This window comes from Pipistrellus kuhlii, unplaced genomic scaffold, assembly GCF_014108245.1.
Source record: "Pipistrellus kuhlii isolate mPipKuh1 unplaced genomic scaffold, mPipKuh1.p scaffold_m20_p_10, whole genome shotgun sequence".
Taxonomy (NCBI): domain Eukaryota; kingdom Metazoa; phylum Chordata; class Mammalia; order Chiroptera; family Vespertilionidae; genus Pipistrellus; species Pipistrellus kuhlii.
In genome coordinates, this window is record NW_023425405.1 from 46,947,240 (window position 1) to 47,019,328 (window position 72,089).

The 72,089-nt window shown below is 37.0% G+C and overlaps 1 long non-coding RNA gene across 1 annotated transcript; it reads left to right on the plus strand.

Moving 5' to 3' along the window:
* Window positions 1–13,811: 13,811 nt before the first annotated feature.
* On the plus strand, window positions 13,812–37,443 carry LOC118711377. Its single transcript, XR_004985686.1, has 3 exons — window positions 13,812–13,831; window positions 22,554–22,562; window positions 37,090–37,443. It is a non-coding gene; the product is annotated as an uncharacterized LOC118711377 (long non-coding RNA).
* The last annotated feature ends 34,646 nt before the right edge of the window (window positions 37,444–72,089 follow it).

The following is a 72,089-nucleotide window of genomic DNA, read 5'->3' on the forward strand; positions in this document are numbered from 1 at the left end:
GCTAACTAATTCAGGTTAATTGGTTTCCATCTTCTCTAGACTCTATAAGAGACTTAATTTAAATGAGTAAAAACAGACTGTAAGTGTTGTCAACCTTTGTGGTGTAGACCACTTGGTTTGAGGTCATTTGTTATGGCAGCAATAGAAAACTAATATTGTCCCTGTCACTCCCTTGTCGCCTCACCTGAGTCTCTTTTCTTTATAGCTCTTATTACCTTCTGAACTGAAGTGTGGTCCTTGCTCACCTCTCTGTCTCCCAGCCCCTCTCGGTACCTGAGAGGTAACCTGTGAAGGCCTGGCCTCCAGGCCCAGGGAGTCCACAGAGGAGCCGAAAGCACACATGAGTTGAATGAGTTCAGGAGTGAAGAGTTCTTTTCTGATTTCATAAAATTTTGTTTTTGTAACAAAACTGATTCATTAATATACAAAGTCATGTGACTCCTTAAACCTCTTAAAGACATCCCAAATAAATAAACGTGGGAAATTGTACTCCCAGGCATGCACCTGGATGGCCTAAGATACATTGTTTCCACAACCCATGACAGCTATTACTCAAGCTCTGCTTATCGAACATCCTGCGGTTGGGACACAGCTGCACAACAGAATGTTCTCTGTTGAAGATAAACTATTGACATTTACGGTTTAGTTGCTTAGCTACCCGCTGATGTCCTTGGAGGAAACTCCCTCATTCTCCCTGACTATATCTACATCCTTATACCCTGCAATAAACGAGACTTGATCAGAAAGCCTGTCTTGTCTCTGTCTCTTGTGTCTCTTGTCCCCTCATTCTTACTCCCCCTCTAGGGTCCACATTGACTTACCCGCGGGTCAGGGCAAATAAATTCACAAATAGAAAACTGAGGCCTTGAGAGAAGACACATGGGTAGTCAGGGGGGAAATAGTACAGAATTCACATTTTTCGATACTTATATTGCTGCTTATCTGAAACACCCCAAATCACCAACTTTCTTATTGTAAAGGGAGGGTGACCCTGATATTTCTAAAGCTCTTCCTATCTATCTATCTATCTATCTATCTATCTATCTATCTATCTGTCTGTCTATCTATCTATCATCTATCTATCTATCTATCTAGGTATCTATCTATCTAGGTATCTATCTATCTATCTATCTATCTATCACCTGTATACTAACAATCTATGTATCAACTAATGATCTATCTCAACCAGAAGTTAGTTACATTGTAGTTTTTAATACAGAGTATGCATCCATATGTTGGGAAGCAGAATTCCTTTGCTGATCTAGGAAGCACTTTTTAAATACTTTAAAAAGTTACCTATGTTGTATACACACACACACACACACACACCACACCACACCATACCACACACACCACACATACCCCACATTCCCAGGCAGGAAGTGAGAGTTATTTCCCAGGATACATCATCCTATAACACTCTGAACACCATCAAACCTGCCTCAGGTTTCCACGCAGGAGTTTGAGGTGGAGTAATGAATGACAGTGCAGACTGGGACAGGGTCCCTAAGTACACACCTTCCATTCCCTCAGAAGCAGAAATGAATTGTCTTCTCACCTGTCTCCTTCCCTTCCTTGCAGCTCAGAGACTTCACCTGCTAGTTAAAAGTCTTTTATTTTCCAAGAGCTTACCAAGAACACTTGTGTTGGAATCAAGTGATTGAAAAATCATTTTCTGACCTAGGGGAACCGTTGTGGCCAAGCTCTCACATAGAGTCACTTCACACACCCTCCCTCCTCCTTCCCCTGCACATTCCACACCTGCAAATTAAAATGTCAGTTTGAGAGGTGCCTCTCACCTGCAAAATTGCTTCCTCCCCAATTAAGTCTCAGTGCGGGCCTTATGCAAAGGCCCAGTTCTGGAAAGGGTGGGCAGAATTCTTCTCAGCATGACTAGAATGTGCTTTGACTTTGGCAGGAAATTTAGACTTAGTCACATCAAATGGGTTTCAGTCCGGGTTGTTGGCTAATGTGAAGCACCTACTGGTTAGTGAGCACTGTCCTCAGCTTCTTGCATTTCTGTGTGGGCCACATGCAGTCCATCCGTGCTTGTCCAGGTCTCAATTTCCCAAAGTTTAAAGACTACTTTTATTTTAAAATCTGTTTAAATATGGTCTTGCTAACACAGCTTAGGTAACCTGAGAGGACAGAGCTTGAGGGATCTCATGCTCCATTTGTCAAGAAGCCCAGATACCAAGGGACCAAAACAACTTTGTCGAAACCCTTTCCTTCCCAGGAGGCAATTTCACACAATAGATCCCAGAGCATCCTGACCACACATCCTGGAAAGCCTCTCCAGATGTTTGTGTCTTTAAACTGAGGTGCAGGGGGCTCTCCCCTCAGAGAGCTGAGGCTCATGCTCTTGAGCAAGATGTCCTGGAAGTCCAAGCAACTGAAAGCTGACAACATTGAGGACAAGAAAAGTCTCAGAGAGAAAGAGGTGAGGAAAGAGGAAATGGATAAGGTTGGGTCATACAAGCCCTAGAAGAATGTGCTTTCAGAAACAGAGGGAGTCAGCTTTCTATTCTGCAAGATAAAAAAAAAACAAAAAAAACTTTTCCTCATGAGGAAATATCTTTAGAAATGTTAAAAATGTTAAGTTAAGCTGAAACCGGTTTGGCTCAGTGGATAGAGCATCAGCCTGCGGACTGAAAGGTCCCAGGTTCGATTTCGGTCAAGGGCATGTAACTTGGTTGTGGGTACAACCCCAGCAGGGGGTGTGCAGGAGGCAGCTGATCGATGATTCTCTCTCATCGATGTTTCTAACTATTCCTCTTTTCCTCTCTGTAAAAAAATCAATAAAATATATTTAAAAAAATGTTAAGTTAAAACATACACATTTTTTCCAACTGGCCGGACCTGTCTTCAGAAAGACTCGCTGTGTTTTCCCATGGCTGAAACTGCTCATGCACACGGGGCAGGCCCAGGTACATGTTCGAGAACCCCGTGGGAGCCCCCCAGTCTCCAGGAAAGTGCTCCTCTCTGTCTCCAAATTGTAGTCTAAGCTCTGGGCTCCTGCAAGGATTGCATCAGAGTTGCAAAGGGGGTCCCACTGGTTTGGTGGCATTTCTCCATCTTTCCCAATACTACCTCTCTGAAAAGAGATCCCACTGAGAGAAAGGGGTCCTCAAGGAGCCATCCATATGGCTCTGGTGAACCTACTGGGAGAGGTGAGGAATGACATCCTCCAGTCAGAGTCCAAAAACACAAGCCCTGTAGCCAGGAGAGAAGCTGCCTGGGGAAGGACTACATTGGGGACAAGGAAGTCTCAGAGAGAAAGAGGTGAGGAAAGAGCAAATGGTACCCACACTCTGATTGGCCCTGAAGGTCCCTTAGGGTGAGGTGCCTTAACATGTTTTCAAAGCTGAGCCGGGGCATTTCATCCAGTTTTGATTTCTACCACTGTCCCCGAAGGCAGAGCATTCAAGTCTACACATCCTTGACATCCTTGTTTCTCACTAACTGATATGTCAGCAAAAACAAACAGCTGGCACAGGTGCTACAGCTCACCTTGCCTGGACGTTTGCAATTCCTGGCTTTCGGAGCCTCTAAAAATCCCCCAGCCGAAAACCTGTCTGGCTCAGTGGTAGAGCATCGGTCTGCGGACTGAAAGGTCCCAGGTTCGATTCCAGTCAGGGGCATGTACGTTGGTTGCAGGCACATCTCCGGTGGGGGGTGTGCAAGAGGCAGCTTGTCGATGTTTCTCTCTCATTGACATTTCTGGCTCTCTATCTCTCTCCCTTTCTCTCTGTAAAAAATCAATAAAATATATTTTGAAAAAAATAAAAAAATAAAAATCCCCCAAATCTCTGGGAGGCTGGGACTGTATGTGTGTTTTTCTCGTATTTGCTATGCTTTTCATTGAAGAGCACCAACGTTCACTGAACCTCAATGAAGCAAACGGAGATGTAGATCTCACTCTCTACTGATTCAAGAACAAGTGAGCTGGTGGCATGGCAAGGAGTACATTCTAGGCAGAAAAAAAAAGTTATAATTCTTATTGTAAATTAACAAATTAGTATTCTGTTTTACATTTCAGTTTCTCATTAATTTAATCCAGAGTTAAGTTTACATCCCTGAGTCAGGTCACATCCAGGGAACTACACAATTGACTTTCTGAACAAAGAAGTTTCAGCAAAGCCCAGACTTTAATGGTATCACTATTTAAATGCTACTGTAGAGAGAACACCTCTACATGCTACCCTGAGAGATTTTTGGTAGACCATTGAAAAATATATCAATATTTTATAAGTACACTAAAAAAAAAAAAAAAAAAAAAAAAAAACTAAGCAAACCCCTATCTTTCCATTTGCTCCTCTCAAAATGCAACATACTCAATATAAAGACTTATATGAAACTGTTAGCCTTGTGTCTAATGAGAGCATATTTTTGTTTGTGTTATGTGTTTTTTTAGAAGAAAGTGAATTTAGTTCTATTCCTGTGCTTTTAGCTCCACAGATTCTATGGAATAGATTATTCACTTGAGAATTAATGTCTTCCTTTTTGCATTTTATCCCACAACTCTGGCAAAATAGAGTAAAAGGAAGTTATATTGGGCAAACATCTTATCCTCCATTCTTAAATCTTGCAAATACAATTCTCAGGGGCCCTTGCCTAGAATCACTTAGTGGAACTCAGCTCATTCATGCAGTTCCAACAGAAATCTGTTGGGGCTCAAACTTCATAGCTAAGTATTCAATTTATAAGCTCTCCCTGCACCTCCTTTTCACTCAGTAGAAAAAAAAATGTATAATTATAGACAACTGTAGTGTGAATTAAAGTGTGCATAATTTTTAATACTTCCAACAGTGAGTTTTCTTATGGAGACTTCTTAAATTAGACAAGAAGACTTTTCTGCTTTCTTTCTTTCTCTAATCAAACACCTGAAATATCATAATGCAGAGTAGATTTAAAATTTATGTTATAAAATATTAGCCCTTCATGTTTTATCAGAATTGGTAAAATCCTTTCACATATAACATATCCTATATAATAAAAGCCCAATATGCTAAGTGTCCAGTCACCCATTTAACCAATCAAAGCATAGTATGATAATGATATTCTAAGGCCACTCAACCGCTCGCTATGATGTGCACTGACCACAGGGGGGAGATGCTCAATGCAAGAGCTGCCTCTGGTGGTCAGTGTGCTCCCACAGGGAGAGTGCTGCTCAGGCAGAAGGCAGGCTCATGACTGGCGAGTGCAGTGGCAGTGTCAGAGCCTCTTCTGCCTCCATGGCAGAGCTAAGAATGTCTTACTAAGGCCAGCAGTCAAACATCTACCAAGGGCTCCCAGACTGCAAGAGGGCACAGACCAGGAAAATTACTGGAGTGAGAATTTTGTGCACCAAGCCTCTAGTAACTACATAACAATCTCAAAACTGTCTACATGGTCTCATACATTTCAATGAAAGGACTAATTCATGGTACTTTATAAATAGTTTCTCTTTTGTAAATAGCTTTTTATTTTGGTTTCTGGCTTTATTTTGTTTTATGCTGTTTTTTAAAGGAGAAATATCTGTCCACTTAATTTTCTAATGTACATATAAAAAAAATGGGCAATGGAGACTTTACTCTTCTTAATTTATTTTAGCTGAGTTAATGGTATCACTAGAGTATTAATCAGTACCAGTAGCACTGAGATTTGTCTACAGAGCAATTTCAATGAACCATTACTCTGAAAACTGCTTCAATACTCTAATTAGAAAAGTTTTATAGCTACTTCGATGGGCAAGAAGCCGCTTTACCTCCCCCTACTCCCCACTTGATTTCTGGAAGGATAACATGTTTTATTCCATGCCAAAATGAAAATTTGTTGTTTTCTTATGCCACATTATAAGCAACTAAATTTAAGTGGAATGAAAAATTAAAGTTTAATTGAGTCAACACATCTTACCTAATATTAAACATGTAAATTGGCCATCCCTCTGCTATGCCCACAGCCAATCAGAGTGAGTATACAAATTAACCCAACAAAGATGGCAGTTAATTTGCATACATACCTGGGCCCTGGGAACCTCCTCTGCACCCAGGTCACTCCCAGCCGGCCATTGGAGGGGTAGAGGAGCCCCCGGCCCAAGCCTAAAGCCTGGGCAGCCCAAGCCTGTGATTGGAGGGGTGAGAGGTACCCTCTGCTGAAGCCCAAAGCCTCAGGCAGAGGATTTAGGTTTGGGAAGGGGCCAAGCCTACAATGGAAGGGATGCAGGGGCTGGGTGGGACTGCCCAAGCCTAAAGCCTTGGGCTGCCCAAGTTGGTGATCAGAGAGGAGAAGGGGGCAGGGGCTGAGCCTGTGCTCAGAGGGAAAGAGAAAAAAATAATCAATGGAAACATATCTTCAGGTAAGGATAAAAAGAAAATTAAAGAAAGGTCATATCCTATGAAAGACACATCTTGAAAAATGCCTAGAAAAAGTTGTCATTTTTTTCATGGTGAAGGGAATGGAGTCTGTGTTGATGAAAGTACCTTGGTGGCTGCAGTGACTGGCAGTGGCTGCAACAGTGAGGTAATGGGGCTGGCACCTTCACTTGATCAGCCTGGTCACTTCCTGCAAAGGGAGGCCAGACTGTGGTTTAGGCCCGCTCCCCATTAGGAGCGGACCTAAGCCATCAGTAGGACATTTCCTGAGGGCTCCCAGTATGTGAGAGGGGGCAGGCTAGGCTGAGGGACCCCTCCCTAGTGCACAAATTTCATGCACCAGGCCCCTAGTATTTACATAAGTCTTCAAAAACACATTAAAACAAAAATCTATAATCAGGTAAAATGATTGTCAGAATTATTTATTTTGCTATGAAAAAGATTAAACACCTGAGATACTTTGCCAACTAATAATTTCAAAATTTTTTTTTCTTGGAGTCTCATTTAGCATGACTTCAATGTCACTGTGTAAATTATTACACTTTTATGACATGAAGGAATATATTTTTTTAAATCCATGTTTAGACTATCAAATTCATGATTCCCTTTGAAATGAATCTGAGGAATATCTCTTTAGTTAATTTATATATGTACTTTGATTTATAATCATTGAGTGCTTACATTAGGTCAAGTACTGGGTATGAAAGTATTGACTATATATATTAATGGATCATGGTAAAATTGTTTTTAAAAATTACCGAAGTTGGATAACTATACAATTATTTACACTGTTATTACTTTCAAGGTGTCTGGGAAGGGTCAGTTCCTTTTGTTAAAACTGACAAAGAAGGGAATTCTATCTAATAAAGACAGAATATGTAAATTTACCATAACTCCACAACGGAAGATAGCAGTGTCCACATCCAATAAGAAGGGAATATGCAAATTTACTTGACCAGGTGATAGGTGGAAGGCAGCTCTAGGCCAGAGCAAAGGCAGTGCCAGCAACCAGGGGAAGGAAAGCCTATTCTTGCATGAATCAGCCCACCCACTCCAATCAAGGGTGGAGCCTGTCAGCCAATCACCCATTGTCCTTTTTCCCAGCTGGTCTGGCCCTGACCAGGGCCTGGATCAGGGCAAACTGGCTGGCCAACCTCTTGCTGTCTCCTCCTACCAGCAGGCCTAGCCCCAATCCACTAATTTGGGCTGGGTCAGCTAGATCCTACCCATGCACAAATTCATGTACTAGGCCTCTAGTTTTGTATATAAAGATGGAGAATGGCTTGGAAATAGGTAAAAAGTAGGTAAGGGAAGACAAATTGTAATGTTTGAACATGATAGGGGCCAGTGGAAATAGAGGAGTGAATATGACTAAGTCATATTTAGGAGATAGAATCAATAAGACTGGGCAGTAAATAGGATTTGAGGGGGAAAGAGATGGATTAGTCAAGTTTCAGGCACAAACAGTTGATGGTGGTGTGTTTTACCAAGATGGAGAGTGCTGATGAGGCACAGGGATTAGAAAAATCCTGAGTTCAATTTTGAACATGTGCAGTTTGGTGTGACTGTTTTCTCTCTTGAAATAATTAGCTGATTTATATCATCAGAACCAGAACAAAAATAAAATGCAATCCATTTTGCTAAGCATCAATACACTTGTGTTTTCTAAATTTACCCATAGTTGAACTAAAACACTAAATGGCATATCCTCACAATTTATACAAAAAATGAGAGCATAGATATCTATTATTTCTTAATGTTTAAAGTTAAACTAATTGTTTAAAATAGAGCTATTAAATCATACTTATTTGAATACCTGGAATGCATGACTTAAAAAAAAAATCACAGTTCTTTTACTGGACAAGAAAATGATTTATTATGTAAGGCCTAATTAGGATAAATGAGGGATAGGATATGGTACAATATTTCCACAGATGGTTGAAATCACTTTGGGAAAAGCTTGGATTCAAGTTCATCTATATAAGATGCTTAGAGTAATTAAAAAGAAATACCAGGACTAAAAGTTTAAAGCATTAAACACAAAATAATAATGATTTTTTGTTTAAGTTACTGCAGAACTAAAACTTTCTAACCAATAAAGATGACAGTTATTTATTTTTAAATCTCTATTGTTGAAAATATTACATATGTCACCTTCCACCCTGCACATTGACCCTTTCTAGCCCACCCCACCAATAAAGCCTTTAAAGAGACTTTTTTAGGTCTTTGTAATTTGTTTTTTGCTAAAAAAATAATAAGGCTGCCTAATGTTAACAAAGACTCTAATGAAACACAGCCATGATTTTAGCTAGAATGCTCTCTTCCAATTTAGTGATCCTTAAAACAAGATATTTTAATAATTATAGCAGTGCTATGAGAGATAATAAAAATGATAAATAGACATATGATATACATGAAAGGAACCCCTACAAGCCATTGAGTCATTAAATATATTATTATTAGTTAAAGTTTTTACAAATGTTGAGGAAAACAATTCAAAATCAGAATTAGCAGTCCCTAATCTCATGTTATCCTGCCTAACATAGTTATGTAAAATAAGAGTTGTCATTAAAATGTCATTAAAGATTCACATTTCATGCCAAGCTGTCAACAAGTTTCATTTTACTTAATTATCTACAGATTTTTTAGGACCACCTGTTTTCAGGAGGGCTTTTTATTTCTAGGAGGTCAATGAAAGGGAAATAAAATAAAAATTTTGCCTACCACGTAGTCTAGAATCCATTTGTTTCTGACTGAATAATGACTTTCATTTCCACTAATACTTGATGTTTAACTCTGATCTACTGGCTAGCCTGGCTGGAAGCAAAAAAGAAAAGGTGATCTACTTAAACAAATGCAATTTAAATACTGCAAAAGCTACCATTTAGTAATAGCAATTTTGTATTTTGGCCTACCAAAGGCTGCTACATGTACCTTTTTTGTTTTTTTAATATATTTTATTGATTTTTAACAGAGAGAAAGGGAGAAAGATAGAGAGCTAGAAACATCGATGAGAGAGAAACACTGACCAGCTGCCTCTTGCACACCCCTTACCGGGGATGTGCCAGCAACTAAGGTACATGCCTTTGATTGGAATCAAACCTGGGACCTTTCAATCCGTACACCGACGCTCTACCACTGAGCCAAACTGGCTTCGGCTACATGTACTTTTTATAGTTAAATAAAGGTCTACCAATTAGTAATTCATTGTTTCCTACTTGTTAATTCTAAGTCTGGGAATTTTAATAAGAAAGAGTATATTAATTTTCTAATGATTTACATGAATATACATAAACATATTTAAAAATAAAGACTATTGAATATATTATTATTTGCTAGACACCTGGTACACAAATTTGTAAATGGGTGGGGTCCCTGGGCCTGGTGATGGGGGCCAACTGGTGCCAGAGCCAATCAGGGCCAGGACTAGCTAGCCAGGGGGAGGAACCAACGGAGGTTGGCCGGCCACAAGAGGTTGGCTGTGGGAGCAAACTGACAACTAGGGGCAAGCTTCTGTGTGGAGCATATGCCCCGTGGTGGTCAGTGCATGTAATAGTGACGCCCAGCTAGGGCCACATGTTCTTATTTAGATCACTAGAGGCCCAGTGCATGAAAATTCATGCACTGGAGGTGGTGGTGGGGGCTCCCTCAGCCTGGCCTGCCCCCTCTCACAGTCTGGGAGTTGTCAAGGGCGGGAGATGACCCAGCAATCAGGGACGCCTCTATTACACCTCTGCTGCTGCCACTGCCAGCAGTGCAAGCCCCTGCTGGCCCTGGCTGCCGCCATCTTGTAGCTGTGGGTGCCTGCCATCTTTGAGGGCGTAACAGTCAATTAGCATATTCCCTACTTATTGGCTGTGGGAGCCACCATCTTTACAATGATGTGAGGGTCAATTAGCATATTCCCTCTTTATTAGATAAAATTCTTCCTCAATCCCTTTTTCACTCTGTCATTAGAAGTTATACATCAGCCTAAATTGTTGTCTCTTTCAGTTATAGTCAAACCAGTTCTCCCTGCATTAATTATTATACAACTGTTCATTTCTTATATTATGTATAATGATTTATAATTATTCCCTTTCTTTTGTTTTATTTGTTTGCTGCCCATCTTTCTTAGAAACTTGAATTGCCATGGGGTTTGGGACTATATGTCTGCCTTGTTACATAGTGTATCTTCTCCACCTACCATTCTGTTCAACACCCTGGAGAGGCTCCAAAATTGGCTGAATAGATACTTCTGTTAGAAATCCATGTCTGACTCGATGTGGATGAATATGGCATATATGTGTGTGATCTAAATTGACTCTCATTAAGAAGACACAAATGCTAGTTCAGAATGTTCTTGCAAGTTCTTTGCTTTTTGAAATCAGAAGTCCCTGAAAGAACAAATGTCTATTTCTAAAGTGACTTCTGCCTTTAGTGCTCTTTAAAAATTGCACCCAACCAAGCTCTATTAAGAGCCTATTTTACAAGATTACCCTGACTGATTGCAAGTGAGCAAGAAATGGGTTGAATTTGCCTGCTGTTCTACGCTAATAAGATTGTAACTATATACTTGAGAGATCACGTGGGACGCACATTCACAGCCACAACTCTTTAGTGCTGCTCTGCACACTATTGAGATCATCAGCAATGAGGATATCAGAACTGGAGTTCCCCAGAAAGAAAAAGAAACTTCAAACCTACTCAGTCAGCACAACTCTTGGAAATTGTTTCCCTGGAGAAAGCAGATGCTCTGAAATACAAATTAGCTATCTGAAGAGATTTATTATAAAATACATGTACAAGTGTGTTTATATGCATTTTGATTCACAAACAGCACAAATACCCTAAATATAGATGAGTTATGTCTGGAAATAAATTTTATTAAGTATTCAATATTGTGATATTCTGTGATTAAACTAGCAGCTTCATAAGAATTATTATTTTTATTTTTTAGGATGTCATTCTTTCCTCTTGCAGGTGGCTTGAAATGCAGTGATTTTCTGTGATTGTTCACAGAAATGAATGAGTTCTAAGCAACATGTTCTACATTCAGTTTTTCTTTAAGTATAATTATTTTGACCTGAGATGTTATTCCCATTTTTTATTGTATACCCTGGTACACATATGTGACCTGAAAGTAAGAACTTTGTATGCAGTTGGTTTTGTTTGTTTCTAAAATTAATTGTTATTCTCCAATTAGCTTTTTAATACTCAGATGGTCTGAAATGAATCCTGTGAACTCAGAATAAATGTGTCTTATTTTGCTTAAGCCTTTTCTTAAACTTCAGGCCTGACCGAGGCAGTCATTTCTCTGTGTTCCATAATGATTTGGACATACATGTTATTATATTTAGCTCTTCATTTATTTTATAAGACTCAAAAGCAGGTACACTATCTTTTACTTGCTGGTTTTTACTGCACAAAGCAGATGACTAAATTTTAAATTTAATCATGTATGTATAATCGTTTTACAAAAATGACTTTTACTTTTAACAAGTTTTCATGCAATAATACTTTTCTAATGTCACGGTACTTATAAATGAGATAAGAAATTGGTGAATAACTTAAATAAAAATCACCAAAGTCCAGAAAATTTTAAAATATTCGCAATGAAATATAAAACAATGAGTGCACACATAAACACATATACATATAGATATTTAAATAAATAATAAAAATGCTAAGTAAAATACAGTGAAAGAGTTATTACTATATTCTATAAGAACATAGATTTATTTTTAAAGGAACTGAGAATTGTGGAAGAAACATTAGTCAGTAATAAGCACAAAGATTATTGTTCAAATATATTCATGGTGTTTATTATAGTAAGTACTACTTATTTGGGGGAAATCCTTAAATATCCAACAATAAGAGTTATGGTGCTCTAAAATGGATTTTGTACTATTCTTAGTTATTATATATTCAAATTATTTTAATGATGGGAAATACTCATGAGTTAAAATTGACTTTATATACACCTCTATTTTCATATCAGCTCAATTTACAATTATAATTATTTCTATTTATATGACATTTATTTCTATTATTTATTTTAATGCCTCATTTTTAGCTAACTGAAGCCACAATATGATATATTATTTCAACATTTCAAAATTACTTGAGATTTCCTTTGTGACTTAAAATGTGGATAATTTTTTTTAAAATATTGAAATATTGCTGCACACTTGAAGAAATGGTAAATTACAACTTTCCAATTTATAAAATTTGTCTTTGTCATTTAATTCAATGCGAAAGTCATGTTCAGTTTTTAATTATTCCTTCATTAAAATGACAGTTATACTTGATGTTAGGTCTATTTTCATATTTTTACCAGAATTTTATATTACATCTTTTTTTTTTCTTTAACATTTTTATTTCTAATATTTGCCTTTTTAATTTTTCCAGGCTTCAAAAACTAAATATCCAGAGGGAGAGAAATAGGTCTATGTCTATATTTAAATTACTTAAATTCTCATTCAATCCGCACCGCATTTCCATTTACTAGTAACATGGTTTTTCCCCTTTCTCTTCTTCTTTTGGCCAGATTTCATTATCAATTATTATTGCCAAAGGGGCTTTGTTCACGGATGAACATATTTCCTGAATTGTTCTGCACTTGAAATTGCTGACATAAATAGAAAGGCGGATGTAGGCCATGCTTCAGTATTAGCTAAATCACACGTTTTCCATTTACCTTTTTACCGTTGTACCTGGAGATGGGCTACAAGCAACCCAGGCTTCAAAAACTTACCTGTCCAGAGGAAGAGATGCAGCTCTCTTCTCTTTGAGCAGCAATCTCACCCTCCCTGTCAAACTTCTCTTTGCGTACCATGTTTTAAATTGTGTCACATATCCATTGCCGAACCAACTGGTGCTGCCAGAAGAAGAGCATGTGCTAATTGCATAGACAGATGTACTGAGCTGATCACTGAAAAGGTAGTAGCACTGACTTCCACTGATGTGGGAACTGTGTGAGGAGGAAAACTACTCATAAGTAATTCAGGATGTCATTTGAAAATAGGGAAATGGATGCTGGGTGAGGAGCCAGCGAGAGCCCCGGGTTAGTTTTATGTTGATTATCACTCTGCTTTGAAAGGGTAGCATTCATTCTGCACCAGCTATTAATTGAACCTTAGTGTAGGAGATAGGCCAGCAGTCTATGCAGAATCAACATGCTGCTTGATTAAGATATGGTATTCTGATAATTTTCTTACTTCCTCTACTGGATATGCTGCCCCTAGGAGAGTATCTCTTCTTTTTCTCAGAACCTCATGTTTTCTTTAATAAAAACAGGTTTGCAATACTGTGTTTCTGAACACTGAAATACAGTATTATGTTTTCATCCCAAATCCAAATCCATTCCCCTAATGATCTGCTCTCTATTACCGTATTTTTCGGACCATAAGACGCACTTTTTTCCCCCCAGAAGTTGGGGGAAAAATCCCTGCGTATTATGGTCCAAATATAGCCTACACATATACTTTAAAAAAAAAGTTTTTTTACTTGCCCGGCTCTGTGTGGTCTCTGTGTGCTTGCCCGGCTCTAAAATGGTTCTAAATGCTGCTGTTTACTTTACAGGGTTGATTACATGTGTTTATGACTGTGATGTTGGGTTTTAATGCACATAAAATATTTTAGGACACTATTTGTTTCAGAATCTTTTTTTCTTCATTTCCCTTCTCTAAAAACTGGTGCGTCTTATAGTCCAGAGCGTCTTATAGTCCGAAAAATACGGTACTTTCTGTCCTTTCAAATGCCTGCCTGGAGCTCCCCCCAGGTGGGCCTGACTGGCCTCATTTATATCCTTTTCTTCCTGACAACAAACTGTGTTTCTTCTCTTCTTACCAGCTTTTCTATAATGTCTTAGAGATATGTTACCTTGAATTAACTGACTTAACACATTCTATTCCTATTAACTAACCCTTATAAGTGTTTTCTTCCCATATACAACATTCCTAGTTATAACAACAAATATGCATATAATGTATTGAAACAGGAATTTGGGGAGGTGAAAAAGATAGGTCTTAGAAAATTTAGAAATTAAGGGGACCAGGGAGGAAGCACAGGGCTGCAGAGCAGCAGAAGGTACATTTCCATAGAATAAGGGAGCTGAAAAGCTGCAACAGGTACATCTCCATAGAATGAGGGAGCTGGGAACAGCAGAAGGTCTATATTTACAGAACAAAGAGAAGGAAGCCCTTCATTGGGAGGGAGAAGAAGAAAGCCCCAAGGGAATAGGAAAACAATAAGGCAGGAGAGGGAGTAACTCTGAGCCCAGGAGTTACTATTGTGACCAGTCTAAGGGAACAGTGACCAATCAGAGGGAACTATCAAGGCACCAGGATCTGCAGCCTCTATAAGCCAGAGGGGAAAAAGAACTCAGTGGGACCATTTTCCCCTCCCTATGTGGGAGTCCAGTCTGTGGGACTCTTTCCCTCTCCCCAAGTGGGTGTCTGTACTTATTCTTCAATAAATATCCACCGTTGCTATACCACCCTCTGTCCCTGGATTCATTCTTCTTTTCTGGCGGACAAAGAATCTGGGTTCCAATCAAAACATTTGGTATCAATACTATGACATGGTAAGAAACTAAATGTATATATATAAATGTTATTAAATAACCACAAGTTGGGTTTTGTAGATAATATTACAGTAGTCTATGTTTGGGCATTACTTTAAGATCTATCATGACTGAAGAAATATCAAAAGATGTTTAGTTTCAGCAAGAAATAAACTCAGAGAAAGACAAAACCTTGTACAAAATATGTTTTGTCTTTTAAAAGTTTCCAAGAGGAGGCCAAAATGATTTGCCTGCTCTAAACAATGATAATTACTGCTTTGCACACAGAAATGGCAAAATACTCAGGAAACAATTGGGGCTGGATTAATCGCTGGACAATTGCCATCCCTGCTTTATAATCTTTGTCCTTTCCGCCATTGTGACAGAATGCTTGCTCCACAGATAGTTTCTGATCATCCATCCCTGGGAAGTGCAATAGGTTACTGAGTTTCAAAGCTTTCATTTTTATTACTTTGTTAGGAGTTAGTCTTGCATGAATTTTCACAGAGCACTAGGGAATATTTTAACCGGAAAGCTCTCTAGAATTGATATATTGTAGAACAGACATAAACTGAAGTGGACCAGTGGTGGGATATGAGAAAACATGTAATGGTGCAGGAGATCAGAAATTTGATTTTATTAATGTAGACTTTCCTGGAAAATGTTGGTTCCCAAATCAGCATCCATTTTTCTTATCAGAGAGTTTAGTCCCTCACCTCTCCCTCACCCACAAAGCACTTGTGCATCAGATGAAAATGTCCCCTTCCTGGGCTCTCAGAGTGGGCTTGATTGGCTTAAGGGTAAGAACCAATCATTCTTGTATCCATGGCCAGTGACTGGCCAGAGAGACTAGGCTAAGTAAAATACATGGCCCTCTTTGAGGACATGCGACCTAATTTGGGTGAAGGATATGTAAGAATGGTTGAAAGAGGTTTCTGAGACAGGAATTATCAGAGGTAGCATCACCCTGTGCAGTGTGTACACACTTGAGGCTCTGAACTCAAGAAATGTCATTCTCACACTGTGAGAGAGAGGCTGGCAGACACAGATGCTGCGATTCAGCCCATTGCTCAGACCTGCACATGCAGGAATGTGTGCAGAGAGTTTCTCATCAATCATTCTAATAAATGTACCAGACTCCCAGGATTCCCTGCAGATAGGCTTTGAACTATGCAGATACATTACAAGGCATCCCTATACCTAATTCTCTTCCAAGATACTCTTCTAAGACTGCCTTTCCAAGCCCTTCTCTTTATTCCTGTAGCCGAGAGTCTTCGCTCATTGTAGGGTTCTCTGTTTCAGGAGGTGAATCCTTGATAATGTTTCCTGGATTTCACCACTACCACCCACACCCACACTTCTGTGTAGCTCCTCCAGACTCCACACATGTGGGCTCCAGTATCAGCTCCAGTCTCAGATGCTTATTTCCTCTTTTACTCGTAAATTGGAATTTATAATATCCTCTGTCTCTGAATAGGCTATAAGTTATTGGTGTTTTAATAACTTCTCTTGTAATCTTTTCAGTATGTTGGATAAAGTGTAGAAAGATTGGAAGCAATAGAGACCCCATTATCCTAGCAGTGGTCGGCAAACTCATTAGTCAACAGAGCCAAGTATCAACAGTACAACGATTGAAATTTCTTTTGAGAGTCAAATTTTTTAAACTTAAACTTCTTCTAACGCCACTTCTTCAAAATAGACTCGCCCAGGTTGCGGAGAAAAAGGAACCCTCGTGCATTGCTGGTGGGAATGTAGACTGGTGCAACCACGATGGAGAACAGTATGGAGCTTCCTCAAAAAACTGAAAATAGAACTCCCATTTCACCCAGTAATCCCACTCTTAGGAATATATCCCAAGAAGCTAAAAACATCAATCAGAAAGTATATATGTATCCCTATGTTCATAGCAGCACAATCTACAATAGCTAGGATTTGGAAACAGCCTAGGTGCCTATCAGCAGATGATTGGATCCAAAAACTATGGTACATTTACACAATGGAATATTATGCAGCCATAAAAAAGAAAAAATTCTCATCGTTTGCAGCAACCTGGATGGAATTGGAGAACATCATGCTGAGTGAAACAAGCCAGTCAATGAAAGAGAGACACCACATCAGCTCACTTATTTATGGATGATAAAGAACATTATAAACTGAAGAATCAAAAGAGAGATATAAAGACAGTAAAGCAACAAGCAGACTGTCAAATTACAGTGGAGAGGTTGGGGAGATCTGGGGGAGATAAGAGATCAACTGAAGGACTTGTATACATGCATATAAGTACAACCAATGGACACAAAACTCTGGGAGAGAGGGTATGTACGGGGTGGGGGGGACATTGGTATATGTACAAAAATAATAATTTAAAAAAAAGATATTATAAAAAAATAAATAAAATAAAATAAAATAAGGGAAAAGAGAAGAAAAAAAAAAAATAGACTCGCCCAGACTGGTATTTTGTGGAAGAGCCACACTTAAGGGGCCAAAGAGCCGCATGTGGCTCGCGAGCCTCAGTTTGCAGACCACGGTCCTAAGGTAACCTGGAACTAGCTGCCTTGGCTTTTACCTTTTTAATGCCTTTCAGAGCTAACGCTACTTCAGTGCCAGGAGAAATGTCCTTTTCTGTCACAATTTTTTCTTTAGCTGTGAATATGCCTATCTTGTTTCTTTTTCTGCTTTTCACTACTCTTTTTAATTTTAGAAAATTTCAAGATGTAAACGGGTTCCCTACTTGTTTTCTTTCTATCCATACTTCATTACCAAGAAGGTACCAAATAACAATTCTGCTACATTTAAAAAAAAATTATTTAAACTTTTTTTTTTCATTTTCCCTACCCAGAATTGGTTTTCCTAAAATGTTTTCCATAGGGATTCCACTCCTCTCCTCCCCTCTGCTCGCCCCCTCTACCCCCAGCACTTCTCTAGTATTTCAAAGGTTATTGATTGTCATTGTTTTCTTGCATTCACATTGCCTCAATACATTCTAACCAAAAGCATCCACTAATTTAACAAGTGAAAATGTTACCTTTTTAAGTAGTGTCTGTTCAGAACACACCTCCTCACAACAGACCAACATTTAATACAACCCTGTTTTAAATGAGTGGCTTCCAAGATTTCTATAATTACTTCTGTATTCTTCTTGTACCTTCTTTCAGAATGCTAATAATGTAAATACCCGAGACTCAACAAACTTTGCCATACTTACCTCACTTTATACAACAGCTCTGTCATTTGAAGTTTAGTAAATTATATAAAAATAATCTTATTTTATTTCTAGGATATGTCCAGATTTTGTGAAACATTGTCTAGTTATCTATCCTAATTCTCCAAGGGATTTTTTTCCTCCCCAGACACACATGCTCTTCAGGTGATAGTATATGGTATAATTAAAACATTGGAGGCACTTATGCATACTCAGGATTTCCTTTCTTCCTTTCCTTCTTCATTTCTTAAGCTTTATTGGTTTAGTCATAAAAGTGGATTATCATGAAAATCTTCCTTACCATCTTTGGTATTAGTAGATATTCTAATCTATCTGCAACCCTAAAATGTGGCTCCAGTCAATGCTTTTACAACTCATTTCAAATATTAAGTTCAAAGAGAGAACATTCTTACATCCTTGAACTACTAACAACTCTTTTAAACTTTTGTTAATATTAAAATATTCAGGGGGAAAATACACATCAAAGTAAAAGCAATCATAGGATAATATGGAAATACAGGAGGAGTGAATGTATAGGAAATCATGAAAATGTGATAAGCTGGGACATGTTATAAATTAAACAAAACAAGAATTTAAGAGCATCAAAAGGAGCTCCAATGTATGTGATGTGTAAGTACATCAGAAGTAGAGAATAAATGTCTTCCCTTAATGATAAATGTGTGTATATATATATATATATATATATATATATATATATATATATTAAAAAAAAACCTCTTGGGTCTAAAAGGAAGTGACATCATTGCCTAAAAGATTTGAAATATTCCACTTTCAAATTATTATCACTCAAAAAATATAAACTCGCATCAATACATTAAGACATGTTTAATATGTAACTAACTAATTCAAGAAGTATGACAAAAATGAAGTATCCGAAAGATTTTGGGAAAATTTGTTAAAATTCATAACAAGACTAAAAAAAAAAGTAAAATAGACAACTTTTAAAAAAATCTTTGAAATGATAGCAAAGATACAGTTTCAAAAGTATTAAATATGAAAAAAAAAAAGTATTAAATATGCACACATTTCATCTTATAAACAAGTGGGCTATGTATTATGCTAAGTGAGTATTATTAAGTGAAATATTCTAGAGGCCCAGTGCATGAAATTCATGCATGGAGGAGTCCTCCTCAGCCCAACCTGCACCCTCTTCAAATTTGGGACCCCTTCGAGGGATGTCTGGTTGTCGGTTTAGGCCCAGTTCCTGGGATTGGGCCTAAACCAGCAATTGGACATCCCTCTCACAATCCTGGACTGCTGGCTCCTAATCACTCACCTGTTTGCCTGCCTGGTTGCCTCTAACTGGCCCCCTCTCCCCCCGCCAGCCTGGTCACCCCTACCTGCCCCCTGAGCCTGGTCACCCCTAACTGGCCCCCTACCAGCCTGATTGCCCCTCACTGTCCCCGTGCTGGACTGGTCACCCCACTCAGCCTGCTTGTTCAGTTGTTTGGTCATCCCTCACTAACCCCCCTGCCATCCTGGTTGTAGGTAGCCATCTTGTGAGGGTGTGAGGGTTAATTTGCACATTACCTCTTTATTATATAAAAGAGGTAAAGGACACAGACAATGTGGGGGGGTGAAGGCCTGGGTCAGTGCTGGGTTAGAAGGGGTCAATGGCGAATAAAGGCGATATATGTAAAACTCTCAACGACAAAGATATAAGTAAATAAATAAACAAACAGATAAATACACAAAGACGTGGGCTTAACCAAGAGCCATGCAGCCTGGGTGATGCTGCATTCCTGTATTTACATCCTTTTATAGTCTTATCTTCTGGAATTTGAACCTGTTATCTAAGTCAAGTCTTCTTGGCAGAAGTGACAGGACACTTTGCTAGTTCTGGGAGATCTAAGCTTAAGTTTTAAGACGCATTAGCAGCACCTGCTTTTGTACTTTAGTGACAGTGTGCCATCATGTATGGAATTCAACTACTCTGAGACCACAATGCTGTGAAAAGCCCAGCCCAACCACAGGAGAGATCTCATGGAGAGCTAAAGCCTCATTCAATGGCTTTAGTTGAACTTCCAGCCAATAGTAAGAATCAAATTGGCCATATAAGCATAACCAATGGATACAAGACTCTGGGGTGGAGGAGGGGGCAGATGAGGGCATGTCCTGGGGGGTAGGGAAGACCGGGAGGAGGTCAAAGGGGGAAAAAGGAGACATATGTACTACTATTTGTAATACTTCAAACAAACAACAACAACAACAAAAATGGCCATCTTGCAAGTGAGGCCATCCAGGAGTTGAAGCTGCATCAGTCAAATTAGCCCAATTGATGCCATGTAAAAGAGAGGAACTGTCCCTATTGAGCCCAAGTATTAAAATTGTGAGCAATTAAAAAAAAATTACTGTTGTCCTAAGTCACAAACTTTTGAGATATTTTGTTCACAGCAATAGATGATAAAAGAAGTTTAAAACCTGGTCCTTGTTATCCCAAACCCTCCTACCTAAAGGCCATGAAGAAGAATAGAGATCCATAGCCAGTGTTGGGGTTTTTAGATATTTTCAGTTGAATTCTTCCATTTTACAATTGAGAAAACAGACCCTTGGGAGGAGGCTTGCTTAGGATTGGGACAGGACTGGGATGTAAATTGAGAAATCGTAACTTACAACTCAAACCTACTTGATGACTACCTGGTTACTTACTTTTTCCCTGTAGGAGGTTCTACAGTTTTAGAATACAAAGGAGAGTATTTTCTAATTCAGAGTGAAAGTGAACCTATTATCTGCTTTTGTGATATATTAAATTCATATTCATTTTGCTAAAACCTAGAAAGAAATTTGGTTCATGACATTCCATTTATTTTCCCCCTTGAAACAGAAAACAGTGGTAATCCTTTACTCCTGTCCTCAGAGGAGCCATAGTCACTAACCTTTTAAGTGCAGTTTGCATTATGATTGGTATGCAATTCAAGGTATTTCATCAGAAAGGTATTACCCGAGCCAGCATGGTTGATTTCTTCTCCACGGTTCTTCTATGCAACATTAGAGATTTACTTTGGTTTAAAATCCAATATTAATAATGAATTGATTGTATAATAGATTAGCTACTATCATGATATAAAGTAATGGGCTTCAGCATGAGCAGGGTCATAATTTCTGCCATATTCCATAATAGCACATTCAGAGATAACATTTGACTATATTTTCCATCTGCTTCACAGATGAATTTGCTTCTGGAAAAGCACATGCATTCAATTTAATTTTTAGTAATCTGTGCCCCTATGAATTTCAATCAAATCCAGTTAACAAAAACAATAAAAGGTCCTCTGTGAAATATGATGCTGTTAACTTTTATATATTGCAATATGCTTTTATGCAAAGGACTTTGGGATAGAATTATTATTATTTTTATTTTGTTATTTTGACCTGAGGTTTTATTGGAACATAAATTCACAGCAAGATTTTACCTACCCTCTCCAATAATCTGTTGACATATGAGGTACTCTGTATGCTTCTTTATTTTAAATAATTTCTTCAAAGGCTCTAAGACTTCCCAAAACTGTTTATTTAAAAAATGAAGCTATTGCTGTCACCTTCCTTAAGATATGGAAAATCTATCAAGAAGCTTTATATATAAGCTGTTTCAAATTTCTCAAGTTATATTTCCTTTCCCATGATGATATATAAGATGAATATTTTGGAACTAAACCCTAACCTGAACTTTGCTCTTTGGTCTTTTTTTTTTTTTTTTTTTTTTTTTGTCTTTGTTCTCTTGCAAGAAACTCAAATCCATAGATCATGTTCAAATTTAAGCAGTACAGTCCATAACATCTTCCCCACAAATTTATATTGAAGGTCATAAAATGGAATAGTAAATCTATAAAGAAGCATTGATATTGAAATGGGTAATTGATATAAGTTTTAAAATAAAATAAATAGTAAAGATGCTAAAGGTGGCATGTCCAACCTTCTCCCCCCACCCTCCTTCCCAGCCCTCCCCACAGGAATATCTGGACCATTCTAGAGCCTAATATGGTATTTGATAAACTAAAACCTCTCTGCATTTCCTGATGGGGTACAATTATGATATGTTTCTGTGAAATACACACATTTGAAGAAGATCTAGAAAGAAATATTAATGAGAAAGTCTTAGTAAATTTCTGTTTTTAGGGTAGAAGCATTATCCACATAATAGACAACTCACAGACAGTTTCTTAGCTTCAAAAATAGTCAGTTGAGCAAAAGTACCAGGCAGAAGCTTAAAAGTCCTCAAAGATTGTATTTAAAACCTGACCTCCTCTCAAGTTTTATGAAGGTTCAGAGTTCATACTGAGATTATATATTCATTATTACAGTCATTTAAAAATATAAAGGAATGATGGGAAATATAAAAGTAAATGGAATGGATGGAGATGTTCTAAGAGATATTTTATAATGTTTTTCCTTTTTAAACCAAAGTAGAATCTGAATGATTTTTCTCTGGTAGAAAAAAGCAGTGCACAATTAAATTCATACTCATTGAATCAAATCATGATAAAAATGTTCTCTAATGCCAAATATAATAATTCTTTCATCTGTATTTCTTAACAACTTTTGGCTCCTTTTTGTTCTCTACATTTGTGTTGTCATGTATAAAAAAGTGACAATTTTATATAAAGTAGATGTAATATATTTGTTTTTGAATTGGATATAATTATCTCCCTAGCTAATAGGCTTATAAATTATTCAAGTATATATTTAATTCTGTTAATTTATAAGTCTTAAAAATCATCTTCATCTTTTAAGTAATATTTAAAAATTTATAAATAATTTTCCCTTGACTTCTGAAGCATGGAATTTAGATAGTCTTGTGAAGACTAAGTACTCCAATTTTCTGCTGCTTGGGAGAGTAGATACATTGAATGACCTTTGGATTAAAAAAACAAGGTTTAATAAAATATACTAAAAGTCTTTTAAAAGGCAATGTTGAGCTGCTAAGATATTAAAGAGCTAACTCATCCTAAAGGCATTTTCGAAGACTGGTCTTATTTCTTGTTGTGAAGATAGTGGGAAAAGAGAGAACCCAGAAACCACCTTTTCCATAGTGGAGAAACTAATTGCAGCAACTTCACTCCCATAGTGAGACATTAAAAGATTATAGCCTTATGTAAAGAAGAAACTAGAAATGAGTCTGCTTCTTTAAGAAATCTAAGTGCTGCCAAAACTGGTTTGGCTCAGTGGATAGAGCATTGGCCTTCCTACTGAAAGGTCCCGGGTTCGATTCTGGTCAAGGGCATGTACCTTGGTTGCTGTCACATCCCCAGTGGGGGGTGTGCAAGAGGCAGCTGATTGATGTCTCTCTCTCTCATCGATGTTTCTGACTCTCTATCCCTCTCTCTTCCTCTCTGTAAAAAATGAATAAAATATATTTTAAAAAAAATCTAAGAGCTAAATGCAGATTTAAAAATAAACAAAACTCCCCTAATAAGTCATAACCATGATCCAGTTGTCAAATGGAATATCTTTATGTGGTTGGTCTAAAAAAAAAAAAATCAAGGTAAAACTTTTAGCTTGAAGTATTTTCAGTTTATAGTGCCCTAAGAAGCAAATTCAGATTCTGTTTTGAGATACTTGTATTCAAACAGGCTTCACAAAAGCTTCCGGGAAAAGAAATCCAAAATATATACCCTCCAAAAAAGAAATGGGCACTAATTTTTAGTTCAACATGGGAAACAAAATCAGACAGTTTAAAGTACAAAAATTATTCAAATATTTGAATAACCAACACAGTATTGGAATAGAAAACTGAAAGACACCAAACACTCATCACTCTCAGATGATATTATTTTCCATCTAGGAAATCAAGAGAAAGTATAAATTAATTATTAGAATTATTCAAAGAATTTATCATTATTGCTGAACATAATATTATTAAAAAACCAACTACATTTTTAACAAAATATAGTTTTTAAGATAATATTTATTAAAGTATCAAAATACAAAACAAAATTAAATCTAACAAAAGTCTTTAAGATAAATATCTATAAAAATTAAATGTTCAAATGCAATAAAAAGACGTTAAGTAATTGGAGAGATTTATCAGGTTCATGGTTTTCATGTTGCAATATTTTAGATACCAATTGTCCCCAACCTGATCTATAGACCATTAAAATTTACAAGAGTTTGCCTGTTTGCTTTGGATTTTGACAAGGTAAATTAACTTATGAAGTTTACATCAAATAATAAATGGCTAACTTTAGCTAAGATATTTCTGGGGGGAAAAATAGTTGGGGGACAACATAAAGTACCATGAAACAAATCATGTTCTTATGACAGAAGTAAATAGTTTTGAGGATAGTGTGAAAAAAAAATGGAGTTTCAATAAATTATTATAGGATAATTACTTTTCTAAGAAATTGACACCTCACCTCAAATTGCATACAAATAAATAATAGATAATTTCAACAGAAAAAAAGGCAACTTACTGAAGAGGAGAAAATATTTGAAAATTACATATCTGATTTGTGGTCAATATCCAAACTATATAAAGAACTCATGCAACTCAAAAGCAAACCAAACAAACAACAACAAAAACAATGTGATTTGAACATGGGCAGAAGATCTAAATAGACATTTAAAAAAATATATATTTTATTGATTTTTTACAGAGAGGAAGAGAGGGGGATAGAGAGTTAGAAACATCAATGAGAGAGAATCATTGATCAGCTGCCTCCTGCACACCCCCTTCCAGGGATGTGCCTGCAACCAAGGTACATGCCCTTGACCGGAATCGAACCTGGGACCTTTCAGTCCGCAAGCCAACGCTCTATCCACTGAGCCAAACCGGTTTCAGCTAAATAGACATTTTTTTCGAAGACAGACAGATGGCCAATAGACACATGAAAAAATGCTCAATATCACTCACCACCAGGGAAATGCAAACTAAACCCACAGTGAGCTCTATCACTTCACAGCTGTTAGAATGGTTATTACTAAAAACACAACAACACATGTTACTGAGGTTGTCGAGAAAAAGGAACACTTTTTCACTTTTGGTGGGAATGTAATCGATATAGCCATTATGGAGAAAAGTATGGAGATTCCTCAAAAAATTGAAACTGGAACTTCATGCGAACTCTACCAGAAGAAATAAAAAGTAGATAAACACACAAAAAATCAAGCTCATAGATACAGAGTACAGACTGGAGATTGTCAGAAGGGGTTGGTGGGTGGTGGGAGAAATGGTTGTAAAGGGTCAAAAGGTACAAACTTCCAGTAATAACATAATTATGTCATGGTATGCAATGTACAGCATGGTGACTTTCTATATATATATAAAACACTATCATGCAAATAGACTGAATGGCAGAACGACTGAACAAACAGTTGCTATGATATGCTTGACCACTAGGGGGCATGTGTAAAACATGGTGGCATCAGCCATGATGGGATGGTGGAGCAGGTGAGTGGAGGCACCAGACCAAGGCAGGGTGCAGATCACTGTAATTGGAATGAGCCTCTGGTGGTAACTGAAAATTCTTTGCTCCCATGCATCACATCCTGCCAGGCACTCACACCTGCTGCTGGTGCAGGCCCCACTCGCACCCACTGCCGGCACCCAGCACCAGCCCCCATTGCTTGGGAACTTCAGTGGAAGTGAGTGGCAGCAGCTGGCACCGAATGCCCCTCAGGGCTTCTCCACCTTCCCCCCGACCCCCTCCCGCTCTTGAGGGGCAATTGTGGCCGGCATCTGCCTCTCACACTTGCTGCTGGAAACAGCTGTGCTCGCACCCACAGCTAATGCTGAAGCTGCTGCTCGCTCCCAGTGGGCACCAGCAGTGGGAGCAAGCAGCAGCTTCAGCGTTAGCTGTGGGTGCAAGCAGAGCTGTTTCCAGCAGCAAGTGTGAGAGGCAGATGCCGGCCACAATTGCCCCTCAAGAGCGGGGGGAGTGTGTGTGTGTGTGTGTGTGTGTGTGTGTGTGTGGAGAAGCCCTGAGGGGCATTCGGTGCCAGCTGCTGCCACTCACATCCACTGGAGTTCCCAAGCAATCGGGGCTGATGCTGGGTGCCTGCAGATTTATTGGGGTGATCTTTTTGCAATGTATGCGAATATTGAATTATGTTGTACAACTAAAACTAATATAATGTTATATGTCAATTTTACCTCAGTTAAATATATATAAAATTTTAAAATGTCCAAAGTATAAAAGTTTAGTTGACAATAGAATATAACAATTATGAATATAAGATAGTGAAACAGTTTATATTGTACATAATAAACACAAAAATTAAAAAAAAGAGAAATATAACTAAGACTAGAGGCTTAGTACATGAAATTCATGCATTTGGGGGAGGGGGGGGTCTCCTCAGCCCAGCCTGCACCCTCTCCAATGCCTCAGGGGATGTTTGGGGATCAGGCCTAAACCAGCAGTCAGGCATCCCTCTCACAATCCTGGGCTGCTAGCTCCTAATCGCTCACCTGCCTGCCTAGCTGCCCCTAACTGTCCCCCAGCTGGCCTGGCCGCCCCTCACAGCCCCACCTGCTGGCATTGGTCGCCCCACACAGCCTATTTTTCAGTCATTTGGTTGGCCCTCACTAGCCTCCCTGCCAGTCTGGTTGTAGGCAGCCATGTTGTGAGGATGTGAGGGTCAATTTGCATATTATTAATTAATTATATAGGATAATCACCTTCCATTTATCAACAGGCAAAAAAAAAAATGGTATGGAACTAAATCCTAAAAATGATAGCAACTTAAAAAAGATTATTATCAAAAATATATAAAGAAAAAGAGAGAGAGAGAGAGAGAGAGAGAGAGAGAGAGAGAGAGAGAGAAAAAGAGGAAGGGAGGGAGGAAGGGAGGGAGGGAAAGAAGGAAGGGGAGGGAGGGAGGAAGGGAGGAGGGAAGGAGGGAAGCAATGCTTGGTAAATGCTATTTATTGGCTCTTTGGATAAACATCCTTCTATTTGTGTTTCTATTTACAAATTAATGGCTATCAAATTAAAATCTATGCTTACTACATGCTAAATTTTTTGTGTGTGCCAAATAGGGCCTACCAATTATAGGAATTAACATGGAATTTGGCTAGCAGAGACCCTTTGAAATTATTTTTGGCCACTTTCCTCTCCCTAATCAAATAGGTGAAGAACTTTTTTTTTTTTTTTCTTGCCGCCCCCCTCTCCCCCCTCTATTTTGGCTAGCTTTGTAGTTTTTTATAAATTCATTTTTGCTATAGAATTTTTAGTACCTTAGAAAGACATATATTATAAGAGTTATAATAGATACATCTCATGGTCCAATCTTGTTCAGGTCTTAACCCTCCCAATCTTTTCTCTCTGGGTTTCCTTTCCCAGGGTTACTAAGGTACATATCACATGAAATAAAATTCACCCATTTTAAATGTACAGTTTCTTGAGTTTGGGTAATTGTGTGAAATTTTGTAAACAAGATCAACATATTATAAAACATTTGCATGATTTGAAAGCTTTCTTTTGAAATGAATTTCCTTCCCTAACTGCCAGACCCAGGCAACGCTGACCTACTCTGAGTCGTGATAACTGTGCCTTTCCTAGAGTTTCATATGAATGGAATCATACACGATCCAGTCTTTTGTGTTTGACCTCTTTCACGTGTTACGGTGGTTTACAAGTTCACCATGTCATTGTGTGCGTCAGTAGTGTGTGTCCTTTTGGACTTCATGGATCCTGTCACACCAGCCTAGCTTTCTGGGCCTTCGTGAGCTTGCCACCAGCGCCCCAACTGGGCTGTATCAGCATTTATCAAGGACCTAAGCTATCAAGATGGGGACAAAGGTTATTCTGACTTCAGTCCCCCTCACAAGATCAATTAGTATCTATCAATAGATAAGCTATCACTGAGAAAATCCCAGAACCTATGGATGCAGCTGGAGCAACCCCCTGAAACACAGAGGCTGAGAAGGACCGATAGAAGGGTGAGAGGAGCGCTTATGCTCTGGCCTCACAGCACTGCCTCCAAACCTCCCCCCCCACCCTGCCCCCGGACCTATGGTTCTCACTGGGAAAAAGAGAACCCAAGGTGGACAAGGAGAGGCTCACTCAAGCCTCAGTCTTGCCCCCTTCCCCTTCACTAGGGGAATCTTCTGTGCTCAACCCAAGGGGATCAGATAGACCTGGAGGGGTGTGGGGCTTGTAGCAACCAGCACTCAGACCTGAGCAGACGTCATTTCTACTGATAGTGGCAGAGCAGAGATCCTAGCCAGCGGGTGTGCTGGTGTTCCTAACTGGCCAGGGAGCTCAACTGGCAGCTTTGTCTAGTCTTGGTCTCCAGCCAAAAAGTTGCATGGGCCTGTTCTATTGCCCCACATTGTTAAGGAAGCAAATTCTCAGTCCCCAGCCTTGCCTATCTGGGAAGTCTGGCCAGAGAACCTGGACAGCCACAGTGCTGATTCTGCAAGGACCAGGCCAGCAGCCCTGCCCACCTGTTGAGCACAGTCTCTGGCCCCACATAACTTGAGAACTTTCATAGTGACAATGGGCAGCCTCAAACACAGCTCAGGATACCACCAACGCATGCAGCTCCGTCTACAACCTCAACAAGGGGCTGGGTTCCCATCCAGTCTATTCCTAAGTATTTACTAAAGATACATAAAAGCATAGACTACACAAATACTTTATTTATTTTATTTTTTTAAATATATTTTATTGATTTTGTACAGAGAGGAAAGGAGAGAGATCGAGAGTTAGAAACATTGATGAGAGAGAGTCATCGATCAGCTGCTTCTTGCACACCCCCCACTGGGGATGTGCCCGCAACCGAGGTACATGCCCTTGACCAGAATCGAACCCGGGACCTTTCAGTCCCCAAGCTGACGCCCTATCCATTGAGCAAAACTGATTTTGGCTACACAAATACTTTTACATGAATGTTCATAACAGCTATTTTTTCTTGTTATTGTCCCAAATTAGAAATATTCCAATTATCCATTAACTTATGAATAGTCTTACAAATTGAAGTGCATCCATAAAATTAATTAATAGTCAATAATAAAGAAAGGAAGAATGAACTGTCAAGAACTGTGAAAGAGCAGAGATTTTACTCTGCCAGCTGACAAGTTAGTCTGGACAATTTTATGGATGCTGGCAGAAGACAGGAGTCTCCTGGATCAGAAACCAAGGACTTTCTTATGCATAGTGATAGCAGTAGCCAGGGTAGCATACAGTGGTCTATATGGAAAATAATGCAATAATTAATAAATAATCATACAAGAATAAATTCTGTTTCACACACTCGCAAGTGTAAACCTACTTTTCCCCCACCCTGTATTAGGCATTAAGCCTGCTTATCATTTGCCCGGTAGGAAGATTAAAACTTTGTCAAACTGGACAGCACACAAACCTGTTCTTTGCTATGGTGGAAAACATCTACCTTCCAAGTCTCTTCTCTATACAAATATTCCTGCAAAGACAATTCAGGAGAAATGCATCCAATGACCCTGCTCATAAGATATGCAGAAAACTTGAAAGACTCATGGAGGATTGTCTTACCATAGTAATAACAGTGCTAAATCTCAAAGTAAATATATTGAGTGAATAAAGCCAGACCCCCTCCAAAAAAAAAAATACATGTTGTACCTAATATTGGCATAAAATTTAGAAAATGCATACTAATGTTCAGAAACCAGAATGCAGGCCAATGGTTGCCTGGGAATAAAAAGGGAGGGTAGGAAACAGTTACAAACTGGCATATGGAAGCTTCCAGGAGTGAAGAATATAATAATTACCAAGGCATTCACAGGAATACATACGTCCAAACATAAAATTATACTACCGTATTTTTCGGACCATAAGATGCTCCGGACCATAAGACGCACCAGTTTTTAGAGAAGGGAAATGAAGAAAAAAAGATTCTGAAACAAATAGTGTCCTAAAATATTTTATGTGCATTAAAACCCAACATCACAGTCATAAACACATGTAATCAACCCTGTAAAGTAAACAGCAGCATTTAGAACCATTTTAGAGCAGGGCAAGCACACAGAGACCACACAGAGCCGGGCAAGTAAAAAACTTTTTTTTTTAAGTATATGTGTAGGCTATATTTGGACCATAAGACGCAGGGACTTTTTCCCCCCACTTCTGGGAGAAAAAAAGTGCATCTTATGGTCCGAAAAATACGGTATATACTAGAGGCCAGGTGCATGAAAATGGTGCATGGGGTGGTGTGTCCCTCAACCCATCCTGCACCCTCTCACAGTCCAGGAGCCCTTGGAGGATGTCTGACTGATGGCTTAGGCCCGTTCCCCAGGCCATCAGTCAGACATCCTTAGTGCTGTCATGGAGGCGGCAGGAGAGGCTCCTGCCACTGCCACTGCTCTCGCTAGCCATGAGCCCAGCTTCTGGCAGAACGGTGCTCCCCCTATGGGAGTGCACTGACCACCACGGGGCAGCTCCTGCATTGAGTGTATTCCCCGGTGGTCAGTGCATCTCATAGCAACTGGTCATTCTGCTGTTCAGTTGATTTGCATAATAGCCTTTTATTATATAGGATATTAGTAGTTTATTGCATGTAAATTTTACCTCAATAAAACAGTAAAAGAAAAGAAGTCATTTACATTCTCTCTATTTTTTTGTGTGTGGCATATTTGTAAGAAAGGAAAATGAACTTATTATCAGCTTGAGATTTCTTAGAATTTACTATCAAACCGCATATTAACTGATGATTGACAAGTGACACAGGAATCTGCTCATTGCTTGCACTTTCAGTAAAGTAGCTCTCAGTAAACTGAGTTAATACCATTCTTTTAAAAATATTTGAATTTTAAGTGAGCAAAAAAGATAAGATTTTAGTAAAATTAAAGTTGATAATTCATGATAGAGTTTCTGAATTGTAATCTGCATTTACCCAAAACAAGTTTCTTACCTTCCTTTATCCCTGTGCTAGTTTAAAATCTAAGCTAGTTTTGAGAAATTAAAAAAAAAAATCTGGTCTTGAGAAAGGTAAAAGAAGCATATTTGGGGAAGCATACTTAATTACATTAAAATAGGTAAAAGTAATTTTAGAATTTGACAGTATTTTAAAATTAAGTTCAAAGCCTTTGTTTTACAGTTTAAGAAAATGAGACCTAGAAAACTGATAGTTGCTGATGGGAGAGCATCTTTGGTAAGTGATAGAGTGAGAATCAGAACTCAGCAGTCTTGAATCCTAGGTCAATATTCTTTCCATTACACACAGTTTCTACCCCTAGTAAACATAAGATTTACTTCTGTTTTAGGAATGCATTTTTCTATATGCCTCCCTAAGTTGAAAACAAGGCAATTACATAGTTTGAATGAAATACCCCTCACACATTATTTTGAAAAATCAATTGAGGCAGTGTAAAGAACAACTTACTTTTCTACCAAAATAGCAATGGAGAGCCATGTCTTTTCATAATTACTTGTTTATTTCTGGGACACTAATTTTGAGCAAAGTAAACAAGATTAAAAATGGACGTAAAAAAGTTAGTTACTTAAGTAATTAACTTGTCTGCCAATCTTTTCTGGATGTCTCCTTAACAATTTTTCAAGAGGCATCATTGACTCTGACAAGCCACACAATTTCTCTTGCATGGCCCAATAATATATGTACACGCACTTGTTAAAGTTAAAAAACATTTGGACTTTGATGGCTGAACAAATCACATTACTTTTTAAGCAGAAAAATCACTTACTGGAAGCCTTTGGTTTGGCAAGCTTTTTCTTAGGCCAACAAGCACTGCCGTTTTAAGTGGACCATAACAGATGGAGCAGATGGAGCCTCGACAGAAGCAATAAGGGAGCAGGAAGGAAAGCCAGAGTCCTGGGGGCAAATAAGACACACTGATGACTATTTTTGGTTTGGGGTTCTTTAGTATATTATTATCAGCTTTAATTTACACATCCAACTAACAACTCAGGGCAGGGTTTTGTCACAAAGTACCAACTGAGGTTAAGAACCCAACTTTACCTTCTCAAGAAGGGCTGACTGCCGTACATTCTAATGATGGAAGAGCCAGGAGCAAGAGCATAGAGCTTGGTAAGGCTTTTAAGACCAGGTTCCAGGGACTTACATAAAATAGCATGTTCCTTATTATTTTGAGAATTCTGAAGTACACCATCTGTTCCTCTCTGGCTAGCTACAGTTAGTTTATGCCTAGCACTCCTTCATTCATACCTGTCTCATTGTCTTAGCCATTTATCTGATCTAAAACTGGGGGACACAATTTGTATGTTGAAATAAAAGTCTAGACACACAAATATTTGCTGTCATTTAATCTCTATGGAGACAAACATGAATCTCAAATATAAATTAAACCCAGAGAGAGAGGATTGTTCTGATCTTAAAAAAAAAAAAAAAGTGCAAATTATTTTGTATTGAATTATTGGGTAATAAGTAATTGCAAAAATTAATAAGCATTTGGTTTTGGTTTTTATTTATATTTTAGGAAATGAAACAAAAATGGCAATATATTTTAGAAACATAGTCCAGGCTGTCCTTTGATGTTCAAAAATTATTAGCATGATTGAATATTTTTAATGGTCAAATTGTCACCACCAGGAAATACCAAGAATCAGAATTTTTAGATTTTTTTTTCTTAATGTTGTTTTTGATACTATGAGTGAGTTTGAATTGTATCATTTTCATCTGTGCTAAAAAAAAGTTAATGGTCTTTCCCTGCATTTTTGCTTGACAGTATATTTTGGTTTGATAACACACTGCTTACCTATAAAGAACCTTGCTTTGGGCAATTAAAAAATGCAGGATGAGAATGACAAAGTAACCTCTATTAATGAAGACTAAGAATGAGAATTGGAGAATTTTAATATTTCAAGGAGGATTCATGAACTCAATTCTGAAAAGTGTTTCCCAAACTTTTGACATATGTGTACCCCTTCTATAATTTTCGTAACGCTGAGTACCCCTTGTCAAAAATAAAAATAAAAAATGGATGTATTAGGCGCAGCTAAGCACAGTGAAGTGCATACCCCCACCAAACTCTTCCCGTACCCCTGGGGGTATGCATACCACACTTTGGGAAACACTGATATATAGCAATATAAGAATTGTAAAGCCCAGGGTGACCAAAAAGTCTACTACACTTTTATTAAAAGTCTTAATGTTAGCATGACTTATTGCTCTGAAACAATTTCTACGTGGAGCATTAGCTCTTTAATAGTGATTAGTTTACAAGATTGTCCATAGATTCATGTTCACATTGCCAGGAGCAGAAGACAGTAAAGGAATGGGGCAGATTCTGGCTATGCTTTGAAGTGAGCCTCTACAGAGCTGGTTGGACACTTCAGTAGTTGTATCTACATCAAAGATAATGATTGGGAAGGAAGCAGAAACACAGCAAAAGAACACATAAAAAGAGGTATAAGGAAATTTATCATAGAGTGCAGTGGGAAAGGAATTTAGAATCAAGAGACTTGAGGTTGAATCTAGTTTTAACATGTCAAATACCATTGAGAAACCTTCTTAAATACATAGAAATTAACTATTGTCATTATTTGCCGTATGGCTCTGTCTTTTAGTTAATGAAATATATATTTATTCTGGATTAAAATATTAAAATAATAATAATGACATGAAGTTAATTTGCAAATCAAAACCCAGTTTCTGTTTCTAATCTACTGAAATGGTAGGTGGATTAAATTTTGAACATAAGCTAACAAAGACTTCATAAAAATGTCAGAATGCCTTGATCATTTCAATTCATTAAGCAAAGTACTGCTGTTTCAACATCAATACGTACTTGGCATCATTACAGGAAAAGAACAATTGTATTTCTACATCTCCTTCCAATTGGAAATAATTATTGCAAATAAAGATGCTTCCTTACATGCAGATGAGACATTTCTTTAAAACTCTGCCCATTAAACATGTCATTTATAGAAATATTTCTCTGAGGAAAGCTTTCCTCTAAGTAAAAAACTGTGAAGTCTTTAGAAAAACTAAAGATTTTGATTTTGTTCAGTTTATTAACTGTAGCCATTTTGACTACTTCTACTTTCTGAAAACAAAATAAATGTTTCCCTATATCAGTTTAGAGAACAGAAGAAAAGCTTAGATGGCAAAGTTGATTCTTCCAAAATTTCCCCCAGAAGTATACGTTAGGCATTCAAAAATTAAATATCTCAGCCAAGTTATATAGTGATGCTACTAAAAAAAGGAGATTATACTAAATGCTGTAATTATATTTTAGGGAGTAAACAAGTCATGTCATATCTGGTTTATTACATATATTAATTCAAGATTATTTTACCCACATGGAAAGCTCATTTCCTTTTAATCTATGTTCCTGACTCACCAAGCCAATGGACTCTTCATTGATGATTTATAGTATCCTGAATATCAAAGCTACACCTATCACTAAAAATTACTAACTTTAACAATAATAATTATTTTGCTTATTAAGTAAACATTTAATACATACTTTGTTTCAGCATGTTTTAAGTGCTAGGAACTGAGTATTAGACTTATGGAGAAGAAATAAATAGCGACTTTACCCTTAAAGTTTTAAAGTTACTTTATTTGTTGTTTTCTTTTAGAGTATAGTGGGTAGAAAGCACAAAACAATTTGAAAAGAGCAACAGGAGTATTTTTCCCAAAAGCACCATATTGGAAAGGCAGATGCTGCCTCGTTGGAGAAGTAGTGTTGAAAAGTAGGCTTAAAGTTCAGTTAAAATAGGTGTTTTCTTACAACCGCTCTTCTACTCTGCTGTTATGAGTTTAAGTATTTTTAGAGTCCACATTTAGACTAGGATGTAGGGAAAATGGGAAGATGTTAGTCAAATGGTACAATATTTGGGTTATGTAGGATGAATAAATTCTTGAGATCTAATCTTTAAAAATTAGAAACAAAAAAAGCAATTTTAAAAATGGATACATTGCAGATGAAAACAACTGAGTCACAGAAAAATGCAGAAACTTTCTCAAGTGTACGCAGCTAGTAAAGGGCAAGACCCATGTGCTAATCTGTTCTGCAAAACCATCTGCAAATGCATTTTTCTGTTGAATACTCAGCCAGGGATCCCAATCGTTCTCAAGTTGAATGTGATCAAGGACAGTGGAGGAGGAGTGAAAACTTCTTATTTATTTACTCCTCCTGGACTTATAATTAAGATACTGGCTCTTCTTCATACTAAGAGAATGCAGTAAATGTGCTGAATAGGAGTAAGACTGGGAGAGGCTGAATTTTTAGTTGTTTTGCTTTTGTGTATGCTGCTTCTGGTGCTTTTCCCCCAATCTTTGTTGATCAAAGAAAAGCAAATTTATGGTCCCCAGAGAGATTGTGAGCATCAATAAAAAACAACTCTAAGACACACTTAGGTCTCTGTTAAACAATAATTAGTCTCAACTGTTCCAAAGAAATTATGGTATCAATATATTTTTCTTCCAGCATCCCCAACAGGTAAGTCAGACACATAGAAAACAGGAGTGTGGGCTGATACATTTTTATACTAATTTATAAGATTTATTAAATGTCAGGGCACTAAGGTTATTATGGGAAATAAAAAGCACTGAAATGCAAACGTTTTGAAATAGCTCTTAAAAGTACAATTTGGAATCCTTATTTATTAAATCAATAAAACAAATGGAAAATAAGCCATGGTGTATATTCATTAATTCTGTGGAACAAACTACATATTGAGGTTTATATTAAAATCTAATTTAAAGATAAAACATTTTTTTCTTGCCATCAACATGATAGGTTTATTTTAAATTATAAATTACTCTTTCATAATATTTGATATTTTAACAGAGAGGATTTTTACACTTTAAATTATAAATTTTCATCTATTGGTTTAGGTATATAGGAATTCATACCCTCTTCCATGCTATTTTGGGGGGATGGCATATCAAGTGGCCTGTTTTGAGAGGGTTTGAAATCTTTACTCTCTTTTGTACATAAATAATTTTGTGTTAGAGGACAAAATTAAAGTGTCAATAATCTGTAAAATAACAATGTATGTATTTTTAAAGTAAAATGTAAAACTTATTTCCAGAACTAGACCCCATTTAATCCAAACTCTCAGTTTACAAAAGAAGAAACAGACTCAATAAATTACTATCTTTTCCCAAATTATAAATCTAACTATTGGTAGAATCAAGTTTATATTTCAAGTTCTAAGTGTTTTACTCCAAGATGACTTTTCTGAATTTGTTTTTACTTGTTATTTATTTCAAAAATAAACACACACACACACACACCAACCAAACAAACAAGACACAACAAAACAACAAACAAACAAACAGAGGCCCAAAATAGTGTCACTTGTGCTAAAGCCATTGATGTCAAATCTAGATTTAATACCTTACCTAACTGCTGCTTCAACCTCTCCTGGAAATATAATCTTAATCAGCCAGTCTGAAATTATATGCAATCTGCATGATAAAAACCCCTGCTGCTCACTTCTGCTCAAAAGGAGTTCTGTTATAAAATAGACCTTTCTTTTTTCATTTGTTAATAGCTCCCTTACCCCACTCTTCTTCCTAAAAGTCTTCCATTTTTACAGCCCTTAGAGGCCCTTTGTTATTTTTTAAATATATATTTTTATTAATTTCAGAGAAGAAGGGAAAGGGAGAAAGAGATAGAAACAACAATGAGGAGAGAGAATCATCTATCGGCTGCCTCCTGCATGAACCCTATTAGGGCTTGAGCCCACAACCTGGGCATGTGCCCTTGACCAGAATTGAACCCAGGCATACAGCATGGCCTGCCTGGTCCCAGGCAAGTACAGCAGCTCCCCGTGCCTGCCTCCAGAGTCCCCCTGTCCCCTCAGCTCCCCAGATGCCCTGGGCCAGCCTGAGGTGCAGGCAAGCCTTGGATGGCAGCTACCCAGACGCCCAGGGCCTGCCTGATGCTCAGGTAACCATGGCCAGCCCAGGCTTGCGCTGCTGGCAGTAGTAGCAACAGAGGTGTGATGGGGGCGTTGCCTTCCCCTGACCTCAGTGTCGAAGGTTCCCAGACTGTGAGAGGGAGCAGGCCAGTCTGAGGGAACCCCCTGCAGTGCATGGATTTTCATTCACTGAGCTTCTAGTATCTATATAAAATAATACAAAACAAAAACCCTTCTGGGGTTTTTAGTGGTGGTTGAGCTATTCCCACATGTGGGCATCACAAAAGAAGCCATGGCTCACACCAAGGTGGGATGAGCTCCTTGACCTGTAGGAGGCATCCTGCTTTGTTTCAGGACCCCTCCCCAGCTGTATTGTCTCGTGGCAGTGAAATGTCTCTGCATCAGGTCCAGGGGGGTCTTTCACTGTGTGTGAGTTCTGAATCATGTTCCGGTTGCTTGGCCCTGCCACTTGGGCCCAGAAAGCATTTTGAGCATAACTACTACATCTTTTTCAGATCAGTATAATAAAGGAGTGACATGCAATAAAAAAAAAAATTTTTTTTTTACATTAGAAAGATTAAAAAAAATACTTTAAGTAACCAGAAAATTAAATATACTGAAATAGTAAATTTTAGAAAGGGAAGAGTTTTGCTTATGTTAAATGTAGCCTTGGGCATTATGAATTTCAATGTTTTCTAATACTTTTTAAAATGTATGTTTGCCTAACTTTCAACAGGTGGAGTGCACAAAAGGCAACTAGGCTTTATGAGAATGAGATGAACCATGTGTCTGAGTTAATTAGTTATCTCTGTGCCTAAAATGTTTTTCCTAACTCCTTTGTCATAGTTTTGTCCCACTCCATGCCTTCCCCCACTTATTCATAGGCCTTCACACAGCTGAAGAAACATTTTTAATAAAATCCAGTTTAAATGCCACATTTAAAATGTTTTCTCTGAAGAAATAATTAGTAAACCTATTTTTTTTACAAAGTAGCTATCATGTAATTTTTGATTAATTGTAATGTCAATATAAGAAACATTCAAACCCATAGAATTTTTTAGTTTATTTGAGCCAAACTGCCTACAATTGCCAGGAAGCAAAATCTTAACAAATTGAGATAATGCTCTGGAGAATGGCAGTTTTGCACTTTATTTTATACATTACAATCCATTTTATACAAGAAATCCATTGGTGCTAGAATAAAGAGGCAGGAGAAAGCAAAGTGGAGAAACCTCTGGTATTGGCTAAAAATTCAAATGATAGACACATTCTTCTTTCACATAGGATGGTTACCAGTCAACAATCTTCCATATATATAGAAGGCTAAGTGACTGACAGTCTGTCCGTCCAACTGACCAGCTGGTAAACATATGACATATTTAAAATAAACGTTGACGTGTGCATGTGCGAGACATATATAGCTCTCCATTATTTTTATATACATTTTACTAATTTTCTTTCATCTCTGACACCTCTATTATAGAGAAAGGACAAATAGCATTATTAAAATATTTTGTATTTTAATTTTATAATACTATATTATATATACCATTTTGACATGTAATTTTTTTGCATTGTACAGATATGGGGAATAAATGAGACTATGCACAAATCTTCCTTCTAATTAATTTCCTTTCAATGTGCATGAATCTGTGCATCAGACCACTAGTTAACTCAATAACAACGTGGGGGTTTGTGGTCTCCACAGAGCAGTGTCTGTGCTTTGAGGGGTCCAAAAATAGGAAAATCACTTTGGCATTCCAAGGATATGTTACTGTAAGTGCAAAAAGATAATAGACAGGCTCAGTTAAGGTAAAGATTGACTATTGTCAGGAAAGATGCTGGCCTAGGACACAACTATCCACCATAAATTGCTTTTAGTTTAAAACGTTTTAAGTTCAGAACATTTTTTTGTGGTTAGTTTAGGTCTCTGAGTTTGCAAGGCCGCCAGGCAGGCCTTCCCTGAGTGAGTCAGGCTAGCCCATGACCTCGTACTGGCTGCAGAAAAGATTCAAGAATATTAGCAGTGTTATAATTTGATTGGGCAATAGAATATTTTTCAAATTACATTTGCACATATATACATTTAAATGCTTTAAAAAGCTAAAAATGAAAACTTATTAAACCAAACCACATTTTTCTAATAAACAATAAGTGATATTCTAACTACAGCACTTTTGTTAAGTCCACTGCATATTTTGAAATCATGGGGACAAACTGGTCAATGAATCTAGGTTTGAAGAGTCTTCTGTGAAATGTTTGCAAGGGACCAGATGTCCACTCTGTTCCTCCACCCTCTGGCTTTGAGATTTGGGGGCAGTTAACATCTAAACTGTAATTTCTTTTTCTTTTTCTTTTTAATATATTTTATTGATTTTTTATAGAGAGGAAGGGAGAGAAATAGAGAGCTAGAAACATTGATGAGAGAGAAACATCGACCAGCTGCCTCTCGCACGCCCCCCACTGGGGATGTGCCAACAACCAATGTACATGCCCTTGGCCGGAATCGAACCCGGGACCTTTCAGTCCGCAGACCAACACTCTACCACTGAGCCAAACCGGCTTTGGCAAAACTGTAATTTCTTTACCTGTAAAATGAGAGCATGATAGTAAACCCCTCATTGTACAGATATGGTAAATAAATGAGACTATGCCTTTGACATGCATAACAGGCTGCCTGATACAGTGTTTTTTTTTCTATAAATGTCAGCTACTTATTTAACACCTTATGGGTAAAAGTTAATTTGTGATAATTTTAAGAAAAGATTCTAATGATCACCTGATTCTTCACAACTAGATGAGGAGGAGCTACTGTTACTTGGTAGGTTGAGGCCAAGAATGGTGCTAAGCTCCCCCCAATACACAAAAAGGCTCCACAACAAAGAATGATTTAGCTTCAACTGTCAGTAGGGAAAGGATGGTGACTGAGGAACTGGAGGGTTATAAGGCACCACGGAGCACCCGGCTGAGATTCCGATATTATAGTGCCCAACTGCATTATGGAGAGATGCCCTCTGGTAACTAGCAGTATTTGGTACCCTGGCTCTAGAAAGTTGACCCACAGTCAGATAGATCTGATTGGGGTAGAAAGGTGTGTTTAGCCGGTTAGGGTGAAAGAACAAAGGGATAAGAATACTGAGGGTGCAGGCCAGAAAACTTCTGAAATAATGCATGGAGTCTGGACTGAATTACATGGTTTATAGTCACTCATTAAAAATTGTTTAATGAGAGTGTAGACCAATGACAAGATAGGTACGAATTGAGTGATGAATGAATGAACAGGAAATTAAATGTCCTCATTGACCAAAAAAACAAAACAACACCATATAATATGCATTATACATGCATTATACAATACATGATAAAAATGAGTCTAACCTATTCATCATTGCTTGTGACTTCTTTTAATGTCTTGAATTGATCCTCATGTACAAACTGTCTGCCTAAGAAAATATTTTTTATCAGAAAGTATCATTCTTTTTTGACATCTTGAACATTAGGAAATCAAATTTAACAATAGAAAATAATTATAATTGAGAGTAGAAAAGGCATCAAGTCAAGACATCATATGCTTTACTCCAAAATTTTAAATATCAGGAAAGAATAAAAGTGTTTGTGGATATATTTTATTTAAGTGAAATATTTGAAGCTATTAAATACATCTAAAAGCTTTAGGTATTTTTCTTATTAAAAGAAAAACATGGTCATAGAAATGTTCTTATCAAATTTACTTTTCCATAGATCTAGAATAGAGAGGCAGGAGAAAGCAGAGTGGAGAAACCTCTGGTATTGGCTAAAAATTAAACTGCTTTTACCACTGTTTTATGTTTTTGAAATAGCAATACACTTTCATAGCTTTTCAATCAAAATGGTAATAATAAATTTAGGAATTTATTGATCGGAAGACAATCAATAATGGCTCACTGGGAGAATAACTTATACAAATATTTTAAACTATTACGTAACATGAAAAATTATACATTTCAATGATTTATGTATTTGTGTATAAATACCATGATGTATTTATGAATACACATTTAATGATTTATGAATTTGGCATTTTCCATCATTCTAATAATAAATGCCTTTTGACAAATGTATTAATTTATCTATAAATAATGAGATTATCATTAGACTAGAGGCCCGGTACATGAAAATTTGTGCACTGGAAGGGGGAGTGGGGTCCCTCAGCCCGACCTGCCCCTCTCACAGTCCAGGAGCCCTCAAGGGCAGGACGCAACCTGGCAATCAGGGAAAAGTGATGCCCCATCACACTTCTGCTGCTGCCATTGCCGGCAGTGTAAGCCTCAGTGGGCACTGGTTACCTGAGCCTCTGGTGGCCCTGGGTAGCTGGGAATCTGAGGGGACTGGGCACCACATCTTGTGGCTGTGGGCACCACCATCTTAGAGGGTGGGGCAGTCAATTAGCATATTCCCTCTTTATTAGATAGGATAAAAGGTTATCATAATTTCTAGAACATATATACTTACTGAATAAAATAAATGGACATTATTACAAGAAGAAAGAAAGAATTACTTAGTTTGTGATCAATACTATGCCACAGTATAATTCTTATGCAAATTTTAAGTGGATTTATTAAGCACTTACAAAATATTCCATGATTAACAAAAGACTTTCAGAGGAAATGCTGAAACAATGTTTTCAAGGGAGTAGATCCAACCACATTAGGTCTATTGTTCCAACAGTTACTGTGTGTTGTGTTACAGCAAATGACTTCAATGACTGCGGTTAGACAAAGGGATTCTGAAGAGTCTGTGTCCAATGCCCTGTTGATTTGTTGCTTTTGACTGCTTAACATATATGTACTTATTCATGCATATTCACCTCAAAATCAACATGTGACTCTTGGTATTACATATTAATCTGAAGAATGTGTTAAAACAGACTGAATCTTGCATAATAAATAAAGTGTGGAAATTTTTTTTCAGTTTTGAAAAATGCAGATTTTATTTTTTTTTAAAAGTTTTTATTCATATGTGTACCAATGGATTAATTCTAAATCTTCTAAAGTTTTATTTTGTTCATTTGATTTCATTTTTCCATTATATTATTACAACTACTTATTTTTAAAAATTTTTTATTGTTGAAAGGTTTATATATATATCCCCTTTTTCCCCCATTGACCCCCTTTTAGCCTGTATCCACACCCCACCACAAGCATTCACCACCCTATTGTGTGTCCATGGGTTATGCATATAAGCATACAAGTACTTTGGTTTATTTCTTCCCATCTACCCACCTCCACCTTCACAATTACTCTATAAAGAATTATGTATCTCTGCCAAAACTGGTTTGGCTTAGTGGATAGAGCGTCAGCTTGCGGACTGAAAGGTCCCAGGTTCGATTCCAGTCAAGGGCATGTATCTTAGTTGCGGGCACAGTCCCAGTAGGGGGTGTGCAAGAGGTAGCTGATTGATGTTTCTCTCTCATCGATGTTTCTAACTCTCTATCCCTCTCTCTTTCTCTCTGTAAAAAAATCAATAAAATATTTTAAAAATTTAATTATGTATCTCAATAACAACATATTTAATATTAATGCTACCTGCTGGTAAGAGAAATGCTTAATAACACATAATTTCTTGCAACATTATATCATATTTATTATCAATTTATTCTTGTTAATTTTAGTGGCCAGAATTTTTACAAATACTGCATAAAATAAAGATGACCTATCCCAGCTCTCAGAGGATGTATTTTAAACAAGTATTTCAGAGAAGTGCAATTAGGTATTATACTTGTAGTTAGATAACCACTTATTTTTTATTCATAAAATGAGTCTTTTTAACACTTTTAAATTTTAGAAAATTAAAAACCAAAACAAATAAACAAAACAAAAATTTTATTGATGCTTTACCAAGAGACTCAGCATTCACATAAAGATTGGGAAAACATTAGATCATATTGCAGATAAAATAATGAGTGATAAAGGAACAAATTTCATCCTTTTTTATATCAGGGTGATAGCAAAACTGGTAGAGCATATGCCATTTAGATATTATTGTGAGAAACCATTCTCTGTATCTTCGCTTTGAGGATCCTAGCTTTGAGGCTCTTCTAAAGGAGGAGAGGGGCAGACATAGGTATCAGATTAATTTAAACAAAGCATTACACTGATTTATTTATTCTACTTTCCTGTTTATTTATAACTAGAGGCCCAGTGCACAAAATTCGTGCATGGGGGAAGTGTCCCTCAGCCCGGCCTGCACCTTTCTTCAATCTGGGATCCCTTGAGGGATGTTTAGGCCCGATCCTAAATTGGCCGTCATACATCCCTCTCACAATCCAGGACTGCTGGCACCCAACTGCCTGCCTTCCTGACTGCCCCTAACCACTTTTGCCTACCAGCCTGATCACCTTCTAGCCACTCCCCTGCCAGCCTGATTGCCCCTAACTGCTTTCCCCTGCAGACTTGGTCACTCCTAACTGCCCTCCCCTGCAGGCCTGATCACCCACAACTGTCCTCCCTTGCAGGCCTGGTCCCTCCCAACAGCCCTTCCTGCTGGCCATCTTGTGGTGGCCACCTTGTGTCCACATGGGGGCAGTTATCTTTGACCACGTGGGGGCAGACATCTTGTGTTTTGGAGTGATGGTCAATTTTCATATTATCTGTTTATTAGATAGGATTAGATAGAATAGAGGCCTGGTGCACAGGTGAGGGCTGGCTGGTTTGCCCTGAAGGGTGTCCCAGATCAGGGTGGGGGTTCCCTTGGGGCATGAGGCACCCTGGGCTAGGGGCCTGTGGTTGTTTGCAGGCCAGCCACGCCCCCTGATGACCCAAATGGAGGCCCTGGTATCTGGAATTCATTTATCTTCTATAATTAAAACTTTGTAGCCTTAAGTGGAGGCCAAGGCCGGCCAGGGCAGGCAGAAAGCTTGGCTTCCTCCATTGCCAGGGAAACCCAAGCTTCTTGTTCTTTCTGTGGCCACAGCCATCTTGGTTGGGTTAATTTGCATACTTGCTCCTGATTGGTTGGTGGCAGTGGGTTGGGGGTGTAGTGGAGGTACAGTCAATTTCCATATTACTCTTTTATTAGATAGGACTATGTTTAAAATCTCTTCTACTAGAGATATACCTGCGTTGTTATCCTTCTAAACACTTTGTTATCAAGGTTAAAAATGTCAAAATTGGTTACATGTTAAGTGACAATTTGGTTCCAACAATCATTTGGCTACTAGAATCAATTCTGCTGTACTTTAAAGTTTTAAATAACTTTAAAGCCCAGGTATTAATACCTACAGCTGTACATATTAGGTTTTTAGAGTTAAACTTTTTATTCAAAATAATGAAGATCTTAAAAAAAAGAGTTATTTGATCAACATAAGATATTTAAGAAAGTCAGATTTAAAATCAAGTTTAACTTGCTAGATGAATGCCTGCATTGGTTCACTATTTGTGGTCTCATACTTATTTTGTGATTAATAAAATCTGCCAAGTTTTTAATATGAATAGTATTGATATAATTACCCATCAATTTGATAGAAGAGAAATTAAAAAAAATCTTTACTTCTTATCATTCTCCAAAATAAATTCCAGATGAGTTAAAGATAATATGTAAAAATCAAATACAAATATAAATCTTCTAAAATCATTAAAGGGAAACAAAATATAGCAAAATACATTGCTGATCTTAGTGAAGAGTTGCTTAAACCAGTTTTTTAAAATAAATGTTTCATAATGGAACAACTGATAAATGTCTTAAACTTTCCTTGCCCAGTTTTGATATAAAGGTTCTATCAGTCTCAAAATAATTAGGGAAATTTTCCCTATCTTTCTATTCTCTAGAACAAATCAGATTAGAAAGGGATTTTATTTATCTTTGACTTGAATTTATTAAAAGAATGGCTAATGATGCCAATTATGCTTCACATTTACTTCTGTCTTCCTCTTATTTTTTGCAGAGCTGGGGAGATGGAAGAAAATTATTTTATACTGCAGGGTTTTTGGTATATTCTCTCTTTTTTCTTTTCTTTAACCATTTTGTGGTCCTATTTATATTCGTACAATATTTTGTCTTTCATCTGTCTTAGTGTGTATGTGTGTATAATATTTAGAGTTATAAATTAAATGATGGTCATATCTCATGATGATTTTAGTATGTATTTTATATGCAATCATGCCCCTCATTTTCTTTCTTGGGTATTTACACAAATTTTATCTTTTTTTCCCTTTTATATTGAAATCAATCTTGCCATATGGCTTATTATTTTTTCCAAAAAGTTTTATTTTCATTTTGTTGATCATCTCCTTTTTTTGTTTCCTATGTTAACAGTTTTTACTTTTATCTTTTATTTTCTTCTAATTTCTTTCTTTTACTATGTTTTTATTGATTTCAGAGAGAGGGAGAACGAGAGAGATAGAAATATCAATGATGAGAGACAATCATTGATTAGCTGCCTACTGGGGATGCAGCCCTGACCAGAACTAACCCTGACCTCCTGGTTCATGGGTCAATGCTCTACCACTGAGCTCCACCAGCCAGGCTCTCCAACTGTTTTTTTTTTTAGATTCATTTTATGATACTCCTGTTTCTTAAATCAAACCATTAGTAATTCATCATAATCCTTTGTTTCTATTGCTCAATAGTTTCTCTTTTTTTCTTGATTGCAGCTGCACTTCCTTATTCATGGGGGATATGTTTCAAGACCCCTAGTGGATGCCTGAAACCACAGATAGTACCAAACCCTATATACATTTTTTTCCTATACATACATATCTATAATAAAGTTTACTTATAAAATTAGCATAATAATATATTGTAAAAAAAAAAGTTACTTGAATGTTGTCTCTCTTAGTAAGTCGAGAACTTTTACCTTTCCAATTAAAGAAAACACTTTCGGACTTCTTTTTGGCATATCCAAATTGAATATGCCAAAATACTCTACTACTTTTTCACTATAGGACCATTATTAGGTAAAATTAGGTTACTTGTAGATGAGCACTATGACACCTTTTCACTACTTTTTCACTATGGGACCATTATTAGGTAAAATTAGGTTACTTGTAGATGAGCACTATGACACCTTAACTGTTGATCTGGTAACTAAGATGGCTACTCAGTGACTAGGGAGGGAGTGTGTACCCTGTGTACTAGCATATGCTGAACAAAAGAATGATTCCCATCCTGGGTGAATCAGAGCAAAACAGGTTGAGACTTCATTATGTTACTCAGGTCCACAATTGAAAATTATGAGTGCTTCATTTCTGGGATTTTCTATTTAATATTTTCAAATAATGGTGGACCACAGGCAACTAAAACCATGAAAAGTAAAACTGTAGATAAGGGGAGACTGTTGTATACCTTTAATCTTTGATATCTTTAGAATAATTTTCTTATAGGCATTTATTATTTACTTATATCTATAGCACATTCCAACCTGTCCTCTTTCCCCTCCATTTCCCTTATTATTTTATTTTTTATTTTTTAAGGAGCATACATTTTCTATTTGTTTTTCTAAAATTTTCTATTTTGTTCTACTAAAACAAAAAACAAAAAAATTAGGTAATAGTCTAATGGGTACTTACTGAATCATTAACCCAAATTAATTTGGCTAAACTGATCTAAATTGTAGAAGCATATAGATTCTTTATTCCTGAGGTATTTATAACATTTACTTCACATACTGACTAATGTTGCAAAGGAATTTTTATTGTATTTGTTCTCTTAGTAATGTTTTCATCATCATATTATATAGGCAACTTGATAGAAAGCAATGCAAAAAAGATCATGGAAATTAGATAATATTATCTATCATTTATATTTTAAATAGTGCTATTTCTTTATCATCGTTATAAAATACATTATACGTCTAAGAAAAAAAACACACAAAGATAGTAAACAGCAAGAAACCAAGCCATTTCAAAGTTATTTTGCTTCTTGTATTAACAGAGATAAGGGTTGTGTGCACTTCTGATAAGTATTCAAGTAAAGCAATTTCCCCCTAACACTTTATACAAGAGAGCTATTCAGTTAGGGTGACAAGCTTCGTATTTCAGAGTATTTTATTTTAATGATGTTGACATTTATTTGAAGCAGGAATGAATGCAATTAACTTTCAATATTCTGAACGAGCAAACTTTTCAAAACAAGTACCAGCATACTTTGGGAAAAAATATTGCACATTTATTTTATAGGAATATGAGTTAATACTTTTGCATCTTAGTAATTCGGCAAGCATATTAATTCATTTTTTTAAGTTTATGATTTTTATATTTTTAAGGAATTGGTGTATTATTATATTTATTATGTCATATAGTTTTAGTACTATGTTTTCAATGTAAAAATAGATTGGAAGAATAGTCAAATATTAACTTTTGAATATGATGAAACATGGAAGAAAACTGGTCACAAATTTCAAATAAAAATTTGAAGTTAAATGTATTTAATTTTGACAGGCAGTGACACAATGTTTGGGCTATAGTTAAGAATGAGTCTTTTCCATTTTACATTAAGTTTAAAAATTATCTTGCAAATTATACTATAAGCTCTAAGAAAGCAGGTTTATGTGTTTTGTTCACTGATATATAAGTGCTAAGAATAAAAACCATTTGTTTAAGTTTAGATATAGATATATAGATGCTATAGATATATAGATACACACACACATATATACATATATATGTATATATAATAGTACATTTTAGGTAAATGTATTATTTGAAGAAGGAAGAAAGATGCACAATACTTTCTTTGAAATAATTTTGAATTTTTGATGTGTCAGCCTTTTCAGAAATCAGATATTCTTATTTTCTAACATTTTGGCAAAATCCTATCTAATAAAAGAGTAATATGCAATTGACCCTCACTCCAATACACAAGATGGCCACCCCATATGGTCAATGATGGCTGCCTCCATGTGGTCAAAGATGGCCAACCCATGTAGACATAAGATAGCCAGCAGGAGAGGGAAGTTGTGGACAATCAGGCCTGCAGGGGTGGACAGTTAGGATTGACTAGGCTGGCAGGGGAGAGCAGTTAGGGGTGACCAGGCAGGTAGGGGAGGGCAGTTAGGGGCAATTGGGCTGATAAGGGGACAGTTAGGCATTGATCAGGCTGGCAGGGGAGTGGTTAGGGAGTGATCAGGCAGGCAGGCAGGTGAGTGGCTGGGAGCCAGCAGTCCTGGATTGTGAGAGGGATATCTGACTGCTCTTTTAGACCTGATCCCAGAGGAGTCCCAGATTGGAGAGGGTTCAGGCTGGGCTGAGGGACACACACACATACACCTATGTAAGACATTCGTTCGTGCTTTGGGCCTCTAGTTAGATATAAATTGAAACACTGTGTATGTCCACTGTTGCTTATTGGAATCATTAAGCAAACTTGATCCTTTAAATATCACCTTGATGTTATATGTTATCTTTCAAGTACTGAGAAATGAAGTTTTCATGGGCATTTTTGTTTTATCATAGTATCCCACCAACAAACAAAAGAAAACAAACAAAAAACACACAAAAGAAACATTTTAAGGTGTCTGGAAACTTTCATTATAGCTTGTATAGATAGAACCACATCTCTAGTTTATTTGTACATTTTTAAAGTTATCTTTCCCCTTTTATTCTGAAAGCATGGACTATCTTTGTGAAATTTCATTATGTGGCCAGCAATTAAATTATATTTAACTTCTATCTTTCTTTCTAATAAGGTAGAAATCCATGAATGTTAATAGCCAGCACATGCATCTGCTGTTTGGCCTTTATAAAGTTCATCAGAAGCAGTTATATTTCATGTGTCAATTGGGACTGTACCACATTAGCCCCGATTTTCAAGTATCATTTATCACAGGAAACACCTGCTGTAGCAAAAATATCGGACAAGGTCACTTTTCCTCCTAATAGCTCTACTGCAAATTTATTTGTTTTATAAAGTATCTTATTACTATTGTTCTTTTTAGCATTAAGACTCAATCAGCTGGATATGAGTTCACATCTTCATTATGCTTAAAGGGATATATATATATATATATATATATATATACATATATATATAAGTTTATATATATATATATATATATATATATATATAATGTTTGAATATGTTCTACAAGTTTTTTTGCACAACAATTTTGAATGCAAATACTGGGAGATTGGCTAACATCAATCACTGAGTGGTACTGTATGGGTGAAAGTGCTGAGGATTTTTGTAGTAGGGTTTTGTACTATGCATTAACATTAGATAGGATGCTAAAGTGTTACTTTGTGGAGATAATATTGTGGATATTAAAAGTCTTCCGGGTAACATTTTTAAATGGCTTTAATATACTTTCCCTGGCTCATGGAAGGTTAAGATGTCTCTTTTTGAGAAATGCGCTACAGTATAAGCCAGAAGCTTAACATTATATGAGCTGGGAACCCCAATCTAGAGAAGTATCTATCCTTACAATTACCTAATCTGTAGCATTTGCTGTCCCTAAATTGAGTTGTATTCACTGTCAGTAAGTGGAAAGAATCTGATATTTTAGATTCTTGCAAGCTAAGAAGTCACACTATTTATGACCTTTTTATGGATGAATGCAGAAGACACAAGACTCTGGATGAGAAAGGGAATCTATTTTTCATGGCATAGCAATAAGCAAAAGCAAAATTTTCATGTCAATTCTCTTTGATTCTCAAGTCCCAAGGGTGATGTAGAGTGGCCCAGATGGATACTATACATACAGCAGAAATCCTGGACTTAGAAAAGAACCCAAGTCTTCTATAGAGGCAATGATCCTGCCTGAACTTTGTCCCTGGGGGAGACGCTTATCTCTGTATCCCAAGTTGTTTGCTATACAGACATCTTTCACAACCAAGACAGCCTCTGCTTGTGCTGAGAGACATTCTTGGTGGGCTGCTACCATTTCTGCCTGTTTTGCAAGCAGAGGCACAGACTCAGATGTAAAGCTGTGCTTGTCCAATATGACAGACACTATATTTAGGTAGCTATTTAAATTAAATTATATTAAATTAAAAACTCCATTCTTTATTCTCACTAACTATATTTCACGTGCTCAATAACCACTGGTATCTAGTGTCCACTGGGGGACAACACAGATATGCAACATTTACATCATTGAATATTGTACTATTGGGTATTGTTGATTTAGAGTATGGCAAAACTAGAATATGTGAATTGTTACTTGTAAAGCATTGATGTATATATATATATATATTTTTTAATATATTTTATTGATTTTACACAGAGAGGAATTGAGAGGGATAGAGAGTTAGAAACGTCGATGAGAGAGAAACACCGACCAGCTGCCTCCTGCACAACCCCCACTGGGGATGTGCCTGCAACCAAGGTACATGCCCTTGACTGGAATTGAACCCGGGACCTTTCAGTCCGCAGGCCGACACTCTATCCACTGAGCCACACCGGTCCCGGCCATTGATGTACATTTTAAATATTCAGTAGTCCATAATAAGTTTTCTAGAGATTAAATTAGTCAGATTGTTTAACTTTATATTAGAAATAATAACTATTTCCAATTTTAGTCCCTTTTAAAAATAGTACCAGAACACTCTGAGTAGAAGTGGCCAAAGAACTATAAAATTAGGAAAACATCAGAATCCGGGGGGGAAACAAACAAAAAACAAAACAAAACAAACAAACAAAAAAACACAAGAAAAAGCCACCTTTTAAAAAACTCTCATGTGATGCAATTGGCTCTTACACTAGTAGGATTTCCTTCTGCTTCCTCACTCCTCTATTCACAACTATTCACTGAGCTCCATAGTATCAGTCATTACTCTAGATGTGGAGGATCATTGACACAACGAAGTAAAAATATGGCAACAAGTGCTAAAACACAAAGAAACAGGGAAAGGAATGAGTACTTGGGATTGGGAAGATTTCTATTTTAAGTGAATTCCTAATATTAAATGGAATGATCAGAAAAGTCTGGCTCCAGTCAGGTGACCTGAAGAAGAACCTGCTGTGTTCCTAGAATTGACTCTTAATGTTAAATTCTCAGACTCAAAAATGTAGTGTTCAACTCAAGAATATTTTTGTTTTAGGCACTTCACTAGGGTTGAAATCACGAAGGATGAAGAAGTTTTCGTTCTATCCTCAGGAAGATCTAGGCAGTTTAGAAAAAAAGATAATAAACAAGTTAATAACCCAATACCAGACAATTTGCTAAGAAACATATTATAAGTATGTGCATGCAGTAACATTTTTTTTTTTTACATATTTCCTCCTAAGGTAGATTAAGCTTCATTAATAGTATTGAAAATAATTCATTTCTTTATTTAAATTTAACTTTTAATATAAAATAAATAATATTAGATAAAGAACCATAAAAAAATCTGTTAGCTAAAGGTGGTCACATTCTGGACAATATAAAGTATTTTAACCATTTTTATTTATTTATTTATTATTTTTTAAAGTCTCACAGATAAAATTTATTGTGGATAATAGTAACTGATAAAATATAAATGGCTGATAGTATTAAGAACTATGTAAGTTAATTCTATAAAAGTTAGATTCCTATTGGGAAGATTTCTATTTTACAAGTCCTTTGGTTGAGCATTAGCTAAGAAAAAGATGCCAGTCAGAGAAAGATAAGAATCACATGATTTCACTCATTTGTGGGATATAATGAACAACATAAACTGATGAACAAAAGCAGATCCAGAGACAGAGAAGCATCCCTCAGACCATCAAACTTCAGAGGGAAGGTAGGGGAGGGGAAGGATGGGGGGAGGGGAGATAATCCACTTTTATTTTTGCAATTAACCCATCTTTCCTTTTATGGGATGAGATAATATTAAACAAAGCAAATGAGCATATAATCTAAAATGTAATAAATGAACAAATAAAATTTTTGTAACATCTTTTTTGTCAAGTATCTATACTATAATAATAAAAGGGTAATATGCAAATTGTTAGGATGCCTTCACAGTAACAACCAAACAGCAGACAGTGTGGGGCAACAAAGCTGGCAGGGGGATTAAAGAGGGATGACCAAAGGACTGAGTAGCAGGATATGTGAAGTGACCAGGCCAGCAGAGGAGCAGTTGGGGGCGATCAGGAAAGCAGGGGGGGGGAATTAGGAGCCAGCGGTCTCAGATTGTGAGAGGGATGCCCAAGGGGTCCTGGATTGGAGAGGGCGCAGACTGGGCTGAGGGGGATCCCCCTTGTGTATGAATTTCATGCACCTGGCTTCTAGTATACCAATAAATGTGATAAAGTATGAAAACTTTTTATGCTACTTACAGGATTTATCACTTTTAAAAAATATATATTTTATTGATTTTTTTTACAGAGAGGAAGAGAGAGGGATAGAGCTAGAAACATTGATGAGAGAGAATCATTGATCAGCTGCCTCTTGCACACCCCCTACTAGGGATGCACCTGCATCCAAGGTACATGCCCTTGACCAGAATCGAACCTGAGACCTTTCAATCCACAGGCTGACACTCTATCCACTGAGCCAAACCAGTTTCGCGAATTTATCACTTTTGCAAATGTTTTAGAAAAAACATAAATTAAATCTAATTTTCACTTTATTATTTTTGATTATTTGTAATAACTTCCAAAATAGAGTACAATATTAAGGAATTCTGATTTTTGAGGTTTAGTTTTTTAAAAACTTTAAATTAAAATCTAGAATTTTTTCATTTATTTCATGACAAATGCTATAGAAACATGGAGAGACAAACACATTGGTTAGTTACCTCTAATTAAACATGGAACAAATAAAAGGCAGAGATGTGATTGATAACTAAAAAGTGGAGAGAAATTGAGTAATAAGGGAAAGTATTATTATATGTTCATAGAGAATTATCTAGAAACATGATTTTGTTCATACAACTTGATTATAAAGCAGTTGAAATTAATATGGTTTTTAGGTTAAGACACAAATACAAGGGGTTTGAAAGAAAGTAACCATTTAAAAATAAGTCATTTCTATTATTTTTATGAGCATATAAAAGAATGTCTCACTATATTTAGAGATCATTACTTGTTTCAAATGATACTTTAAAAATATATATTTATTTAAAGGCTTTGTTTTAATTAAGCAAAGCTTTCAGCGTAAATTAATTCAGTATAGTTTAGTGATGTGTAACATCATACAATTTTACTGTTATTTCTACAGTCCATTAGTTTAGAATTAATTCAATTTATGCTAACAGTTGAGTGATTAAATAATTTCTGAGGAAGTTGTAATTATCACGGTTGCTGTTTTCTAGATATAAATAAAATAGTCTCAAACACATAAGTCGAATTAAGAAACAAACTTTTAAGGCCAGGAGACCCCAGTCCAGTAGCTGTTCCCCGAGGCCAAGGCCCAGGACTCAGACAAGATCTGCGTGGCCATCGACCTGAATGAGACCTTGGTGCGCAGCTCCTTCTAGCCAGTGAACACCTGATGCATTCCGTTCCTTTCTCTTATACTCTTTCATTCTCTAAAAGTACCTCTAAAGTACCATGTTCTTGCTGTGGTTTTACTGTCTCTTAGTTCAAAATCATTCTGCATTTCAAACTAATTAATGGTACGTGATAACTTTTAACATCTATTGCCTTTATATGTTAGTCTTAGAATAAAGCTATTACATTAACTTACTCATCAAAAGCATTTGTTTTCTAACATGAAAAAGGCATACTGGAAAATATGGCTATAAAACTTGGTACGGAGCATAGTGTTATCCTATATAATAAAAGGCTAATATGCAAATCAACCAAACAGTGGAAGAACTGGTCTCTATGACATTCTGACCACCAGGGGGCAGATGCTCTAGGCAGGAGCTGCCCTCTGGTGGTCAGTGTACTCCCAGAGGAGGGCACCGCTCAGCTAGAAGCAGGGCTCATGGCTGGCAAGTGCAGCAGTGGTGCTGGGAGCCTCTCCCGCCTCCATGGCAGTGCTAAGGATGTCCTTGTGGGAGTGGGCCTAACTCATCAGTCAGACATCCCCTGAGGACTCCCAGACTGCAAGAGGGTGCAGGCCGGGCTCAGGGATAGCCCCCGCCCAAGTGCACAAATTTCGTGCACTGGACTGCTAGTCCTTTTATAAATAACTAAAACTATAGGAAATGGGAAAGGAGAAGAGAAAGGTTGGGGAGACAGAAAATTAAACAGAAGTATATTATAAAATATACTAAGGCATATGCATCTTAAGAATCATGAGAGAAAAATAAATACATTGTCGGATAGTTATATGTGCTGAATGAACAGAATTGACAATTAAGCCAATAAAGTTTTGCTTTAGTGCTTTAATGTTTCATAGAGAAACTGAAATTGGACTTGCCTGAAAGAAAAGTAAGATTTAAATGGGTGAAAAGGAGACAGAAGGTCATTCCAGAATAGGAATAAAGTAAGGAGATAAGACGTTCAAAGCTACTTGTAATGTGGGTGTTTTATTATTATTATTATTATTCATGCATTTTCTTTAATATGAAATGATTCTCTAAACTAATGCAATATGTCATGTGAGCAGTGTCCTTAATGGATCAACACCAATGTCAGCTGAATTCCCTGAAGATGGATAAAGTAGAAAATATTCAAGCAATATGATTTGCACAGTGTCCTCTTGATTTTTATCTTTTAAAAAGTCATTTAAAAGTTCTTGTAACTATTAAAAGAAATAGTTCATCTTTGGAAAACATACAAATTCTACCAACATTACATTATCATTTTACTATTAACCAGAGCAAAATATGTGGAACTGGCTTCTGCTGGCAAATTCTAAACATAAGTTTCCTTATCTTCCTATTCAAAGGTACAGTTATTCAGAAATCACTCATGGCCTGAAAGTTTGCTATGCTAGTTCACATAAACTGGTCACTTTCTGGTGTCTGTTTTGGTACTCTAATTTTAGGAATTTTTCTATAGTTTTTCAGATGCCAGTCCTTAATTTTTTATAATTTCAACACAGTTCTTTTACAATATCTGAGTTCATCTAACACATTAACTTTTTTTTTGTTATGTTCTATTTGACCCTATCAGTGTAGTGCAGATTTATAGAAAGCAGAACCTACTGGATGTATTACTCTCCTGTGACAATGGGTGATGCCTGAGATGCTGGATATGCCATTATTAGAGCTGTTTTATGTGACGGGTCAGATACTCTGAAAATAATGTCTCCCAAGAAACCCTCATCCTGAAAAGTTCTGCTGCATAATTCAGAGTGGCTACAAATGTCTGCAATGAAACTCTGGAAGCATGGGGAAGTCTCTCTCCCTTTGATACAGCTTAACTTGGTAGTTGAACCTTCACTTTGGAACATAGTTTTTCCAGGTCATTGTAGATGATGGCAGAGAAAACAATACGTCTCTAAAATAGTTAATATAGTGTTCATTCATTTACAAAAGTATAGCACCCTGGGAAAGATAGTAAATTTCAGTTTAGGAAATGCTGGAGTTAAGAAAACTGTTAAATTATATTTAACCCCTTACTACTTAAATGTATTTGACCACATTTTTTTTCCTTTTCCACATCACATATTAATATGCAGAATTCATGTTCAATAGAACAAACCTAAGTTTTGTGACGACTATCTAATAAAAGGGTAATATGCTAATTAAACCAGACGTCTTCCAGACATCCTTCCGGACAAAGCCACAGTGGTGGGGGCCAAGGCAGAGGCAGTAAAGGGCTATCAGGCCATCAGGGGGATAGTTAGGTGGCGACCAGGGCAGCAGGGATGGGGGCAGATAGTAGGCAACCAGGCTGTCTAATTAACATATTACCCTTTTATTAGTATAGTTATGGGCAATCAGGCAGATGAGTAAACAGCAAGCAGTCCTGGATTATGAGAGGGATGTCCAACTTCCGGTTTCTCACAGGGTCTAAACCAGCAGTTGGACATCCCCCGAGGGGTCCTGGATTGGAGAGGGTGCAGGCCCAGCTGAGGGACCTTGCCCCGTGCACGGATTTCGTGCACCAGGCCTCTAGTCATAGATAAAGCACAATAGGTACATTTATGGTAACCACTTTCAGGGTTTTTTATTTGTTACTTTGAATCAGGCATCCTCAAGTTGGGATTTAGTATATGGACCATGTCCCAAGTTTCTTTATGTAAGAACCACTTTTCTATAATTTTCACAACTTATTATCCATTTTCTTATCCAGAGAAGGTCATATAATTTATATGTCACGAAACACAGAGAAATATGATCACATTACTATTCTTCTTACTATTTTAAAAAAATGTATATTATTGATTTTTTTACAGAAAGGGAGAGGGAGAGTTAGAAACATTGATGAGAGAGAAACATCAGTCAGCTGCCAACATACATGCAACCAACATACATGCCCTTGATTGGAATCAAACCTGGGACCCTTGAGTCCACAGGCTGACACTCTACCCACTGAGCCAAAACAGTTAGGGCTCTTCTTACTATTAATTCATGTACCCTTTTTATTGAGGTATAATTTGCATACAGCATTCTGCATATGTCATACATGTAAAGCCCACTTCTGTAACCATCATCTAGCTCAAGAGACAGAATATTATACTTACTTGGTAAGAAAGGGAAAAGACAAATTTCCTCAGACCTTTCAGGACCACATTATTTCCTCAAAAAGAATAGTAAGCAGAGGTCAGGAGAAAATTCTATAGAAACACAGCCAAGTTGCACTTAGTGGACTTATTCTAGGGAACAGACATGGAGTAGAGGTCTGGCTTATTAACTACACTAATAGGCAGACTGCAGATCCCTTTCCTTTCCCAAAGCTTTAGATCTAAGAAATTGACCAGCAAAACTGTCAAGTGAAATTCATTCAAACTGTCTTTCAGCAAGTGTTCATGCACTAAGGTTATTTCCCTCTGATTCCTGATTTTTTGTATTCCAGGAGTGGGGTTGGAGACGTAGTGAAAAATATAATATGAATAGAGTTGTCCATAGAAGTGTTCATTGTTTGGAAGGGTGAGGAATGATGACTGGTGGTTGTAGACAGTGTTTCTGAGCAGCAATGGAAGTGGCAGATGAGGACAATTCTTTTTTAGAGCAACATATGCATAATTTGAAAACACAGCTCCGTAGTTTCTTGTGCTAGCTATAATTCCCTTTCTGTCTGGTTGTATGGCCATTTAAAATTGACTTGGGAAAAGCTAATAAGGTACAGCCAGTTGTCAGTATCTTAACTTACTTCTTATAATAGCTCTAAAAATTCATGCCTATTATGTTCCCACCATTATGCTTAGATTTGAAATGACATAATCTCTAAATCTCACCTTAACACTATGAAGCTATTAGTCCTATTTAATTAAAGAAAACCAATAGGGAGACTAAGTACCTTGCCCTACTTGTACCAATACTAAACTGAGAAAACAAGTTTTAACTCTAGGCACATCTGGTTTAAAAATCAAGGTCTTTGGAATTTAACGGCAAGGTCTTTGAATGCATTCTATGATTTCTTTATGTTTTGCATCCCTTAAAGCAACACTGTGAGTTAGGAATTGTTTTTATTTCACAGAGATGCAATCACTGAGGCCTGGCCTTTAAACCCAGGTCAGGAGACCTGGATGTAATACATTTGACTAACCCGACATCATATATATGCATATGTTTTTTCTTTTTAAATTCAGCTTTATAAAATCAACGATTTTCATCATTATCCGAGAGATTAGACACTTACCACAGACATTATTTCCAAAAGGTAAGCAACCCAAACACAAAGATTTACCATCACTGAATCAAAAGAGCAGAATTAGATAAGATCTTACAAACGCCTAAGGCAGCACTGTTTGTTTTGTTTTGTTTTCCCCAACTGGATATATAGCTTTGTAGGGTTTTGAACTGGGTTTTGTTTTGGTGGTTGCCTAAACCCCTTCCAGATGGCACACTATAAATTGTCTATCTTTGAGACAGGCAAAGAGAGAGGCAGACTGTCTGAACACATGGCCCTCAAGAATCTAATTTCTCACCACCGATAATACATACAAACAAAATTTCCTCCTCAGTTAAAGTTGCTACCCATGAATTCCTTTCAACCAACAAGGTAAATTATATCTTATGCACATTTAGTCTTAAAAATTAGTCAATAAGACTATTCCCTTTAATTACAAATTATTTTCTATGCCTGTGAATACATTATTTTATTCTTGCAAAATCAAAATTCTCATAGGATTTTAATCCAGAAGCTACACTTAAAATTTTTATTTACTTTGAAAATCAAATATGGATAAGTTATAAGTCAAATTCCTTAATGCTCTTTCTTTATTTTGTCATTAATAAACTGATGAAATATATGCATAACCCATGGACATAGAAAATAGTTCGATGAAAAAAAAAAAAAAGAAAGAAAATAGTGCGATGAAGGCCTGGGGATGGGCAATGGGGGGAAAAAGAAGCCATCTGTAATACTTTCAACAGCAAAGATAAAAAAAATTTTTGAAAGAAAGAAATGTTGTATATTAGACTTTAATGTGTGTATATCTTTAAAATGAAGGTCTACTTGTTAGATGATAATGACAATTGGGTGTTTTAGGGAATTCATTGTGAATTAGATATGCTTAGAATACCAGAAAGATATCTAAAATCACTTAGAACAGTGGCTGACCAAGAATTTCATGGTTGAGCAGCATGCAATAAAATAAAATTAGTTTCCATTTGAAATATTATAACTATGAAAAGTTACCATGTGTTTCTATTCTTTCATTTACCTCATTTACTAAAATAGATATGATTATTAATTCATGTCATCATTAATTTTTTTGAGATTCCGTGCTTGGATAAAATTTTAACTTCAGACAATTATGAGTCATTTATATAATAAAGTCAGATTTCTACTCAATATTTCACTTAATGAGAGAAAACCCATTTCAAACATGGTAATAAAATATACTTCAATGACTGTTCTTCAAAATTATAGAAGTAATTTGTAACATCTTACGCATTCTTTGGAAAAGTTGGGTAGTATAAAACCTTGAGTTTTTTATGGATAGTAAATGTACTAGTTTTTAAATTTACTGCTTAATCTTTGTTCATGACACATAGCATCATGAGTATGACTTATCAAAACATACAGTTACATTTTCCAATCCATATTTATATTGCATAGTAATGGAAGAAATATTGTTGTACATTAGACTTATGTTTAATTTCTTTTCTGACCATAGTTTGAAAGGATGTTTCTGTCTTGGTGTTTTTTGAGGTAATTATTATTTCAGACATGAACAATTATCATTCTATTTCATTACACTGTGTTACAATTATAGATTTAATTTATGTTTAATACTTTCTGAGAAAAGTATCTAAAATAATTCAAAAAATATTTTTTTATCTTATGTTATACCAAGAACAATTTATTAAAAAGACTTCTAATACCTAGAAATGCTTTTTATTTTACAAAGAATTTTGATCTTCAGCAAATCTTATTAGAACACTGGCAGCCAGTCACAGAGAAGAGACAAATATCTATATTATAAAAACCCAGTGGCCCTAATGCCATAGCAACCAAAGACTGGTCACCAGGAGGCTGTGTGTGTGAGAAGGCACATGTGGGTGAGCGGGGACTTGGGAAGTCCCACAGTACGGTGGGGTCTGGGGTCCCAGGTCTCACGTGATTTCCCTCGTGTCTGGGTCACACACGATTTCGCACGTTAGGTCACTATAGCTATAGATATTAGATAAATGCAGACTTTATTTTAATATTTTCAATTACGCCGAGACCAGTTTGGCTCAATGGATAGAGCGTCGGCTTGGGGACTGAGGGACCCGGGTTCGATTCCGGTCAAGGGCATGTACCTTGGCTGCGGGCATATCCCCGGTGGGGGGTGTGCAGGAGGCAGCTGATCGATGACTCTCATCGATGTTTCTAGCTCTCTATCTCTCTCCCTTCCTCTCTGTACAAAATCAATAAAATATATATATATATATATATATATATATATTAATATTTTCAATTAATTAAACAAGAAGGCCATTAGACAGAACTGGCTCTATTGCCCTGGTCACCTATGTAAAGAAACAAAAATCTAGCCTGTAAATGCCTCATTATGAAATCAGAATGCAAAGGACAAGCAGACACAAACAGCCAACAGGCGTGAAGCTGTCACCAGTCATTAATTTCTTACTCTGTTTTCACTCTTTCTCTATGTAAGTCTTTCCCTGGTTCCCCTCGGGGGTACACGTGTGGTTTGGAGGTGCCTAACTGAATAGATATTTGCTCAAATAAACATTTCAAGAATTAAATATTTCTCAACTTATCTTTTCACAAGGTAAATGTTTTACAATTTAAGCTAAGTTCATAAATTGGGGAAGGCTATGTTTTCACAGTTATCTACATCTTTACTAATCAAAATGATTTTCTCATAATATTTCCTTTATTACGTTTTAATGAATCTTCAGTTTAAAGGCTTATGTTTTCATATATATATATATATATATCCATTGCATTGCAGCATAAATTGCGCTTTGATGCACATATGTATTTTCCTTCCAACCATGGCTTTAAAAAAATTGAATGCGTATTTCTTTATGCTAGAATAGTATTCACCTGAATGACAGTTTTTCAATCTAATTTGCTTTTGGGTTTGCAGTTCCCCGCATTCACTAGTCTAATAAAAAATATAAGAAATGCAGGGACTACACCAGGGAGAAACTCCTGGCTACAGGCCAGGACACCACCTTCGCCAACCAGCTGTGAAGGAGGAAAAGCTAGTTCACCTTTCAGATATTGGGAATATGCCTGGGAACTGCAAGAATCAGCTGACTGGCAACATTTCAAATGCGTTGGCGAAAAATAAACCATCAAGATAAACAAGACATCATTAAGGCACTTGGTGAGTAAGAAGATTCTGAGCTGTGATTACTATGTTTTTACATTTGCCTAGAGGACATAAATAAATTTTGTAATAGAAGAGTATTGCTTTACTCACCAGCTGGTTTCCTGGGGGGAAAGAATATTATTTCAAAGGAACAATATTTTGTTAAATATATTTCTTTCCCAGCAACCCAATACAGTTTTCAGCATTTAAATTCACACATTGTTTCTTTATTCTAACATCTTGAGGCTAGTGTTTGGATAAAGGTGTTGATAAAACAGTCGTCCCCTTACATTCTTCTGAATAATAAACCTTTGGCTGGAAAACACCTTCCCCCTAAGCCTAGTATGCTATAACAAGCAAATGTTTGGAGACTAATCAAAATTGAGCATGCTAACTAGTTTAGTTTTTTTTTTTTTTTTTTAAACATACTAACATATTGTGTGTTTTTTTATTGTCAGTAATTTAACAATGACCATAGTACATTAGAAATAGTGAATAAACATTCTGTAAAACTCTATTATCCTATATAATAAAGAGGTAATATGCAAATTGACCCTCACACTTTCACAAGATGGCTGCCTACAACCTGGCCCCCAGGGCGGTTAGTGAGGGACGACTAAACGACTGAACAAGCAGGCTGCGTGGGGTGACCAGGACAGCAGGGGGGGCAGTTAGGGGCCACCAAGCTGGCAGAAGGGAAAGTTGGGGGCTACCAGGCCAGCAGAGGGGGTAGTAAGGGGTGACCAGGCTGGCTGGGGGGGCAGTTAGGAGTGACTAGGCCAGAAGAGAGGAGGCACTTGTGGGTGACCTAGCTGGCAGCAGGGGGCAATCAAGCCAGCACTCAGAGGCAGTGGGGGGTGATCAGGTCAGCGGGGAAAAGGGGAGCAGTTAGGGGTAACCAGGCAGGCAGACAGGTGAGCAATTGGGGATCAGGCCTAAACCGGCAGTCGGACATCCCCTAAAGGGTCCCGGATTGGAGAGGATAGAGGCTGGGCTGAGGGGATCCCCCTTCCATGCATGACTTTTGTGCACTAGGCCTCTAGCCTATTATTAAAAAAATTGCAAAATTGTGTATTGTAATAGAATATGTATCCCAGAGACAAAAAAAAACACACACAACAACTGTGGGAGTTATATTCAAATACCCACTAGGGAGCAGTATGGAACCAGTTCTTGTCTTGCAACTTTAAAATTGGCATTAGAAATTTAAATTGAAAAATAAATCTTTAAACACATGCAACTTGTATAATAATTACAAATAAATAAAAAAAACTCTTTTATGAAGAATATTAACACTGGAAGAATATGTAGCAATTGGATGGAATATTCCCTTACTAATTATTTTCCCAAGAGCAAGTATATAAGTGAAGTTTTATCAACACACATAAATATGTATTAAGATACATTGGGAGGCTTTGAACTTTACATTGATTATTTATATAGATTTTTTGGCATTTCTCTTAAAGAATAATATAAGCTTATAAAAAATAAATTTCCCACTGTTTTCAGCTTTAGTTATCTTTAAAATATTCAGCATGTCATGAGACATAGAAATCTTATCTTAAAAATAATTTTGCTGGTACATTTTTTCATATTAATATTTATTTTGGTCAAAATAATGTGTTTTATACTTCCATATACTATAGCAAATAGCATAAAAAAGAGATAAACTTTTTTATTTTTTTTCTCATTTTGTATTAATTTCCTCCCATATTGGTTCAATAATTTGTATTAGTAACAAGTAAAATATGTAACTAGTATTTGAAACAAAAGTCTCTTTAGTATTTGGAACAAAGAACTCTTATAAATAAAAAGTGAAATTCATCCTTATATTTTTAATATCAAAAGGAAATAGCAAAACTTAATACACTTCTTTTTAAAAAAATATATTTTATTGATTTTTTTAGAGAGGAAGAGAGAGGGATAGAGAGCTAGAAACATTGATGAGAGAGAAACATAGACCAGCTGCTTCCTGCACACCCCCACGGGGGATGTGCCCACAACCAATGTACATGCCCTTGACCAGAATTGAACCTGAGACCTTTCAGTCCACAGACCTACACTCTATCCACTGAGCCAAACTGGTTTCAGCTTATTACACTTCTTTCTCATAAAAGGATTCTTTGTTGTAATTTTTTTTTTGCTTCAAATAGTTATTTAGTCAAATATTATAGTTATCTATAATTTTTCCAGTTTCAAACTACTTATAAAAAGTATATTTTTATACTTTCTATAATTGATTGTCTCCTATATTAAGTATTAATTCTTTGTAGATTCATTAAGAATATTATTTCCATATATATATATATATATATATATACATATATATATATATATATATAGACTTTTTTTAAGAGTATTATTTCCATTTGAAATGTCACAATACCAAAAAGTTTCATAGCTCAATTTTGAAAATGAAATGTATTTTAATAAATACTGCCTTTATAATTATTTTAAGTATGTGTGAATTTTTTTGGAACACACTATATATCCAAACACCTATTGTATTATACAACATTATTTTAAATATAGGTGGTGTTTTACTTTTAAGCACATCTAGAAAGACCTATTGTTAGAAATCATCTGATACCGATGGTGTGCAGATTTTCCCCTTCATTCCAGAATACAAGCTTATAAAAGGCTTTGCCATTGAATATATGGGCTATACATTTAAAGGAAATATAAATAATATGGTGCATTTTGGAAGTATAATAGATTCTATAAAATATGTTTTAAAAATTGTATCTTAAGTTGGTCCTTCAAAATAGATTAGATTAGTATAAATAAACAAGCAGTATGGGGCATTTTTAGCAAGTAAACCACATGAGCCAAACACAGGATTGGAATGTACAGAGTGGTTCAAGGACTAGTGAGAAAATCAAGTATGATATAGGATTTGTATAGGTGATTAGTGGGAACTATCCTTTGATAGAATGTTAAGACTTTTAAATTTATTGAATTCTATTCTTCAATGATTTTTTAAGGCTTTGCAAGCAGAGAAATATCATGGTCATGCTCAATATAGCTTTTCAAACTTTAATGTGATGCCAATCATTTGGGGATCCTGCTAAAATACAAAACCCAATTCAGAAGTTGTCAAGTAAAGCCTGAGACATTGTTTTTCCAATAAGTTCCCAGACAATGTCAATATTGCCAATTCCCAGACCACACACTGAATAATAGCACTGTATACAATAGATAGTTAAGTACAGAGCCTTTAAATAAAGAAGTTCATTTGAAATCTAATGCAGATATCCTGATGCAAAGCAATGAATACTAGTGACAGTAAGAAAAAAAGATTAAAGAATGTTTGCCAGATATACTGTATATCTATCTATCTATCTATCTATCTATCTATCTATCTAAGCCTAAGCAACCTTTCAACCAGTAGCTATGATGTGCACTGACCCCCAGGGGGCAGACACTCAATGCACAGGCATGGAAATATGGAACAGACTGATGCATCTCAGAGGGAAGAGAGGAAGGAGGGGAAGAGATTAACCAAAGATCTTATATATATACCAGAGGCCCAATGCATGGATTTGTGCACTGATGGGGTCCTTCGGCCTGGCCTGCAGAGATCGGGCCAAAACTGGCTCTCTGACATCCTCCAAGGGGTCCTGGATTGGAGAGGGAACAGGCCAGGCCAAGGAACCCCACCAGTGCACAAATCCTTGCACTGGGCCTCTAGTCTATAATAATAAAAGTGTAATATGCTAATTAGACTGGACATCCTTCTGGATGACCTTTTGGATGAAGCCAGGGCTGCAAGGGAAGCCCAGGTCCTGGGTTCCTGCTGGTGGCCAAAGAGAAGGCCGGGTCCCAGGTCCCAGAGGGAAGCCGGTGCTGGCAGCTGGGGGAAGAAAGGCCTACTCTTGCATGAATTTTGTGCATCGGGCCTCTAATATCTAAAATAATAAAAACATAATATGCTAATTAGACCAGATGGCCAAACAGCAGAACGACCTCTGGACGACTTTCTGGACGAAGCCAGGGCTGCGATGGCTGAGCCCCTTGCACAAACAGGTTAGGCAATTTGTCTGGATTTGGTAAAATCACTTTTAAAAAAAAGAATTTTTTTTTCTATTTGTGGGATTAAATTTGCTTTTCTATTTGTGGGACTAAAATTATGTTAATTAGAAAATAAATTTAAATTGCAGAGTATGACACAGCTTGGAAAAACCAGCTCATATCCTTGTAGAGTTACACTTGCACTTATGGGGAAATATTGGTGGAATGTGCATACTTCCAATTCCATGAAAATGAGTAAAATTCTATCTTACTTAGAGATGTGATATTATTACTTAGAAAACAGCAATTTTGCATTTTAAAAACAGTTAAAAATTATTTCTATCTACTTGTAAATGTATTTGACTATAGACAAACCCTTAATGAACATATTGAAAGAGGACCTCTTTTAGGCCAAGCAACATGGGGAATAATTTTAATTCATATAACTTATTTCAAAAAGAGTTGGGTGGTCAGGAGAGGGGACTATTAAGAGAGAGCATTATAGCCCTAGCTGGTTTGGCTCAATGGATAGAGCATCGGCCTGCAGAGTGAAAGGTCCCAGATTCAATGCCAGTCAAGGGCACAGGCATGGATTGTGGGCTCAGTCCCCAGTAGGTGGTGTGAAGGAAGCAGCCAATCAATGATTCTCTCATCATTGCTGTTTCTATCTCTCTCTCCCTCTCCCTTCCTCTCTAAAATTAATAAAATTAATAGTTCAGGGATTCTAAGAACAGGAAAGGTTATAGAAATGGGTCTCATTGTCATTACAGCTTTTGTCTTCCCTTTCCTTCCTCACTACCAGTTGGCTAGCTGTACCCTCCTATAATGTGTCTGCAATGTATTCTTTCAAAGTTTTGGTATGCACATGGGCTTGAGTTTACTGTCTCTCCTGTCCATGGGTCAGCCACTTGATATTCCTTGGTTCAAATTATAGTGAGGATATTTTTGCTCCAACTCTAAAGTGAAGATCATTGGTTTAATTAAAATGGCTCTTCTTCCTCCAAACAACCCATTTATTAGAAATATAATATAGTACAAATGCCTGGCCTATGAAAATACTCAATGAATCAAAGGAATTATGATTATTTTTTTAAAAATACTATTGACAATGAAGATGTTATTTCTTATGGGTTTAAATTCCTTATAGGAAGTTGGAATTTGATTGATTACCTTTTAAATAAAATCTCACTTGACTGATGTCCTCTACTACGATTTTAATTTTTTAAACTTATTTTATTATTTTTATTAAAAAATAGCTTTAATATATTCCAACAGTCACAATAACAATTATACTAAAAAAATACTACTCACTAATATAACCACCTTATACTATATATTTTAGGGATACTATTAACTGACTTATGTAGGACCTAAGTAAAAATTCTACTATGTTTTTAAATATCTTTAGAATTTGAACATAGTTGAGTCAGCGCTAAGATATTAAAGACTTGTGGTAAGTCATGACATGTTAAGTATCACCTACTCTTCTTTATTTTTTTCATGTTTCCAATGCCTTTTCAAGCATGTTATATCATTTTCAAGCATATTATATCATTTCAAAGTTCTGTAACAAATTACCAAGGAAAAGCCATAGATTTCAATAACAAATGCAATAATTATCTCAAAAGGAAGTCATCAAGGCAAAAATAGCAGCAACTCAAAATAATTTCTCTGCAATCTGAGATACATTATTTAATTTACTTTCTCATAATTTTCAGAAAAGTTGGCATACTACCTGGGAATAAGCTAGGTAAACAGAGCCATAGAAAATGGATGCAGTACTATCAACAATTCATGGCAAATGATATCTCATTTTAAGCTCACAATTTAATCAATGTTATTCATCATGCACTGATGTTTAAGACAGAATATCTATCATTTTAACCACAGAAACATTTTAAGATGCTGTTAGGTGTTAAAAGTTTCCTACAAGATTGATAATTGTTTACCTCTGAATACTTAAGCATAGCTGGCCAAGTGTACCTAATTATCTATATATATAAAAGACCAGTGACCAAATGGTAGAATGACCAAAAGGACTGGAGCAACGGTTGCTTTGATGCACACTGCAGTGGCCAACAGGCCCTATCAGGGTCTGATCAACCCCCTAAACTCCTGAGGCCCCTCCTCCTGGCCGGCCCAATCTGGATCAGCCCTCCCCACCCCTCTACCCTGCTCCAAGGTGTCCAAGAGCTGCCTTGAGGCCTGGAGCCTCAGGGGCTTGGAGCTCAGTCCTGCCTGTGCTCCTCCAGACCTCCAGAACACCCGATTACAAAATGTGGCTGCCACAAAGGAGGCCTGGCTGGCAAGTGGGAGGAATGCACAGCAAAGAGGGCAAAAACTGAGGAAAAGCTTAGCTTAAAGAACCCTCGCTAGGGGCAGCCATGCCCTCCACCCCCAACTCCAGCCCAGTCCCAGAGGCTGCCTAACAGACTGCTGTGAGGCAGGTGCAGAGAGGTCTCCCTGGGCACGTGAGGGGGGCACACTGTGACTGCATGTGTGCCCTGCCTGACATTGCTGCTCCTCACTAACCTGTGCCTGCTGCCACGCAACCACCCAACCATGCCACAGCCACCGTGCTCATGCTGCCAATGCAGCCACCAAAGCCTCCTTTTACACTGCCCACCCTGGCCAGCCTCGGGCACCCCATTCTCCCCCCACCCTGCCTCTGCCTGTATACAATGATTGGGATGAACAGGACAGGTTGGCCCAGCATGCAAACACATTCCCTTCTCCTGCTTTAGCCAGCTTCCTGGGTCCTCCACTCTGCACTAATAGATAAGGCCGACTTGGGCAAATGCCCGGTGCCCTCACGTGGGGTATGCCAGGAGGTGTAGTTCTTATTAAAAACCCAGTCTACAGGAGGGCCCTTTGTGGAGGAAGCACACTACAATTCCCAGGAAGCACTGCACCTCCTGTGGCCCTGAAGCTCATGAAAGAGACTGAGGGAGCAGAGCATGTGAAAAGAAGAGACTGAGGGAGTGCGTGAAAGAATGTGCTGTGCTGGTGCTCTGGAGGTGCGGGTGCAGTTTGTGGTCTTGAGGGTCCAGGTAGGCCATATACCAACCACCTGTGGCCCCTTCCCCTTGTTGGCCTGGCCCAATGGCCCCCAGGGGGGCTGGCCAGTAGAACCCTCCTGTGCACGAATTTGTGCACTGGTCCTTTATTATGTAATATATATATTTGTTGAACGATGAGAAGTAAAAATGGACAACTTTGCTTAAAACAAGTTGAGATCCTTGTGGAATAGATGAGAAAATTATTTAGTGAAAAGTTAGGAATAATTTGGAGAAATGAAGGTAGCAGATTTCAAAGACAATGAGAAGCAAATATACATGCATGCAGTTCTAAGAAAAATAGAAAAGAAAGTAGAGAGAATACAATATTAACAAAAAACGATGAAAAATAGAAGGTGGGGGAAAGGTGTCAAAAGAGTTTTATCAAATAAAGTCAGAGAACATTTTGAAATAGAAATTTTGGCTACACTCAATCATTCATTCATGTACATATGTATATTATGCCTTCCATGTTACCAGTCATTCTTTCAAACACTAGAGGTAAGCAGTAAAACAACACAAAACCTTCGGTCTCATCGTAAGGAGATAAGAAACTGGGTAAATAATGCTTTATACATTTTCTAATGCACATGTCTTTGTTTCCATCTCACTTTTATTCTTCAGATCCATTACTAGGTGTGTGCTGTTGGACAGACTGTGCTAAGCATTTCAAAGACATGAATATTATCCCAGCCAGGGTCTCATTAGGAAAATGAGAACCGAAGAATAAAGAGAGTTGGAGTTAAACCTTTCCAGTGAGTGTACATATGTCACTTTGTACATGTGCCCATGAGGGAACATGTTCCCAGATGTGCAAACATGTTCTCTAAATTCTTAAATCCCACTTTTAGAATAACAGTAATCATACTGTGTTACACTAGCTTTTGCTAATATGAGCCCACTTACTGTAGGAACAGGCCGTGCTTTATTTTGGGTTTCCTTTTCTAACACAATGTTTGGCACATCATAAGTATTAAGAAGGCCTATGGGGGAAATGTCTGGAACAATAGATGTAAACTAAACACTAATGTGGTTGTAATAATAATAACCACAGCAATAATAGCTTTTTCACCCATATGTTTGTGTTGCATAGAGGCTTCTAAAACTCCAAGTACCATATGATTTCACTCATACGTGGAATCTAATGAACAAAATTAATTAACAAGCAAAAGAGAGACAGACCCATAGACAGAGCAGGCTGGCAGCTGTTAGGGGCAGGGGTTTGGGATATAAAGAGGTGGGTGGAGGGATTGAGAGGAAAAAAGAGAAAACTCATGGACATGGAACAATGGTGTGGAGATTGCTGGGGGAGGGGATGTGGGAAGAGGAGAGTGTAGGAAGGATACATAGTGATAAAGAGACTTGGGGTAGTGAATACACAATACAGTGTAGAGCTGATATGCTGTGGAATTGTACACCTGGAGCCTATGTAATCTTGTTCACCAGTGTCAACCCAATAAATTCACTGAAAAATAAAAAAGTGTATAATGTGTATATGGAATGGTTTCAGTCCCTACTGGTGATTTTAAAATATGCTTAAAGCGGCATTATATATATTTTTTCTGACTAGCATCTTAGTATCTCATCTGGAATTTAAGTGGAAACTCTTATTTTCCTTTCTAAGAGTAGATTTTTTTTTCTATGAATAGCCTATAACACTTTATTTAATAGGTAGACTAAAACAATTATAATTCTTATTAGTCATCTAATACGTACTTTCAGCAAATGTTATTGGGTAGGAGATTATACTTCCAAAACGACAAGTACCTTCCTCCACTTTGGAAAAATGCCACCATTCTCTTAGTCATTCTGATTTAGGTTACATCTCGTTTGTGAGCAGTCTGGGACAAGTTCTTTCTTCCAATGTAAATTTTTTCACAGGCGTCTTCTCATTATAGAATTAACATGATTTTACTTCAAAACTGGTTTTTGTTACTGCATCAAATAAAAAGCAGTAGAGCTTTTGTACTTTCCCTCTTTTTCTATCATTCAAAGTCTAAGTCCATTTCCAGATCTTCCATAAAAAAATAGCTTCAGTTTTATTTATATATCCCTTATTTGTATGCCTTTGGCAGTAGTAATGTGTGCACCGATTGGAAGTTTAGCATATGTTGTTATGCAGTATATTATTTGTCTCATAAATAAACCTCTCGTGGTCTAAGATTTAATGTAATTGCCTGTGCAGAAATGAATGAACATAATGGGTCAGGTCAGCTGTCTTTAGAAGAACCTGCTTTCAGGTGTGGCCCCTGCCTGCCATCTGGGAATCTGGCATTTGGTCCATCCCCTCCTTACTGCTAAAGAGAGGCTCATGGTGTATAGATGGTTTGTGTAAACATCATGATGTATGGTGCATACTGCTTTCTCTCTGAGACTCTGGAATTAAAGTACATTTAAGTGACCAGCCTCCATACAAAACTTGGGTGCTGAGTCACTATCGGGCTTCCGTGGACAGAACCATTGCACATGCAATATTTTTGTTTGTTTGTTTTGTTTTTGCTTTATTGCTAGTTAAAGAAACATGCTCAAATGTAGCTCCTTCCCAGAAGCTAGTGAGTATATGGAATCATGTGCGTAGATTTCTCCAGACTGTGTCCTTTTCCCTTGCTGACCCTGCTGTGTGTCCTTTCACTATCATAAACCTTAGCCATTGGTGCAACTATCTACTGAGTCCTTCTATCAAATATCCAAATATGGGAATGGTCTTGGAGACCCTCAATATTTCTAACTACAAGCTACAAGATCAGTCTGTTACTTATGGGTACTATCGGAAAATATGAGCTTCCTGGGTCAGAGACAAATATTTTCTTATGAATGTCATAGAATGAGGTTTTTCATTGAAAATGCACCCTGATGCCGAAACCGGTTTGGCTCAGTGGCTAGAGCATCGGCCTGCGGACTGAAAGGTCCCCAGGTTCGATTCCAGTCAAGGGCATGTACCTTGGTTACAGGCATATCACCAGTAGGGGATGTGCAAGAGGCAGCTGATTGATGTTTCTCTCTCATTGATGTTTTTAACTCTCTATCCTTCTTTCTTCCTCTCTGTAAAAAAATCAATAAAATATATTTTAAAAGAAAGAAAGAAAGAAAGAAAGAAAGAAAGAAAGAAAGAAAGAAAGAAAGAAAGAAAGAAAGAAAGGAAGGAAGGAAGGAAGGAAGGAAGGAAGGAAGGAAGGAAGGAAGGAAGGAAGGAAGGAAGAAAGAATCACCCTAACAATGGCTTGGGTGGAGTGGTCAGGATCTTGAAATACTTGTAATATCCAGCAAGAATATATGAGATTCTCTTTGCCCAGTAATATCCCTGAATATCCCACAAGATGGTAAACAACTCAAAAATAGTAAACATGTTTTTAAATATCTCTTATGACACCAACAAAAATTACACAGTGTTGAATGCTAAATGAAATTACTCAGTGGTTCTTGTATTAGTTTCCTGTGGCTGCTGTAGTAACAAATCAGCATAAATTTGGTGGCTTAAAACAACAAAAATATGTCCTCTCATTCTCTGGAAGCCAGAAGTCCTATATCAGTATGACTGGTCCAGAGTGAGGGGGTCTGAGCTTCCTTTGGGGGCTTCAAGGGTAATTTATTCCTTGCCTCTTCAGCGTCTGGTGGCTGCCAGCATGCCTTGGTAGTTGTCACATCACCAAACCCCTGCCTCTGTTATAAGATTGCTTTTTTCCTCTTGTTAGCTGCACAGTGAAATCTCCCTTCCCTCCCAAGATACATTTAAAGATTGAATTTAGGTTCCGTTCTGACAATCCAGAAAAAAAAAAAAATCTCATCTCAAATTTCTTACTTTAATCTTATCTGTAACGTCCTTTCCCCCCCCCCCCCCCCCCCATATAAGCATTGTTTACAGGTTCCAGAGATTAGGACATAAGTACCTTTTGGAGTCCCTAGAATATTTTAAAAGTTATATTATAAAGATAGTTAGAACTGGATAGTCTGAAAATAGAGAAAATACATCATTTGGTTGCATAGCTGTCAATAGGAAGTAAATCCTTTTCCTACTTCATTAATATATTGCCAGAGGAATTTTAAGCCCCAATACACGTGTTGTATACGAGAGATAAACAAAATATGATAGAAAGCAGAAGTACATGCTTTACTTACAATAAAATTATTAGTATGCTCTTATAGTGGTTTGAAAATAAAATTTTCTAGGACACAAAATATTTATTTTTGTGTACTTACATAGAATTTGGAATGCTGGTTAAGATAGTCAACGTTGTTCATTTTATTTGTCTTATTAGAAGTCAAAAAGCAATACATTTTTCTAATATGTATTTTGGTATAATGTTGCTATGACAGACAGATTATACTAGAATGGAAATAAAAGGTGATTTATTAACTTTTAATGGTTTAAAACTTGTGAATTGGGGCATTTAATAAGTATTAGTCTTTTTAAAACTAGTAAT